General features: G+C 39.3%; 1 protein-coding gene across 1 annotated transcript; it reads right to left on the reverse strand.

Moving 5' to 3' along the window:
- Window positions 1-9,536: 9,536 nt before the first annotated feature.
- Window positions 9,537-53,007, reverse strand: LOC124171378 (DEP domain-containing protein 1A-like). The gene is made up of 9 exons (XM_046550551.1): window positions 52,825-53,007; window positions 35,103-35,371; window positions 34,669-34,911; window positions 33,783-33,961; window positions 31,185-32,600; window positions 28,557-28,726; window positions 28,289-28,462; window positions 16,821-16,991; window positions 9,537-10,683 (listed from the first exon to the last, which is right to left on the reverse strand). The coding sequence occupies exons 1-9, from the start codon at window positions 52,867-52,869 to the stop codon at window positions 10,552-10,554; spliced, it is 2,799 nt and encodes a 932-aa protein (XP_046406507.1). The 5' UTR covers window positions 52,870-53,007; the 3' UTR covers window positions 9,537-10,551.
- Between the last annotated feature and the right edge of the window lie 17,786 nt (window positions 53,008-70,793).

Raw genomic sequence — 70,793 nt, forward strand, 5'->3', positions numbered from 1 at the left:
AATGCTATCCTATCGGCCATCCAGAAATTTACGTGGGTGATGAATGTCCACCGTTGGAATCTCTTGATAGTAGTAGTAGTGTTTGGATTTAGGGTGCGTCGACGGCAAGGTCATTTTGCACCACTACTGTGCTATTTAATTACAATTGTTATGTATAAAGTAATCTAATGCATCTGATGTCTTCGTTGAAAGTGTACATAATTAGACTTTATTAAAAATGTTTATTTCTCTGAGAAACCGAAATGTACAGATTAAGTTGGTAGGGTGGTCTCCTAAAAGGGTTTTTAGGTCTCCCCCTAGATTATTTCGCCTTCGCGCTTCGCGGTACTTAACACAATCTAGCATGATGTGTCTAATACTTAATGGACATTTACAATCCCCACATTGGGGAGGTTCCTTCTCTTCAGTAAAGAGATACGCATGGGTCAGGGGGCTGTGCCCTATCCTCAATCGTGTAAGTACTACTTCCTCTCTCCGATTACTACGAGCTGAGGAGGGCCACGCTGCTACCGTGTCCTTGATGCCACGGAGCTTGTTATTATTTAGAATCCTCCATGACTCCCTCCATTTTCCAAATACCACGTTTCTTAGAGATGCTCGTAAGTCCTCGTGGGGAACCAGCGTTGAGACTAGAACTTCGTTATTCAGAGCTTCCTTGGCCATGGCGTCTGCTATCTCATTCCCGGCTATCCCCTCATGTCCCGGTACCCACAGAAAATGGATATTCAAACCCTTTCTCGAAAGGGTCAGCAGGAGAGAGTGTATTTCTTGCACGATCGGGTGCACGGGTGAGAAGCCAGAGATGGCTTGTAGCGAGCTCCTGGAGTCAGTGCATATCACAAAGGAGCCGCCGTGGTCATCTAGGGCTTCTAGAGCTGTCCTTATGGCATAAAGCTCCGCCGTGTACACACTGCACATCGGGTGAAGCTTTGCTCTGATGTTCCCGTGGATAGGGGAGACCACTGCACATGCACAAGCAGAGTTATCTTTCGAACCGTCAGTGTAAACGGGGGTAAGGTTGGGGTGATTCCATCGGAACATGGCAAACAAACGCTGGTACTCCGAGGGAGTTGTGGAAGACTTCGGTCGAGATCGTGAAAGAATATTCACCACCGGAGTGGGAGTAATCCAAGGGGGGTGTTCCGAGAATGAAACAGGATACACTTCAGGTAGCGTGAATTCGCATCCGCGAATAAAATCGTTAAAACGAACGCTTACTGGTCTGGTTGCTTTAGTCCTTCGGTTAAAAACATTAATAAAACGGGGTTTAAAAAGTAAACTATAACATGGGTGACTCGTCATTGCTAAAATTTTGGAAACGTAGCTACAAAGAAGCCAGGTCCTTCGGTAGCATAGAGGAGGCTCGCCTGCGTCGGTATATATACTGGGAATCGGGCTGGTCCTAAACGCCCCAGTGCAAAGTCGCAGACCTGCGTTGTGCACTGAATTAAGTGCTTTCAAATACGTCTCGCGTGCGGACGCATACACGAATGAGCCGTAGTCTAATTTCGACCGCACCAGTGTGCGGTAAAGTAAAATTAAGGTGGTGCGGTCTGCTCCCCAAGATGCGTGGCTTAAAAACTTTAAAATGTTTAAAGACTTCAAACAGTTTACCTTGACAGAATTAATGTGCTCCTTCCAGTTGAGTTTGTGGTCGAGGGTCATCCCCAGAAAACGGACTGATTCCACAAATGGGAGGTTTCTACCACCTAGGTGTAACGTGGGATTTACATGGACGCCCCGAGTGCGAGAAAAGTGAACGCACTTTGTTTTCTCCAAAGAGAAAAGGAAGCCGTTATTTTGGGTCCATTTGTGAAGTTTATTGATGGTGAGTTGCGCCATACGCGATGCATTCACGACCCTAGATGATCTGCAGAAAATCGCGAGATCATCCACAAACAGTGACCCTAACACTGGCTCCTTGATGCAGTGAGCTATGTCGTTGATCGCAATAGCGAACAACGTCACGCTCAGAACCGAGCCTTGGGGAACTCCGTTGTCAAGAGGGTAAAAATTTGACAACAACTGTCCCGTCCTTACTTTAAAAACACGGTTGGTTAAAAAATTTTGTATAAAAATGGGCAAACAGCCTCTAAAACCCCACTCGCGTAATACGCGTAGAATCTTACGTCGCCAGACCCGGTCGTAAGCCTTCTCTAAGTCGAAAAATACACCGACTACGTGTTGGCGGAGAAGGAAGGCTTCTTGGATGAAATTTTCAATTCTGACCAAGTGGTCCATTGTGGAACGGTTCCGTCTGAATCCGCATTGTATCCTAGAGAGGAGTTTTCGACGCTCCAGCCACCAAATGAGACGTCGATTTACCATTCGCTCCATTAACTTGCACAGGCAGCTGGTGAGAGAAATCGGCCGGTAAGAATTCGGGTCAGCTCGGTCTTTTCCATGTTTTGGGATGGGGACAATGACGGACTCCCGCCAGGACGGAGGAAAATCCCCATTGGCCCAGAGCTGATTAAAAGTTTCAAGGATTTCCAGCAACGCCGATTCCGATAGATTTCGGAGGAAGGCATTGTGGATCTCGTCGGGTCCTGGGGACGTGTCGTGGGAGTCATGGATGGCAGATTTCAGCTCCCAAATGGTAAATGGCATATTGTAGTCTGCCGTTGTTTTAGGCTCCATAAAGGATATAGGGACGTTCTCGAGCCTTTTCTTGAGGATCGCAAAAGAAGGGTCATAGCATTCGTCGCTGCTCACTTTGGCGAGTAATTGGGCGAATACGTTCCCTATCGCAGCTGGAGAAGTGATAACCTTTCCTTCGACTTCTAGGAAGGATATACCTAGATGCTGGCTGCTACCCGATATGCTCCTCACCTTACGCCATACCTGTGCAAGTGGAGTCCTGTGGTTGACACCGGAGACAAAATTCATCCAAGAAATCCTCTTTGCGTCCTTTATTACCTGACGCGCTTTCGCTCTTAGTCGCCGAAAAGCGGAGAGATTATTTGCTGTAGGATACTTGTTGAAAATTCGGAGAGCTTTCTTACGTTTTTTAATGGCTTCTGCGCAGGTTTCATTCCACCATGGCACCGCATTTCTTGGAAGGATGCTTCGAGATCGTGGTATGCTAATTTCGGCGGCTTGAATGATGCTGGATGTCAAAAGATTTACGTTTGTTACACAGTCGTTGTTTTTATCCCACACGTAGTTAAAATTTGAGTTAAAAAGATGCCAATCAGCTTTCCGGACAATCCAACAGCCTGGTCTAATAAAATCGGGGTTTATATTTTGCTCCCTTTTGATTAAAAGGGGAAAGTGATCGCTCCCAGTAAGATCCTTATGCACAGAGAGTTTGAGTTTATTGACCAAACTAGTCGATAAAATACTCAAGTCAATGGAGGAAGAATCGCCGCTATAAGAGTTAAAACGGGTTTTCTCGCCGTTATTGAGTAAAAAAAGGTTAAAATCACTAATAAAACTTGATAAAATACGTCCCCTGCGGTTGCACTGTTCCGGGGTGCTTCCCCATAGACGATCGTGAGCATTAAAATCTCCGAGTAAAATAAAAGGCTGAGGTAGCTGGTGAACAAGGGATTCTAGATTAAAACGGGTGACGGGTGCACCCTCCGGCAGGTAAACGTTGCACACCGTTATCGCCTCGGGAGCGTGCACCGTCACCGCTACCGCTTGGAACGGTGTGTTAAGATTTATTCGGGAGGTGTAAAGAGCCTCCCGGACAAAAACCGAAACTCCACCATGGGCTCGTTGGCCACTAGTATCGTCCAGTCTAAAAGTGTTAAAATGTTTTAAATATCCCTTGTCTGTATCTTTAAAACGCGTTTCCTGCAAACATATACAGAAAGGGTTAAAATCATTTATTAAAACAGCCAGCTCCTCCTTATGCCGATAAAATCCATTACAATTCCATTGTAATATAAAATTCATAAAAAGGGTTTAAAAAGGGTAAAAGATAAATAAAAACAGAAAAAAAAGGATGTCAATATTGAAACTTGGAGCAGCATTAGCCCGGAAGTCTGTGGAATCATCGCTTTAAGCGACTTTTCCTTCCCTTATTCCTGACTTTTTCGATCTCTGTGTCCGAAATACAGAGATCTTCGTCTATGTCCTCCTGCATCGGTTCCATACCTTTGCCGGAGGGACCAGGAGAGGGAGTTTTCTCTCGCTGGTCAGGTTTTCTGGTGGTTTTCTTTGTTGTATTTTTGGGAGACACTACGGAGGAGTTAGGGGTGTTTTTTTTAGTATTGCTATTGTTACTCGCATTTGTTTTTTTTAATAAATCTATCTGCTTTTCAGGTTCCGTCTGTGTAGAAATGGTGCACTTCTTAACTGGAGCAGAGGCGATTGCGGCAAAGGAACGCGAGAAAGAGGGGGCACTAAGGGCTTTGAACTTTTTCCTTGCCTCCAGGTAAGATATTTTTTCCATAGTTTTTATTTCCATAATCTTCCGTTCCTCTTTCATTTTCGGGCAATCGCGAGAGTAAGCCGCGTGGGTACCCTCGCAATTCACGCAGCAGGCCGCTTCCGCACATTTGTCCCCATCGTGCTTGTCCTTGCCGCAGCGCGGGCAGGTGGCCTTGCCCTCACATCGCGGTGCGATGTGGCCGAATTTTTGGCATTGGAAGCAGCGCATCGGTTGAGGGAAGAATGGTCGCACAGTTACAGATTCGTATCCTAAGAAGACTTTAACGGGCAGTTTGTCTAGAGCGAACGTGAGAATTACTGACGTGGTATTTATCACTTCACCGTTTCGCTTCGTAGTCAGTCTGCGGCAGTCGATGACGCCCTGGGGGGCCATCTCTCTCTTGATCTCTTCTGGTTCCACGTAAAGAAGGTCGTAGTGACTTATTACTCCCTTAGAGGTATTTAGAGTGCGGTGGATCTCGACTTTAACTGGGATGTCGTGTAATTTTTCAGTTTTAAGCAATTTTTCAGCTTGGATGTTGTTCGCAGTCTCTATTAGTAGGGTACCATCTCTTAGTTTTTTCACCGAATTTGGCTCTCCAGTAATTATCGATTGCATAGCTTTTTTTATGAAAAAGGGAGACACCTTTTTCATAGTGTCACCTTCTTTGGCGCATTTCATAGACAAAAAACGCTTCGAGCTTTCAAAAGACTTTTCTCCTCCGCCCGTGTCCGGGCGGGATCTTTTTGGTGGAGGAAGAGTAATCGTCTCCATGAAAGTAAGAACATAATTCATCCCCTGGGCTCCCCACCCACCACGGAGCCACACATTTGGGACGCCACCCGCAAGCCGGAATGGACATCAGGGCTACCCACGGGATATAGGAACCTTCGATAGGGGGTCTCTTTTGGGTTAGAACCTCCAGCGCGGGGGCCCTCCGATCCCACACGCCTTCGGCCGCCCTACGGAGACCCCCATATCTCCAGCACTAACCCGTCCTGGCGTACGCTCGGAAGGAGCCGCCAAGCTCCCCAGCCGCCAGGAGCCGATTGACCGAGCTGGGCTCTTCTCGGCCGCCCGTTTTTCGGGGAATACAGGGCCGAAGTGGGGTATTGAACTCCGGCCCATACCGGGTTTCCGACGCCCAGCTGGGTGCCGGAGAACTCACCCACCAGGATCCCCTTCTCCCCCTTGTACGGGTCTCCACGCACGGCAAACACGTGGGTGATTCTGGACGCCAGATGTTACGGCTACTCAGAACAGCAGAGTCACATGCTGTCTGGACACTATCCGAGCGAGCGACGGGGTTTTTTAACGAGCTTGTCTCCTCGGTGGGCTCGGGTCCGTGGGGGCGCGGCTCCCCAAAGGAAGAGATTACTCTCTTCCCCCCGGGGAATCTCTTGATGGCCTGGTTAAATGTGAAATTCTACCACCACAGAACCTTCACCATCCTGTTCAGCCGGTAAAGATGAATGGGAAGCTGATGTTCCCGTTTTGTATGAATTGTGTAACTGATGAAATTGAAGGCTCCGGCTGCCTGCACACTGATGCCGAAAGGATGTTGAAAGGGACATGGGTCACGGATGAAATAAAGAAAGCTGTTTCACTAGGATATGTAGTCACGAAAATAAACGAGGCCTGGCACTATCAAGTAACCAAATACGATCCACAGATGGGTGAAGGAGGACTATTTTCAGAATACATTAACGCCTTCCTGAAGGTCAAACAGGAGAGCAGCGGTAGGCCGAGTAGGTGTACCTCAAACGAGGAGAAAGAAAAGTATGTACGAGAATTCGAGGAACGGGAAGGAGTTACCCTTGATAAAGACTCTATCAAAAGTAATCCTGGAATGAGATCCCTAGCTAAGCTCATATTGAACAGTTTCTGGGTTAAATTTGGCCAGAGGGATAATTTAACCCGGACAAGTGTGCTCAACAGATACGACGAACTTAATGGCTTGTTGCTGAATCCTAATGTTGAGGTCACGCGTTTGGTGGAAGTGAACGAGGACACTCTCTATGCCAACTGGGTGGAGACGGAGGAAGCGGTGTCACCCTCAGCCGGTAGCAGCATAATCGTCGCGTGCTACACAAGTGCGCACGCTAGGCTAGAGCTGGATAAATACATCGAAAAACTGGACCGTCGTGTGCTTTATTTTGACACTGATAGCGTGATTTTTACACAGCTTCCGGGGGAGTGGGAACCGCGGGTTACTTCACTGGTGAAGGGCTATTTCCCTCATTATTTCAATCGTAAGGCAAATGGTGAATATGTCGGTGACCTACCTCACCCTGATTTTTATGGTGCAGATCAAATGACGTCTCCAGAGAAAATAAAATGTATGGACTGGTACGAGAAAATGAAAGAGCAGTGCTATGTCTTCGACATGAAGAAAGAGATCGAGGAATATTGCAGAAAGGATGTTGAAATTTTAAGACTACCTAGCTTGCCTCTAGTTTAGATCTCTGTTTCTCACCACAACGGGGATCGATCCATTTCGAGATTGTCTCACAATAGCAAGCTCCTGCATGGAAGTTTTCGTAGGAAGTACCTCAGACCAAACACGATTGCATGCATCCCGCCTGGAGGGTATAGATGGAAGGATATTCAGTCCTTCAAAGGAGTTCTATGGCTTTTGAGTGAGGAGAGAAAAAACAACATTAAAATCCATCATGCAGGGAACGGTCCTGAGAGGAGGATAATAGGAAGAAAGGTCGACGGATAGCTAATAGTCCTGGTGAAACACACCAATCACGTTATGAGAGCACGCAGAGAAAGAAGGCCTCGTTGATGGAAAACAGATACAGTGTAGTAGAAGTGGGAGTGCGGCTTTGCTAGAGAAGTGGCAAAAATCCAGAATTTTATCACAGACAGAGAGGATCCTGTGATGATGAAGACCCCTTTAAATCCAAGGGATGCGTTTTTCGGTGGCAGGACAAATGCTGTTAAGCTGCATCACAAAGTGGACAGGAGCAAGGGAGAAGAAATTAGGTATTATGACGTGTGTTCACTTTACCCCTTTGTCAACAAGTATTAAAAGTACCCTATTGGACCACCTAAAATTTTTATTGGAAACGATTGCACTCCCATTAATGATATAGAGGGTCATGTGAAGTGCACTGTTTTACCGCCATACGATCTTTACCATCCGGTTCTACCTGTTAGAGCTAATGGTAAACTGCTTTTCCCACAGTGTCGCTCCTGTGCTGTGGGACAAAATCAAGAAGATTGTAACCACAGTAAAGAGGAAAGAATGTTATCAGGGACATGGGTGTCAGATGAGGTGAAGCTGGCTTTAGAAATGGGTTACCAATTGGCAAATATGCTTGAGGCGTGGCATTACGAGTTAACCTGCTACAATCCAGTGACCGGGGAAGGTGGTCTCTTCGCTGAATACATAAATTGTTTTTTGAAACTGAAACAGGAGGCTAGTGGGTGGCCTGGGTGGTGTGTAACGCCTGAAGATAAGGCGTCATACGTAAGATCATTTTCGTCTAGAGGGTGTGGATTTGAATGAGGACTCTATTACCGTCAATCCCGGCCTAAGATCTCTCGCTAAACTTATGCTCAACAGTTTCTGGGGGAAGTCTGGGCAAAGAGGGAACCTCCCCCACTGTTCAATAGTAAAAAACCCTGAGGATCTATACGACCTGATCTCAAACCCTAACGTTGATGTGTCAAAAATAGTGGAGGTTAATGAAGAGACTGTGATTGTGAGCTGGTCCGATGTCGAAGTCTCTAAAGACTTCTGATTCAAGAAATGTGGTAATTGCATGTTACACAACTGCACATGCCCGGATTGAATTGTATGGGTACTTGAGGAATAATTGCTTTTCCAGAGAGCATCTGCATTAAAGTTCCTCTCCTTTGCAGCTAGTAGACGTGTGACCATATCTTTGGCAACGGAAGCATCGAATGGGCTTAGGAATATACGGTCGTACTTGAACAGCATTGTTACAAACATAGATGGACGAGGGGAGCTTCGGAAGGGCAAAGCTGTTCGTGTCCTTCAGAGTACCGTTTTGCCTCGTTTTCAGGCGGCGGACCGAAATCATCTTTTGGCCTTTCAGGCTCTTTTAATTTCCTCCTCTGTGCAGTCAGCAAGGTCCCAAGATGTTATAAAACCATCGCATGTGTTAAGTGACCTACGGGGTTCCACTTTTACTGTTACTTGAAAGAATTCCTTCAGTTCTAGAAGTCTCTTAGCCTGTCTTGATTGATTCACTTCGATTAGGAGAGAATCTAATCGAAGTCTCTTTGCTGTTTCCAAGCCCTGGATCACTTTAGCGATCACGAAGGGAGAAACATTTTTCCAAGCTCCATCTTCAATGCTGCTCATAACCAGGTATGACGGATCTTTTTCTGAGACGTTTTCAGTAGTCTTATACTAGGTTGCGCCTCCATAGAGGCAGCGATATTTGATTTGGGGTACCCAGAGAAAGAAATTCTCTTCATCTCCAGGCTTCCCACCCACCATGGGAAATGAATTTTCAATACTTCCACTAATTCCTGCCCTGAATTATGATTTTCCCCATTTTGTAGAAAATTGCACAACCCTGTGGCAAATGTAGATGCAAAAAGGTTTTTCCATGGCTGGAAATATTGTGACTGATGAAAGAGCCACTTAACTTCAAAAAAATGCACAATTAATGCTAAGTTTAACCTTCTGATATTTATTCCAGTATAAGGATTCTTCTATAAATTGCCGTTTTAAATTCCAGTGTTATTACTTTAACATGGCATATTCAAATACAATTTTATTGCTAGAAGCAACCTAATAGTACATAAATATTTCCAAGTGTAAATGTTATATTTTTTGTGTAAGACTTTCGTTATCAATGTTTTCTTTAAGTTAGAATCAAGTGTACTTATAGTTTTGTTCAGCTGATCTTCTTAAGGGAACAAGCATCCTAATGCAGTCCTTGAGACACCAACCCTTTCAGTCGCCTTTTACGACAAGCAGGGATACTGTGGGAGTATTCTAAATCCCCCTACCCACAGGGGCTACATTTATTCCCATGTATTTTTCTTATTTCGATAAAGGTTTCTCACTGTCATGTAAGAGTAATATGCCTCTTAAGCAAATGCGCACTTGAATAACATGTATCATTAAAAATACACTCCTTGTAGACAGTTAAATTACTTTGGAAAGCTCTTTAAAAATATAGTTAATTTATTTTCAAACATAAGACAATCATTCATGGAATTGCCAGAAGTTACAGATGGTAATGAGGTTTTCAAATCTGAGGTAAGATTCCTACAACAACTCACCTATCCACATCAGGTTAAAAAACATCTCATCTGGTACAAAGGACAAATAAAACATTCTTTGACATAAAATGATACTATTTTTGTCATATTTATACAAAAGTGAAGGTAACTAGTTCATTTGATTTTTTTCACAGTAGCATATAAAACCAAGGTTATACATAATATTTTTATATTTGGCACAACAATCAAGAAATAACAAGTAGCATAACAAATAAACATCTTATAATTTCCTTGATATTTTTCACATGCAACGTTAGCATCAATAATAAGTCCTACAGTCTGCTCCAGCAAATCAAAGAGTCAAAGATAAAGACAGATATCTTTACACAATACATAAAATTTAACTATTTGTGTTTCATTCATATAGTACCATTTATGAATAATTCTTTAGAAAAAGAGGAGCACACACACAGTCAGTGAATGCAAAAAAATCTGTACAGCACTACGGAAGTTCTCAGATTTTTTAAATGGTCAATTTATCATTTACTTCTACTTTTATGCTTACCTCCAAAAAAATGGAAGGCTAAAAATTTTTCACACAGAAAATATTCACAAGAACAGGATTATATTAAAATATATTATCTAAGAATAACTCATACCGATTATAAACCAAGCATGGGATAACAATACATATAGAAATGTACATGTAAAGCATATTCACAAATGATACAGCATTTCAATCTCATCTCTGAATGAAAGTAACATAAAAATTGAGTATATTCCATTTATTTACATCAGAAGGAAAGATTTCTGGCTGATGAAGACGAAATAATGTAGAATTTAAAATAGAAATTAGCTTGATTATGGTTTCCCACTTTTTCCAATGAAGTCCAGTTCTTTGTCTTCTGACGATAGACTGGAGAAAAAACAACACATAAGGCACAAAATAGAAGGAATTCTTATATCCTCATATTTTTCAGACGAGAGAGCGAAGCAAACCCCAATATCCTTTTAGGCTTTGACAACTTCTCATTGTCCTTCTTGCAACTGGGAAATCTCATATTATATATGTGAGGATAGGCCTCCCTGAACTGGAAAGGAAAGTAATCAAATTTTATTCACCAAACCCATCATCAGCACTAAAAAAATATTATTTACTTGACCTCAACAGCCAAGTGAAACCCAATTGAAAACAACTTTACGACAATGAACCCTCACTTCCTGCCCTGTTACCTTTTAAAAATTGCTTACAATATTATGATCCAGCATAAGCCCATAAGTGGGAAAAATAATTTCAACTGTACTTAAGATACAAAACAAAGACACAGGGGTGCAATTGATATAGCATATTTGCAAATGGTAACAACATTTAAAGCCCTCCTTTGAACAAGGGAATTTTTTTCAGAGCTGTAGACAGTACATGACCAATTCAGAAGCAAATGCAGTCACTTCAAAGTGAGATGCCTATGATCCCTTGTGATTGTACACGGTAACTCAGTTACCTGAACTTATTTTAATGCAGTACCGTATAAGCATGTGTAAGAGGCGCACCCCTATTTTGAGGATCGAAGCTATAAAGAAAAAATATTTGCAGCATTTTTTATCCTATCGTGCATTGTTGCAGATGTATGCGTGGAATTTCGTCAGTTATCGAAATTTCGTCTTTCAGTAGTAATTGAAAGAGGAAAGTTTGATAACTGCGGCGGTGATAGCGGCATAAGAGCGAGTAGAAAGAGTTCCGATCCTCTCTTCGCATACGCCGTTGCTCTACGATGCTTGTCCTACTCACGAACAATTTTGTCTAAAAGCTCTCGCAGGAGTATTGCAATAGAATTACAGCCGTGCAAAATTTTAAGGCAAAACACGACAGGCACATAGCATGAACCTTCCCAAGAGATTGGACAACAATCGGGGCAATCTCAACGCCGTAGGATAATAACCATATCGTAGATTTAACGGAGCCACACTCGGCCCTTCATCAGCCAATGCCTCTGCCATTTTTTTTCCTTCCCGAGACCCCACAAGAAAATAGGAAAATATCAAGTTACGGGGGAACAATGGAAACATGTTTCATCCCTACCCCATCTCATCAACTGGCCTTTTTCAGTCTACCAGGTGTATTCTCCTAGTTTCTGGAGGTAAAATGCTAGGTGAGTCACCTAATGAGCTCAAAGATATCTCTATATCTTTCAGCAATTGTATGACACGCACGAGGTTCTAAAAAGAATGAGACCTAATGCAACGTATATCTGACAGCATTTAAGTTTTTTCAGCTCTAATTGATTGACACAAAGATTTTAAGTTAAAACAAGGCTACTAATATTCAACATACTCCAAACAGCACAATTTCGGAAGAAACAAGCGTAGCATAAGCGCATTCAAACAAGACGAGACGGACTGGAAACTTCAGGCAACGCAAACTGCCTATATCACATTACTGCACCTTCACCCATTCGCTTTAAAGGCAATGATGTCACATGCAAGATCGGACGTGTTCTTCCCTTGTTTTTTCGCGCATAGCCTCGTTGCTTGAAATACGGAGGGGAGGGAGAGCGCTCCTTCCCCTCGCCCTCTCCTTCAGCGCTCTTCACTTATAAGCATTTCCGATTTCTTCTATCCACCATTTAGTCCAACAATGAACACACTCATTCGAATTTTTTAAACAGCAGATTTTGACACCAATATAATTTTCAGTTGCAATAATCCTCATATTTGTGACTGAAGATGATTTTTGAAAAATCAGGTCCGCAGCGTAATGGAAATTACTCAGCAAGACAGATGTTGACTATTAACCAGGCATTGCCCTTCAAAACTACACACTTCTGTACGTTTGATATGCTATTTATATTTGCAGTATAAATGCTGCGGGATGCCCACTCGTGGCAGTAAATTTAGCGCGCCCTCTGGAGCGAAATACCCCGCGCGATCTGTTCCATGTTCACCTCTGGGGTACCGACGTGACGGCGCGATGCTTACCAGTAAGAAAAGCAAACAGGAGCATTTTAAAAATACGTCACTAAGGGAGAAACTCCCCTGCCTGCCCTTTCTTTTTGACCTAAGGTTTCAGATGACTGACTCACGCTGAAAAGGCCACTCAGTTCCCCTTGGACTTGTGACCGGTGAAGGAGAGGGGGAAGGATAAGAAGTTTGTGTAAGAGGCGCACCCTCATTTTCGGCTACAATTTCTGGGAAAAAAGGTGTGCCTCTTACACGCTCTTATATGGTAATATTATTTATGCCGCTATTCCGCTAATTTAGAGTGCTTCTCGGACTCAATGAGAGCTTTCTTTGCCAGTTCACGATCTTTTTAGTGGCAATAACATGGTTGTACCCGTATTATTAATGCTCCATGTAAGGCCTGGTTTCGAAACCCACACATCCGTGGCTGTGTGATCACGGATACAGAAAAGTAGTTTGCTCGAATGTTTCAAAACACTGCTCGATGTCGGAAACGTCACTGCCAGGCACCACGCCACATAGTCGTGTCTCGCACTGCAACTGCTGCGGGGCGTGTATCCTTGATCATGTGTATCTGTGGTCGCACACTGCGAGGCATAGAAAACAGGAACACGGCTGTGAATGCAGCTAGCTCGCGATCACTTCCATTTTATGAAGGGGTTTCTAATGGAAATAATAAGCCCGGTTTATCCTAGCATTGATGCAGTAATTCCGATGATTTTGCATCCGATTTTATGTTTTTATAAAGATCGTGGCAAAAATTGAGCGAGAATGATAATCTAGCACGGATAATCCGCAACCCAGATAAACCGCAGCTGGATAATCGAGAGTCTGCTGTACTTCGAAAAATGGCTTCGTCGGTTGTGCATCGGCATAATGATTGACAAAGTAATGCTTTACATGATTTTTATTCAGCACGGTAGCTATAAATTGTTTGAATAGTTGTAATTAAAGTAAGGAAATTAAGTGATGCAAAACAACATCGCCTTTCGTCTGGATTTATGCTTACGTTTATCAGATAGAAATTTCTCTGTTACTGCACCACTCCTGTTCCTGTAGAAGTGCTCACAATAGGTATACTTTAATACATATACTGGTAGAGGTCCGTGAAAGTGGTTTAATTTTTTGCTAAAATTTGTTTTAAAACCATGTGATTTCGGTGTTATAGAAAATCTTGGCGGTGTTAATATAATGCTACATTTTTCCCAGGTTTATAGGCATTTTATTATTTTATGGTACACGTTTCATGAATACTTACACTTTTATTTAGCATTTTACATAACATTTGACACAATTTCGATTGTACAAAATTTCTGATAAAACTAAATGAAAGAAATGGTTTAACTTACATTGGTTCAAGGTATATGAATGGTTCAAGAGTGAATACGAATCTTGGTGAATACGATCGGCAAGCGGCAAATTCCCATTACCTCATATGTGTATACTTTAAGAGCCATTCCAGAATTTTTGGATTGTCAAGTTTCTCTACATTAAATAAAGCCTTTAAAAATGCTTTTGTAGTAGCGAGACTAAACGAGCCAATTGACCTTGGAATCCTAATGAAATAGAGCAAATGAACATAGGCAGTGTTAAACAATGAACACTTAGTCTTTAATAGATTATGACTCATTAGATGTGATTTTTTTAGCTAATCCACTCAAAAAATGCAAAATTTTCTTTTTACTTACAGATTTCGCATTATTTCGCGTCTCGCGAAATTCACGGACCATAAATATATTGGCTATTACTTGCTCCACCTTTAGTATAGCGACAATTCACTAAGGCGAGTGTTTATTTGACAACCGTGGGGTATCGTTTTATCGAGGTTGCAGTGTAATAAGCTTGATTCCTGTGGAATCATGATGACCCACTCATTACTGCTCGTAAAGAGTGCACACACTAGGTCCACTTATAATGAACATTTAATTTACGAACTTTCACAGATAAGAATACACAAAAAATTCAAGCGTGCCCAAAATTTCAAATTTGGCACCTTTAGAGTTGGCCGATGCGAGGAAGTGTGGCATAAAAGAACTCACGCTTAGAGCACAGTCTCAACAAAGTATCAATTAATCTCTTGTGAAGCCGGTAACCATTCAGCATTTTGCCCATTCTTCCTTACCCCACAACAGCACAATTTTTTCGGCTCAAACAGCGTTGCAAGCACAGTTAGATCAGTTGGTCAAAATTGTGAGTTAAAGCAAAATAAATATACGGTGTTGCACTCTGCAGGATAACCACACTTTCTGATGCCTTGCATTGGTTTATCAACTTACGAACAAGGTCTCTGAATCCATCTTGTTAACATGTCAAGGACTTCCTGCATTTGTGCATAATTTAATTGCGTTTATAATACACATGACTTTGAAGATATTATGCAGACCGAGTATAAGTACGGGAGATTGAAGAGGCTAGGAATTTTTGCCAGATATGTTTTTTTGAGATGATTCCTAAAAGAAACACTCTTACCAAGTTCGTTATTATGAGCCTCAGGTTTTTCAGTCCCGTGAACTACGTAATGACGAGAGTTTACTGTAGCTCAAAAGGTTGGGCATTTCAAATATTCATGGAAATTATAAATATGGCCACACTGAATTCTTTCATAATTTGAACAAAAATCATTCCAGACAAAAGCTAATGATAGAATTAGAAAAAGGTTTTTTCTTTGGGAATTTTCAATAGGAATCTCTCAAAATGGTATTGTAGAAAGGACTATTAGCTATCATTTGCCTTGAAAAAATGCAATACATATACAGTGGAACTTGGTCAGTACGTTCCTCCTTAGTACGGCGATTTCTCTCGGTCCCGGTACCATCTGAACAAAGTACAAGTAAAAGTATTTGATTAGTTCGTTAAAAAAAGTTTTGCTTTCCTGGTGAGTACGCTCCATTACTTGCTGTGATGCAACCCGCAATTTGTTCTCTAGTATCTACTTAAGGGCTGTTAACCTCCGAATTCATGATTTAATTTATTATTATCAGCCATTGACATTCTTACATTCATTCCAAATCTCTCTTTCTACGACCATGTTTTATCCAAACGCATTTCTCAATTCTTGTGACGCTATGAATAATAAAATGCGGCCATTTTTTGGGATGTCTAGCTATGCAAAACTGCAGCCAATGAGAAGCCCCAATTTTTCCCTACCCCGAGCTCCTCATCTTCTGTTGTCTTTGGAGTGCCACACTCTGCACAAATTTTGCAAGTGGGCAATTGTTGCTATTGCATAAGTTATCATAACAAGGGCAGTTAAATTACATTTGAAATGGAGAGAAAACGAAAAGTGAAGCAGATTACAACTTTAGAAAAGATTGAAAATCTCGAGGAATTGGACCGAAATCCTTGCTTGAGAGATGAATTTCAACAAGTATTGCAAATGTGATGATGATCTCACTGTTTGCCAAACCATGTCAATCGATGAAATTCACGAACAGGAGTAGAAAGAAAACGAAGATGGAAGCGATGAAGATGATGGTGAGAAAGGAAACGAGTCTTATCCAATTCCCACTTTATCTAAAACAGTCCAGGCTATGGAGTACGTGCGTCATTACTTGACTACTGTTGCGGGAGCAGACGATGCTCTGGATCTCCACTCGAAGCTTATCGTTAAAATACTTGATTTCAGCACAAGAAATAGAAAGCAGACGACATTAGACAATTTTTTTAAAGTAAATTTCAACTACTAACGAAGAATGTACGTAACATGTTCTACTGTATTTTTAAAGAAAAATATTCAATATAATGTGAGATACAAGATGACTTGTGAAACAGCATTCCTAAGTAGATCAATGTGTTGCTATTTTGATTCTGAGAAGAGAGGATAAAAGGACTAAGGTACCCCTAGATACTCTTCATAGTCGTTCGTGTAATTTTTTAAGGCACAGTCACACAAGGGTCATACATGGGAGTATGGAAATTCTCTTAGAATGCTTATAACAACTTGAGTGCATCTTTAGTAGACGTGTATTATTAACTGAAAATTATGGCATGCTTAAACTTTTGCTAACACCCACATTCACTGTCAATAGCCCATTGCCAGAAATGCACATCTGACATGAGAGATATTTTAAGAGAACTTGATTTTGATTACGTAAATCACAGCCGATACAATCGCTCGTTTCTCATTCATTCTTTGAACTGCAAAAGCACTTTGACACAAATTAACTAAGAGATGCCAGCACTGTGATCCATATGGGACCGTAATCACAAACTTTTGAATGGACTAATACTGAGCAAAACTTCATCAAATGCTTATACAAAGAAATCTCACCATTTTCAGACGCTTCTTCTTTTCTTTGGACCCCATCTTCTCATCCATAATAATTTGATCAAGAAGCTCAGCCAGAGCTAGCCTTGAGCCAGCTAACTTTTGTTCTTCAAACTGCTTGGAGGTGATTCTTTCACAATACGTAACTGGCAGTCCACTGGAACCAGGCTTGACCTAGAGGTGGAAGCATTGGAGACATACTGAATTATAAAGAACAAATTCACCACACTTATAAGTACATATGTAAAAATTAACCACCTTCACGATGACATGGGTGTCCAGATAAGTCAATGTATAAAATTCAGGCATAATCCTAGGATAATCCAGATCGAAGTTTGAAAAATTTACCGGTCATATTGCCACAGTATTGATGTGATGTTTTTAAAGTAAATTATGATTTTCCATGCTAGATTTTAAAATTATTTAACAAATATGTAAAAAGATCAAATAATTAGATCCCAGGGGGTCTATTCTCTAACTCGAAGCGCAGTAGCTTTCTGGTGTAAAGATGCTTAATTAAGCTACTTGCTCCCACTTGTATTCTCTAACGCTGAAGCTCCAGCGAAGGGAGCTTGCAGAAGCTACCGGTAGCTTATTAGGCTCCAACCCTTATTCTCTATGGGATTTGAAGCTACTTCCGTAGCTTCAAACTAGCTACCACGGTAGCTTCGCGAAGCGCGCCCTCGAACCCCGCGCTTCAGCTAGCTACCATCAAAATACATAGGGAATTCCCATAGGGCCATGTAGGGTTCTTGGGAATTCCTATGAACCGCCGTGAACCAAGTGGCGCGTGTCGCTAATCTTTTGTTCTATCCCATCAGTCTTTCTTGACACGGCTAGCGATTGAGTGGTAAACAAGAAAAGTTTTGACTATTTTTGTTGTTTTGCGTAATTATTTTCTTTAATGAGGTCGGGAATGCTGCGTAAATAATTTGAAGCCTTCAATTATTGTATTCTTAACAAAATAGTGGGCATGAGTGACAAATTTCGTGACTAAACATATATGTTTCGGAGTGAACTATCGATCGCGTTAACTAGTTGATTTCATTATTTGGAGAAGAAAAATGTTACTTTCAATCATTTTATATCACGTGAAATCATATTTTGCATGAAGTCATTACTAGTGAGAAGAAAAACCCCGAAAACAGTGATTATTATTGATGTTGCGAGAGACTGTTGTAGTGACGGTACAAATTGATGCGTTGAAATCATTACCAATGCCAATGTATCCACTGCACAGAGATGGATGTCTTATTTTTGCAAGTGTTTATACATTTATGATTAACTTTACCGTGCATAATTAGCAACGATCTTTGTTGTGAAGTGATTGTGTGAAGAGAGTTTAGTGTTACATAGATGCAGACCGGAGAGAGGTGGATATATTATTGTGTTATAATGCAATGTAAGGTGTTTCATGATAGTTATTAATAAATTTTTTGCTCTTCCAATGAATAAATGTGTTCATGATATCATTCTGCTTTCATTTGTGTGTCTTTGGCCGTATATACGCATTTAATTTCAGTGCCGGTAGTTAAGTTGGTGTATTTGTTTTGAATTTTGAGAAAGTGTAGCCATGGATATTCCAGAAGCCCACGGAGGAAGTCATCACAAAAACAATAATATAATATGACTTTAATATTGGGAGAAGGAACTACGTTTAATAGGTTGTTTTTTCATAATGATGGTCAAGTTCTAATGAATCGCCCTCGCTTGCAATAGTGCAAGCTTGGCGGTTGGCATATAATACTTATTCATAAAACCATTTAAATATCAATTTAGCCGTCGTGAGAACGGCACGACAGTAGAGTTTTGTGTAAATATCGTTTGAAGCATATTGTGAGCCTAAAATGTTTGCTTAGGCCAATCTGAGTGAAATGACGTAACTTTCAAACATAATTTTCTCCACCTTCCCATTAACTTTGTTGAAGATATTCCCGAAATAATATACACTTATCGTATGCACATGTTATTGCGATATTCTCTCGCAGTGCAAGAAGGAACAATCTCTGCACAGAAACAGTTGGTCATCAAAATTTTTGCATCAAACAGGCAAAAGCATAAGGAGCGCTGAGTGTAAAGTTCTCGGGAATTAGAACGACAATGTGATAGCATTGGTTTAATGTGTTGGTAGTTTACTAACATTTTCTCTTCATTATATTTACATGGCCTACATGATTATCAATCGTGACATAAACTGCTGCATCGATCGAAACTATTGAATTGATATAAAAGCCGCTTAGCCAAATATAATTATTTCTACGTATTTCTATTATTATTCGTATTTCTATTATTATGAAAGCTGAAGGCACTCAGCATTTCGTACCTAATTTACAAAGCACATTATAAATTTCAACTAGAAGAAAAAGTCAGCCGAGAACGACTACATTATGATTTTCCCGCAGGTTACGAAATGAAACGAGCGATTTCATTGGTTCTAAGAGTAAAATCTGAGTTCGCACGAAATATTTCTCATACCCCATATCCGGTCTGAGAAAGCTACCAGAAATTCTCGGTCTGAGAAAGCTACTCCCTGTTAGAGAATAAGGTTGGTAGCCAATTCTGGTAGCTAGTTCGAAGCTACCACGACGGGAGCTTCGAGTTAGAGAATAGACCCCCAGATAGCACAAAGTAAGAGAGATATCTGTTTCTTATGGTTTTATAACAGAAAAAATTGAGAAGCAGCTTATTGTGAGCTAAGGGGCTTACAAAAGGCAAGGGTAAGATTTTAGGGAAGAATAATAATAATAATAATAATAATTAATGTATTGTTTTAGGACCTTGTCCTATGGAACATATCAAATTTTACAGTTAAGTCTCAGCAGTGAACAACATAGAAAAGTGAAAATACAATTTAACAGTATTAATGACAAATATATTACAGTATTTTAATTACAATCATATTTTTCGAGTAAATAGACAAACATTTTCATTTATTTACTCGAAAAATATGATTGTAATTAAAATACTGTAATATGTTTGTCATTAATACTGTTAAATTGTATTTTCACTTTTCTATGTTGTTCACTGCTAAGACTTAACTGTAAAATTTGATATGCTCCATAGGACAAGGTCCTAAAACAATACATTAATTATTATTATTATTCTTCCCTAAAATCTTACCCTTGCCTTTTATAAGCCCCTTAGCTCACGATAAGCTGCTTCTCAATTTTTTCTGTAATAGAATAGGTAAGGAATGCCATCAAATATCCTCAGACAACAAAAGTAGCTTCTGTTGGAGCACCAAAGATGGCTGAACAGCATACTACACATGCTACGCAGCTCATCCCGACATGAATTTAAAGCCTATCGGCGAAATTCAGCGGGTCTTTATAAGACCTCAACAACTGATTTTCTGGTAAATAGAAAAAAATTAACTACAGCAAGCAACTGGCTAGTGAAGGTACAAAGCATAATTGGTCAATCCACTTCAAATCACCTAGGCAAGTTTGCTCGGCATTTTTAATTTTCCTGATTTTTTTTATCCTTTATTGTCTACGAGTAGAAAATCACAAAATGCTATCAAAAAAAATTTACAAGTCATACTTTTTTGAAGGCAGCCATTTTTAAAAGGGTGGCTGGGCAAATTTTGATTGAAAACATGGTTTGCGTAAAGTTTAATTTCGAAGCTATTTTAAAAGATATCTGAATAATTTGAAAACCAGTGTGCTCAGCAGGAACTGAACTTTAGGATACCATTTTTAGGAATTTTCTATCTTAAAAAACACTCAGTCAAAATCTTTCCATAAAAATTCAGGAAAAATTTGTCAATACTAACTTTTTAACACCACAAATTTTTATGAAGGAAATGAGACTCACCAATAAAATTTTATTTCTAAGTTGAATACTTAAGAGCTACTTGCAGTACAATTTTTAGTGCTGAGAATGTCCTTTTTTCTAGAGCTTGTCAAACTGCCGAAACCTTCTAACATCAATGTTTGCAGGTCAATAGCTCATATGGCAAAAGGGACTTATTGGCCTTGCTGTATCCAATTTTTTTTACATGTCAATCATAGACCTTTTTATTGCTCACGGCCCATCACTTATTACAATGCAATTCTAATTATATACCACACTCACTAAAGCAAGCTTCCACTGTGTAACTACTTTGGTACCAAAATATCATTTCATTCAATAGACTTCCAAACCAACATCTCTGCTTACGGGAATATTTGACCAAATTTACTCTAGTAACAAAAGGAATTTGGGTTACGAGCACAATTATGTAGGGATTAAAAGCTTAAATACCATAGATGTCATTGTGATGTATTTGTATGTCAGTAGGATTCCCTGTAAGTGCCCATCAGGTGTTATTCCCCTAGAATTTTAGCCATCGTTGGCACTGAATAATACAATTTCTACCATGCACGCATTTATTTGTGACTGGCCTTGAGTTGCAAACCATTTCAAACCCATTAAGCAATTCTTAGCAGTCAATGAGTGTTGAGGTCAGTTGAAGCTGCTGAATCCTAAGAGCTGTATTCAGCCAAGGTTTATTTAAACTTTGAGAATTTTTTTATTTATTTCAAGAGGATTAACCCTTTCACTGTAGTGAACGTACCTGGTACGTTCACACCAGGAACTAATGCCAAAGATAGGTTTATAAACGTGGATAGAAGGGAGCCCAACTACCCTCGCAGTCTGAGGTAATGCAGAGTCTCCGCTAGGAAGGGTCAAAAAAGGTGCAGAGTGTTTGATAATCCATGAGACCCTTCTAAACAAATGTCCCACCAAAATGCTCCACACAGAGGGGACAGAATAGTCTCTTAGGGCTCAGTCGAGCAGTCATGCTATCAAATCTGGTGAGTGGAGCAGTGAGTGGATGCGGGAGGGTACTCCGAAATTAAGAAAAAAAAGGAGTTCAGAACAGTCTGTGATTGAGTTGAGGATATTGCATATAAATTTAAGGTCACTTTTAAGGCATACAGAAGGAAGATTGTGAATGGAGGGAAAAGTTAGAATGGTGTTAGTGGGCATATTACGCATGTGAGGTACTCTATATTTAACTATACTTGAGAAAAAGTTAGTAACAGATTTAAAGGCAGAGAGATTTGACAGAGCTGACATCGCCCAAATAGGAGAGCAATGGGCTATCACAGGAAGGACAATTGTTGAAAAGTAGCAACGAAGAGCTTGTGGATCTTTAATTTCTGAGTATCTGTATAGTAGGCCTAAAAGGGACATGGCCTTAGATTTAACTGTTTCTATGTGATCGGAGAAATTTAGTTTAGTATCAATTAGTACCCCAAGATCCTTCACTGACGACTTGCAATTCACGGGTATTGAGTTTAAAGTTTACCGTATAAGCGCGTGTAAGAGGCGCACCTTTTTTCCCAAATATTGCAGCCGAAAATGGGGGTGCGCCTCTTACACAAACTTCTTATCTTCCCCCCCTCCCCTTCACGGTTGCAAGTTCAAGGGGAACTGAGTGGCCTTGGTTTTCAGCGTGAGTCAGTCATCTGAAACCCTGGGTCAAAATCAAGCGGCAGGCAGGGGAGTTTCTCCCTTAGTGACGTATTTTTAAAATGCTCCTGTTTGAATTTCTTGCAAGCATCGCGCCGTCACGTCGGTACCCCAGAGGTGAACATTGAAAAGATCGCGTGGGGTGATTCGCTCCGGAGCGCGCGCTAAATGTATTTACACGAGTGGGCATCCCGCGGCATTTATACTGCATATAGTAATATTGGTGTCAAAACCTGCGGTTTAAAAAATTCGAACGAGTGTGCTCATTGTTGGACTTAATGGTGGACAGAAGAAATCGGAAATGCTTATAAGTGAAGAGCGCTGAAGGAGAGGTCGAGGGGAAGAGGGCTCCCTCCCCTCCGTATTTAAAGCTACGAGCGAAGGAGCAAGGGAAGAACACGTCCGATCTTGCATGTGACGTCGTTGCCTTTAAAGCGAAGGGGCGAAGGCGCAGCAATGTGATATACGCAGTTTGCGTTGCCTGAGTTTCCAGTCCGTCTCGTCTTGTTTGAATGCGCTTATGCTACGCTTGTTTCTTCCGAAATTGTGCTGTTTGGACTATGTTGAATATTAGTAGCCTTATTTTAGCTATAAATCTTTGTGTCAATCAATTAGAGCTCAAAAAACTTAAATGCTGTAAGATATACGTCGCGTTAGGTCTAATTCTTTTTAGAACCTCGTGCGTGTCATACAATTGCTGAAAGATATCGAGATATCTTTGAGCTCAGAAGGTGACTCACGTAGCATTTGACCTCCAGAAACTCGGGGAATTGAACCTGGTAGACCGAAAAAGGTCAGTTGGTGGAATGGGGTAGGGATGAAACACGTTTCCATTGTTCCCCTGTAACTTGATATTTTGCTGTGGAGTCTCGGAAAGGAAAAAAACGGCAGAGGCATTAGCTGATGGAGAGCCGAGTGTAGTTCCGTTAGGCCCCTTGTACACACACCGATTTTGGACGGCCGGTAAAATATTGGCCGACATTTTACCGGCGAAGCGATGCTTGTACACACGCCGGTTTTTACCGGTCAAACGATACGTTGCTAAGTTTTTGAGCCGGCGCCGGCGATCCACAGTGACAATAGCCGGCAGCTAACCGGCATTTTGCCGGTGCCGGCGTGTGGTCGGTACGTGTGCAAGCTCCAATGCTCTCCCATTGTTCACTATTGGAATGTGGACGGCCGATATTTCACCGGCCGTCCAAAATCGGTGTGTGTGCAAGGGGCCTTAAATGTACGACGTGGTTATTATCCTACGGCGCTGAGATTGCCCCGATTGTTGTTCAATCTCTTGGGAAAGCTCATGCCATTTGCCTGTCGTGTTTTGCCTTAAAATTTTCCACAGCTGCAATTCTATTGCAATACTCCTGCGAGAGCTTTTAAACAAAATTGTTCGTGAGTAGGACAAGCAACGTAGAGCGATGGCGTATGCAAAGAGAGGATCGGAACTCTTTCTACTCCTTCCTATGCCGCCGCAGTTATCAAAATTTCCTTTTTCAAATAGTACTGAAAGAGCTTTTAAACAAAATTGTTCGTGAGTAGGACAAGCAACGTAGAGCGATGGCGTATGCAAAGAGAGGATCGGAACTCTTTCTACTCCTTCTTATGCCGCCGCAGTTATCAAAATTTCCTTTTTCAAATAGTACTGAAAGAGGATATTTCGATAACTGTCGAAATTCCAGGCATACGTCTGCTACACCGCACGATAGGATAAAAAAAGTCGAAAAATTTTTTTTTCTTTATAGCTTCGATCCTCAAAATGGGGGTGCGCCTCTTACACGTGTGCGCCTCTTACACAAGCTTATACGGTAATTGAAGTTAAGGGGGAATTTTTTTAGGTTGATGGACATGGTGTTGCACTTACACTCATTGAGCTTTAGTTCCCAGGTAAGAAACCAGCGTGAAATGGTATTTAAAGCGTTTTGCAGTTCGTGGCAGTCAGAGGGAGTGTGAATGGATTTTGAAAACTTTGCAGTCGTCAGCGTAAAACAGCATGTGGGCTTGCAAGGTGGGAATTAGGGAGGCTAAGTCGTCAATGTATAAATTGAATACATATGGTCCTAGAACACTGCCTTCGGGAACTTCTGATGTTACAGGAGACCAACTAGATGAGACGCCAGAAAGAATGACGCGCTGGTTTCTGTCACTAATAAAGCTAGACTAGAGGCTGAAAAAATCACCATGGATATTAGACCCATTACTGATTTTATGAAGGAGGAGATTATGATTGAGGGAATCAAAGGCCTTTTAGAAGTAAAGAAATACTGCATCAAGTTGGGCTTTCTTAGATATTGAGGCAACAGCATGGTGTTGGAAAACTGACAAATTAGTTAAGCATGATCGCCCAGGGAGAAAGCCGTGCTGGCAGGAGGATAGAAAAGCGGACGTGAAATAATAGTCTGTTTACAATAATTCTCTCGCAGACTGATGAGAGAATTGGCAGTAGAGAAATAGGACGGTAATTGGAGACATTACTTTTCGACCCTGACTTGTGAATTGGAGTGACATTAGCAAATTTAAATTGCAGTGGAAAAACACAGAGAGAAAAACAACGGTTAAATATTATGGATAAAGGTGGTGCTAGGGAAGAAGCACAGTTTTCTATGAGATTAGGGCTGAGACCATCGGGACCAGGGGAACGATGGGGGGAAATCTTGCAAAGATATGAGTAGACTTCCCAAGGGTCGGTTTGAATTTGGGATAGGCAGCGATTGGTGTTCAGAATAAGTGCATGATCATGGGTTAGAGGGTAATTAGATGGGGGTTTAAGGCATTCAGAAAAGAATCTAAGAAATAGATTAGATCTCTCTGTATCTACTCCGCTCAGTTCATTATATGAAATGGTATTCGGAATGCGAGGTCGGTTACGACGACAATTGACAGAGGACCAGAATTTCTTTGGATTGGATGTAACAGAAAAGCAGTGGATTTGGGCACATATTTAATAATCTCGATGGATCAGGGTTTTTGAATAATGGCATAGGTCAGAAAAGGAACGGCGAGTGTGGGCATTGGGAAATGACTTTAAAATCCAGGCACGGTTCTTGTTTTTTATAATGTGGATTGTTTCAATTTTAAACCAGAATGGGAATTTTTTCGTCTTGGGGCTGGCAATCAGGACAGTCTTTTGTGATGCTCTCAAGGACACGGGAGAGGAAGTCCACTGCTTCTTAAGGGGACAAAGAGGAAACTACACCCCAGGGTATTACGTTGATACAGTGGTTAATGTCCTTCCAGCAAGCCTTTGCCCAGACTGGGTGGGGATCGTGGGTTGAGCTCTGCGGAGCTTTCGAGAACATTTAAAAAGGAAAGTCGCATCCAGGGACTTGTGGTCCGAGTCAAAAATATTTCGCCCGTGGGTGATAGCCTCAGGGGTAATGATAGAAAGGAGTAGGTCCAACATTGCCAGGTCACGGGTGTTGTGGAGGCTATGTTGCAGTGGGCGAAGAGCATGGATAAAATGTTCCAAGAAAAAGTTATCGTCTGCGTTGAGAGAATGGCCGGACATTGAGGAATCCCAGCGAATAGACAAATTAAAATCTCCCATCAAGATAATTGGGCTGAGATCAACAGCCCTTAATACCGAGTCGAGACAGTTTTCAAGCACACTAATATCACTCACGGGGGGACGATAAAAACAACCAACAAAAACTTTCTCTAATTTTCCACATTCGCTAGTGGGTAGATGAACTTCACACCACACCGTTTCGCACTCCGTCTCGAGGTCTGAGCGGCGTTTTGAGGTGAACTGTGAATTGATGGCAAGGAGCACACCACCACCTCTGGATAGTCAATCCCGTCGGTACACTGAATGGGAGTTGGAAAAAGATAACTCACAGTCACGGCAGGATTAAGCCAGGTCTAAGAGTGTGCAATAATGTCTAACTGAGAGAACTCTTGTGAACAGGAATCGGCAGTAGAAAGTTTGTTTTTTACACTTCTCACATTTTGATGGTACAAATGCACTTGGGAAGCACTGGGAGGGCCAGGGTTAAGGATTGAGAGAATCACTAGCAGCAGCACCACAACTGCACACCGAGGGTATGGTGTCGAGGCTGCAGGAGAGTGGCCGAGGGATCGCCGAGGCTTGGGCGGATGGGCACCCGAGTGACAGAGGTCAGAGGGAGAGAAACCACTCGCAGCGAAAGTTGTGAAAAACTTCTGTACTCAAACAACACTATTGGTAATGAATACGAGAAAGGCTGTGATTGGTTAGTGCACACAACTGTAGATACACGCACCACAATATTTACAGAGAGTGCAAAACTCAAGGCAAAAATACAAAAAAACATAGGAGCTGAAGCTTTGCGTGCTCTCTTACTGGTGGCCATCTTGGAATTTACAATTTTTCTCTTATTACCCTAAAAAAATGTGAAGTGGAATTTTACTGTTTATTAGCACACTAGTTCAGCGAAAGCCCTATGAAAATTTTCAGCTAATTCGGAGTTGTAGATATCAAGTCAAGTATGGGTATCATATGTTCCCTCAACCAGAAAGGAGGCTGCTTTATTCACGAAAGCATTACCAGATGAAAAACTACCATAATTAGAAAGAGCATTGGATAAAAGATTTCTTTTGGTTGTTCATTGATTAATTAATTGCAGAACATTGAATTGAAAGACAAGGAGAGATGTTGGAATGAGCAAATATTGTGATTTTTTATTGTCATAAAATATCTGTTATGTCTTGGGCTTGGATTTATGATTTGAGGGGTGACAGGCTGTATCTTTGCTTATCACTAGTTTTATTTTTTGACAGTTTTGTCTAATACCTGCTGCATTGAGTTGAGTTTGGAGAAATAAAAGTTTTTTTACAAATGGAGTTCCATATTTGATACAAAGAGCTTCGGAACTTCATAATAAAGTTCATTTCATAACTGTGGGGACCGAGACTGAGATTTGTAATTACCTAATGTTGAAAATTTCATAATACTGATTCTTTTTCAGATTGGATTAGCCGTTTGGCCGGGACGAATGATTTACTTCATAAAAACGAGAAATTTGCAATAACATTGTTCGTATTAATGAGAGTCTACATTATATATTTTCAATTTCCTTGATTTTCCTAGATTTCAAGTCAATTTTTTAGATTTACCCTCCTTTGATGCCAATGACAAAGCAGTCCTATTTCAGGATTTGATTGAAAAACGTAGCATGATATATTATGAATGATAGTCAACAAGATGTAGTAGTGGTATAAAAAAGTTGAGTAGTGGCAAGTACATTAGGGTTAGTGCACTATTCAATCTTCAAACTGACTGATTTTTTTCTAATTTCTTACTGAACATTTCAGTAATTTTAATGACTTTAATGGGTATATTTTGATAAATTCAAAACCAACTGCCAAGCCACTAACCAATGTTAGCTGGTTCACATTCTTCATCACTCACTCGACAGTAGACAAAAATGTTACTACATAGCAGACAATATGAGCAGTGAAGTCATCAAGACATAGCTCTCTGGAGCATCCTAATTCCTCAGACAAGGAAGCTCCACCACAAGCAATAAGGCACACAAGCTAATGCCAATGTTTTGAGAGAGATGCCAGCAAGGAAATTTAAAAAATCACCCACTCCTTCCCTTACACATTAACTGAAATTTTTAAGTTTCCCACATTTTTAAGACATGTATGTACATAGCAACTAGCTTGTGCCACACAGCCAGGATGGCATCAAAATGCCTACCTTGAGGTTTCTCTGACTATTACATATTCACTGTATTTACCCCGATATTTACATGATTTCCTGAGTGGCAAGAACCCTTATCATGCCTGTATGACAATTAATAGCAGGGATATAAGAAATAGTATGATTCAGGATAGGTTTTTGGCACATAGGTATATGAAAAACTGTAAATGTGCATGCATTGCACAGTTTTTACACAAACTATTCATTAAATTTACGGTCATGAACATCAGAACTCAAATATTGATCAAAATCTGAGACTCTAAGGGACATCTCACTTGAGGTAGAATGAACCAGGCACCAAGTTTTCACGGAAGTATTCTATACACACCTGGTGAGGAAGCTGTACAAGATGAGCATTAACTTCAGATTGGAGTCCAGAAGATACCTGAAATAATGCCTGGTGATTGTCTAGAAAAAAGCTGAGAAGTCGACGAGCAAGACCCTCATCTCCCTTGGTATTAATAATAGGACGGAGAACACTATGAGTAAATGTGTCCAACAGCTGAAATGAGAGTATTTTATAGTTACACACAGCTAAAATTAATGCAGCTAATGAGAAGTTGCATTCCATTAGAAATTATGAAGCATGCACTTACCAGGGTCTTGGTGCAAATTCCATCTTGCAACACCAGTCCTCCATTATTAATTATGTTACTCATGAAGTAAAGCAACAAGTGCAATTTATACCTATTTACAGGAGGCAATAGAAGCAGCAATAGCTGAAAAATATCAAGCCCCAGCTGTACACCCTGGACAGTACGAATTCCTAAAATAGAGCATTCATATTTCATTGAATAAGTGCATGAACATTTCACAAAAAATACAAAGGTATATAAAATCATGGTTCCCAACTCTAAGGGCGCCTAATGTAACCATGGCAATAAAGTCAAGTTTCACTTAAGCATTAGCTACAAAAATTCTTCCATAGTAATACTACACTTCCATACATATCTCTACTGTTTTCCAACAAAATTTTTATCCACATAATCCATTCACAAATGCTATCGAAAATGAGAGGGAAGTGGATGCCGATGACATGGGAGCCCCAATTTTAAGATCGGAATTTGATGCGGCTGTAAGAGACCTCAGGATATATAAAGCGCCTGGCATTGATGACATCCCTGCAGAACTAATTAAAAATTCAGGAGAGAAGACGTTGAACCAGCTATACAAAATCATTAGTGAAATGTATACGACAGGTGAGATACCAAAGGATTTCGAGAGGAACATTATAATCCCTATTCCTAAGAAGAAAAGAGCGGAGAAGTGCGAAGATTTTAGGACCATAAGCCTTACTACACATGCGTCAAAGATACTGACAAGGATCATCTATAGAAGAATAGAACGAAAAGCAGAAGAGTACTTGGATGAGGACCAATTTGGATTCAGAAAAAACAAAGGCACAAGGGAAGCAATATTGGCCCTAAGACTGCTCATAGAGAAGAGAAGGAAAAGAAAAAGCCAACATTCATTGCGTTTGTGGACTTAGAGAAAGCATTTAACAATGTGGATTGGAGCACAATGCTTGGAATCCTAAAGGAAATTGGGGTTCTTTATAATGACAGAAGAATCATCCACAGTTTATACAAAAACCAAGTAGCCGTGATAAAATCAGGGCCCAGCTGTGAAGAAGCAAGAATTAAGAAAGGAGTGCGACAAGGCTGTACATTGTCACCCGTAATTTTCAACGTTTACATTGAAAAAGCCATTAATGAAATCCAAGAAAAGGAATTGGGAGTGAATATCCATGGAGAAAAATTAGCATGCTAAGATTTGCCGATGACATAGCCGTTATAGCAGAAACAGAGAAGGATTTGAAAAATATTCTGGTTAATATGGGTAGGGTAATGAGTAGATATCAACTGAAAATAAGCACGAAGAAAACCAAGATCTTAGTATGCAGCAGAAGAGAAGAAGTCAAGATCAACATTAAAATAGGGAGGCAAAAACTGATAGAGGTGGATGAATTCTGTTATTTGTGAAGCAAGATAACTAGTGATGAGAGAAGCAAGAAAGAAATTATCAGCAGAATAGCCCAGGCGAAGAGAGCATTCCACAAAAAGAGAGACCTGCTTACAGCGGGAAACTTAAATATGGAAGTAAAGAAACAATTTATAAGATCCTACATCTGGAGTATGCTCCTATACGGAAGTGAGGCATGGACAATGACCGCAGCGGAGAAAGCAAGGATAGAGGCCTTTGAAATGTGGTGCTACAGAAGAATGATGAAAATCAAATGGATCGACCGAGTTAGTAACGAGGAAGTCCTAAGAAGGGTAGGACTGAAGAGAAGCCTCATGAAAACCTTAATAAGAAGACGGAACAACCTTATAGGCCACATCTTGAGACATGATGGCCTGATGAAGACAATCGTCGAAGGACAAGTGGAAGGCAAGAATGGAAAAGGAAGACCCCGAACAAAATATATGGAACAAGTAAAGAGAGATGTGAAAGAGAAGAAATACGTAGGTGTGAAAAGATTAGCTGATAGGAGAACTGAGTGGAGAGCTGCGTCAAACCAATCCTAGGATTGTTGACCAGTGATGATGATGATAATCCATTCACAACCACACAATCAATTTTTTTGTAAAAATTACTCAAATATTATCTTCCACACCACCATAATTTATCTTATCTGCTATTTATATATTTGCTTTAAGTACTCCTGGTCATTACTCTATAATTGCACTGGTGATGTATTTCTTTAATTTATCAATACAAAACAATACGGTCTAGTAAGATGAGGAGGAGAACAGAAATCATTTTCCAACAGCACACTACAAAAGGAATATGGTGACTGGTTGACATTTTTGAACAAATGGGGAAATTTGAATTTAATTTCACTAAATATAGCATGATATCCGTTTTTAATTAGAAGTAGTGCACATGTGAATAATGAAAAATCACAATTGATCACAAAAAATTGAAATAGTAACAAGTTTTAACACATACTTAGCATGACTTTATTGAGGGTAATAGGATGTCTGAATAGCAAACGCTAACTTTTACTGTGGAAGAAGAGGACAAAAGGTCGATAACCTTTAATGAATAGGTATTTTCCTTTTTCCCAAAAATTGCATGAAATTTAAAATAAAACACATTTGAAAATTTTAAAGAAAAAAATTTTTAACTATTATTTCAATGCTGAGACCAATGTACCTTTCAATTCTTACAAGCAAGACTTTAACTGCGGACAAGAAATTAAAAATGAATTCTTCACTTACCGCTGTTCATTAACTCCTCAGCAGTTGGACTCTTTTTACTATGGTCCAACACTAAATTAGGAGAAGTAGCTGCTGCACTTGAGCTACATGATTGCTCACCAGAAGCGGCAGTATGGTATGACCAAAGGCTAGATGTGCTCGAACAGCTCTGATTTCCATATGCATCACTTCCTTTGCCCTCCAAAAAACTCACTGAATCTGCATCTCTATAACTGCACTTGATCAACTTATGAAGGGTTTCTAATGCTTTGTCGTAATCTAGATCTTCCCTTAGTAAATGATCAAAGCTATAGGATTCATCAAGTTCATCTACTGAGTTTGACAGTGCAATGTTTACATACCCACCAGATTTATTACGAACGTGATGAAGTTTCTCATTAAGTCCACAATCACTGGGATACTTCCTCCTATTGATTGACCTCTGCTGAGCACCATCATGTGCAAATGATTTGGTTCGTTTAATTTTATTCACTGATGGAGATTGGCTTTTGGTTTCAAGATTATAATTTGAAAAGCTATGATGAGATGCATCACTGCACTGCACTTGAGGAAAACCAACGGAGTCACTAAACTGGGCATCTCTGATTTTTCCATCTCTCCCAGTCCTTGTAGTACATCCATGCATATTTTCTACACTAGTTGAATTAATAGCATCCAGAAGATTAGGAGCACTTGAGTTGCGCCTTATATTGCACAGAATAACAGATGAATTACATGGATGACTACTGGTAGATTTTTTGATGGAATCAGGGTCAGGGTCACAGTATTGCAATTTCTGGCTTAAGCCATCCTTTTCTCGGTTTGTATGGGAAACGTGGATACTTTCAACAACTTTCCTTGGAATTATACGTGTTACAGGGCTATCAGAAGTGAAGGCAGTTTCAAAGCAAGCATTAGGAGGCAGAGTCGAAGATAAAATCTTTTTTGCACTGTAAAACTGAGATTCACTCCAACACTGAGAAGCTTCATTTCCATTTACAACTACAGAAAAACTTGATTTTTTTGACACAGGAGTTCTACTTCTCGACCTTCTTAAAGTGGAACCACAGTTATCACTATAAGAGTCATTGTAACAGCTCACACTTTCCCTATGTTTACCAGGATAATAAATAGGCTGATGGTGGCAGTCAAAATTTGGCCCTGATGCTGTCATGTTCAAAACAAGATTTTCTTGAGATTTACTTGGAAGACAACTCTTATCCTGGAAATCTTCATAGTTAGATTCACATTCATCAAATTCAGGCAATGATTCCACATATTCCACATAAGCATAAGAGTTAATGAACGCACTATATAAGAAGGTAGATATCAATGGGGATTCTAAGTTGACAAAGTAATCCTTTATAACTTTGAACACATCCACTTGAAACCCTGGGTACCAAATAGAACAGCTGGCACCTCTGCTCAGATGAGGCCCTGAAATGGTAAACACACCAGTCGATGCCTTAATTGTAAAAGAAGTGCAAAACACCACATCAAGTACATAATAACTTGGGCATCACAGAGAGTCCCAGAAAAGTCTTTTTTTATTTAAAAAACTACTTTCGGCACAATGAAAATGCCTCGATCAAAAGTTATTAAAATTTTTCATGTGATGGAATTTGGGAAACTATATATGTATTTAAAAGTACAAATGTCCCAATTTAACGAAAGTTCAAAAGACTTTTCCCATTCTCTATTTGTAACAATACAATTAAGGCATTACATCAATTCCAATAACTTGCAGCAATTTATCATGAATTCCGTAAAATTTCTATGAAAGAAGTTGTCCATAATTGCATTAAAGATGCTGAGAACCAATATAGCCAGGAGTTAAAAAAAGGGAGTTCCAAATTCTACCGCAAAACAAATACCTATTTTCAACTTAAGGCTTTTCTGTCTGCGCAAGAATCTTTAACATTCAGTTGCTTCACAAAGTCACCTGCTCCCAACAGACTACTTTTACTGTTGCGCCCAAAAACATTTAGCAACATAGTTTGATGCCATCTAAAACTTAACAGAGTACAGTCGGTTTTGGCAAATAGATTCTAATTCCTTCTTCCCTGTAAGTGCTAAAAAGAGAAAGCTATGGTTGTTTCAGAGCCATTAATATAATAAAAACTAATATAACAATCACATGAAAGACATTTAGGCCTCCTGAAAGGATAGAAATGGAATAAGAAAGTAGCATTCATTTCAGGACACAATTTGCATGTCTCAGGTTTCCTTCTACTCCTGAGGCCAAATGGTGAAGTCACGATCAAGGTGAGCATATTTTTTACCACCCCACATCAAATAGAAAGTTAGCCTATTACCATCCATTCCCCAATGGGGCTTGATTGAATAGCCAACTTAAATACATTGCCCATGTAGAATGCATGAAAAATGAATTAATGAAAAGGAAACCATAACTTCTACATACAAATAAAAGCCTTTGGATTCACATAAATAAGAAGTTTCTCTAACATCAATAGAGCTCACTGGCTACCTAATTATTAGAAATTAGCAAAAAATAATTTCCACTTATTACTATCCCATGTCCATTACACCTGGAATTTCCAGGATAAAAATTTGTTTCACCACACCAACAAACTAACATTAGCATAAGGAAAAACTTACAGTCAATTAAAGACTTCATTGCTGCCAATATCCATCGAGGAAAAAGCTGTGACCTGTTAAAAGACTGATATGGTGCTAGTCCATTGGTCAAGCATGCATTCTTCATGATCCTTGCACCACTTGTTTGATTTGATGGCAGTAAGTCATCCACATTCAAAGAACCCAATAAGGCTTGTAACCTAAAGGATAAAATCATTACACTCTTCAGCACAATAACTGACCAATGCAAATTTTCAATTAATTTCTACAAGATTAATTTAAAATACATAACATACTTAAAATTGAGCAAATCAAATTTTGCTGCAAGAAATAAGATCTTTACATAATCAATGTCTTTTGCTTAATACGACCTAAACAGGTCAACTTAGTCATTTTCAAGCTAGTTACGTAAATTCTAGGATCAGCCATATTAATATCTTTTGTGGATTCCACAAGGATGATCTCATTTTATGGAGCTACAAATTTGTTCATAATTTAAAGCTGCTAACATTTCTCACAATAACATGCTGCTGGCTTCAAATACTCTTTAGCTGGGAGTACCTCCAAATCATCATCTAATAACATCACCTCCGCATACAGGGAGAAATGTAAGCAAGAAATATAATTTACTTTTCTAGCGCACATATTCGCATCATCATTTGAGAAAATGTCCAGAGAAGGGAGATCCCTATATAAGTCCTATCAATAAACAATTAATGGGACAGGAAATATTATTTCCGATGCCAGTCTAAATGCACATGGTAATTCAATTATAAATACAAAAGGAAGTCATAGACAGTTCTCACAAAAAATATACCAAACCAATGCTACTGAGGGTGCCACTAGGATAAAATAAAATACAAGATTGAGATTCAAAATGACACTGATGTAGAATGGTTAACCTCACCTTCCCAAAACAACAGTTTTCCACACCTCTTCAATTTCCATTTGCTTCAGTTGGTTAGACTCTGCTCTGGACTTGATTTCTTCCAAGTAGTGAGACTGGAAAGAGGGTGACCGCTTCGGAAACTTTTGGCTAATGGCACATTTTGATCTAGACCCAGTTATTCCTTTATTAGAAGGATTCTGGCTACTTAATGACGCAAGAGAAGAGAGTTGAATATTTCTCAAAGGGGACCGGCAGCAAAACCTGAAACAAAATTTATTATTTGGTATGGTTTAGGCATTTAGCAAAATTGTAGGCGTTTTGGTTTTAAAATAGTAACGCTAGTGAAGAGAATACTCTACAGCAATGATTTTTGTTCACAAGGAAAAACTGATACCAAAGCCACCACTGATCAGCATAAGATCTAAAGGGAAGAGCAAGAGAGAAGACCTTACCTGTATAATTCATTTTCTTTGAATGCTTCCAAGTTATCAGAACTTCCATTGCTTACAGATTGAAAAACACCAACTTTGTAAAACTTGCTCAACAGTTGTTGAGTTTTGTCTTTTGTAACTTCTTGCCCAAAATTTGGATTATCTTTCAGAGTAGAGTGTAGCCATGACACTGCCTCCCCTCCAGTAAAGCAGCTGTCATAGAGTTTTATGTGCTTTCTATGTCTCTTCAAAGGCATTCCATTCCTGAACAGACATATTGCTTCATTCCACTAAAATAGAAAAAGAAAAAAATGATAGGAAAAAGCAGTCCTGGAATTTAAACATTCATTCTCAAGGTAGGAAGCACTTCGCAATACTGGGGTAAAGATGTTCCATGTATCATCAAAATAAATACTATTTAATTTTACGATGCTATAATTTTTCCTTGGTATTTTTACCATGACAATGTGAAAATTTTCAGCTGAAATATTAAGTGGCATATGGTAAAAAAATTAAAACATTCCAATTCTCTCTCCACTCTCCTAAACATAGCCTGTCAATAGCTCTCTGGGTCACTATCCTCATGAGGGAACACAACACTTGTTGCAAATGCAGTGTAGTCATTGCCGCATGGACATTGTGGTGCTGCTCGCCTCACCCTCATCGACCACTATAACGAAGGTCGCTCCTCTGCCCATCTCGTGCAGGTACTTCCTGGTGGTCTCCCCCAGGGACAAAAGACCCCTTATTGGTTTCATCACTCATGGATGTGATCTCACCATCACCGTCTAGAAACCTCACAATCTCCTCATCTCTAACAATTGACTCATTGTTTTCAGGCTTATTTTATTCCACAACTTTGTTGGATAAGTCATCTAAAAACTGAAACTCCGACTTTCTTCCCACCGGCTCAATCTCAGCATGATCATTGTTTTAAAAGGAAACATCCTTTCATTGAACACTACATCTCTACTAATAATTACTCGCTTCTGGCATAAACTCCAAATACTATAACCTTTGATTTCTTCTGGATGTCCAACAAATACGCCTTCATTTATTTTTCCATTTGCAACTGCTATCCATGCCTGGCAACCGAATACTTTCATCTTCTCTAACTCATCCTTAGTCATAGTTTCTTTCCTTCAAATTCCCCAAGGAATTTTATTAATCTTATCAATATCACGTGAGGGGCGTCTGTTCCTAATTTATTCTGCAGTATAGTCCACAAATAATGCAGGATTCCAGATTCAACCAGCAAGCAACGAACCGTAATTAAGAACGTAAGATTCATTCCCTCTCCCTTACCATTCTGAGCAGGTGTATATGGCACTGTTAACCTCCTTCCTATACCATTAGCATCTACATACTCTTGGAATTGCATGGATATATACACTACCCCCAACCGTCACTCTGCAAAAACTTAATTTTTCTCCCCTGAAAAGTTTCTGCCTGCTTCTGAAATTATACAAACTCCAAAAAGACATCACTTTTATTCTTTAACATCCTCACCACCACATAACGGCAAAATCTTTCCAACGACATCAGAATGAATAACTTCCAATAAGTACACATTTCGCTCTATGTATCCCTACCTTCGGAATACTTGTTTTTTTTCATTTTTCCTTGGACATAAACATCACAAGTACCATCACCTACCTTAATAATACCAACTCAGGAATTTTACAAAGCGCATCCTTATGCACATGGCCCAGTCTGTTGCGTCACAATGAATCTGAACAAACCGGCACGAGCTTGATATCTCGCTACCTATTTAACGACAAACACATTCTTAAACACATTCAAAATACCTTTAATGTTTACACTGGAAACCTTTTAATCAACTTAACGTACTGACATCTGATTAAAAAGCTTAAGCTGGCATAAATAATACAACATCTAAATTCACTTTAACTCCATAATTTTCAGATTTCAGTTGCACTGTACCATAGGTAACCCTTTAATAGTAATTTTTTTTTAAAAGTTTATTAAAGTCCTTTATGGTTCGGGGGAAAAACGAATTCCCATATCTATCCGTTCGACAAAATATCTCTCGTAATTTATCGTTACTCTTCTAATATTAACCTAGGTTTCATTTCACTTGTTGTCAAGGTTTCGTCATTTTTCTCTACACTGTGAATAAAACCATCTTATTTGTTCATTGGTAGGCCGGCCATCAGCAACACCGCCAAACTACGGTAAGGTGGTTCCAACAACCCTGATTTAGCAACTCTACGTTGTAGGTTGATTTTCCTTGCAATTTAATCTGTCATAATCATACAGTCTTCCTTTCTCAAATTCAAAAATTCGTCAAGCAACAGTATCGCGTGTAGTGTACCTGTTCGATCGCAAACCTTTTCTAGAGTATCCCACACACGTTTAGCTAGATCAAGAAAGCCAACGTAATCTAAAAATGAATCTGATATGATGTTAATTAAGAATGCTCAGGCTCTACCATTTGTCCTTTTTTGCACCGGAGACAGTTCACTGATGTTCGAGACATTAAAACCAAGGCAGACAGACGACCAGCTATCTCGAGTCTCAAGAATGGCTCTTGTTCGGACGGACCAGTAGGAATATTTCTGTTTACTCCGACAAATGCACGCGCATTCTTCTTCAACATCCATCTCAATCTTCAACGACGAGTTGTCGGCACTCGCTCACTTATTTCACAAATGTTTTCGCGCTATCCGCAACTCTTCCTTCGTTTCACCTTCTTAGAAGCCACCGGGACGCATAACCTGATAATTCGAAAAACTGCGCATTTGAGTGCCAAAACCACTACGGGGTTCACCGTCCTGAACCCAAGGTTTAGGTTGTCCAACTAAAGAGTGTTCAACACTACAATTTTTGCCAACATTATCAACTTTGAATGAAGCATAAAAACTAGCGCTCTCCAGTTAAAATCGTCCGCAGCTGTTAGATATCAAACCTTCTATAGAATAAAAACAATTTTTATGGTGCTTATCCTTATTGTTAGAGGAAAAAGGATATTAGCAGATGACGAGCTATTAACTACCTCTACATTACCCTAGACCTCTATACTACAAAATAATGGATGGTCTTCAGTATCTCAAAGTGTTTCCTCGCATCAGGATTTGCGCGCAATATGGAAGCTTTTGTTACAAGCACCACTTGAGACTGATCCCTGAATGCGTTTGGTTGTTTTACCACAACAATCACAGTGGCATTTTACTCAGCTGGATCCAGTGGAGGATACAGAGGGGGCGCACTCTTGCGGGGCCGCCCGCATTGCCGAAAATTGTATCAGCACAATTGTAACTTTTTGTACTGTGAGATATTGTCTTATATACGTGTATAATGAGTTTAAATAAAACTTTCTTCAACTTCGCACGTGGCTTGATTAATTTTTATCACGATAAAAGTAAAGGTAGCTCAAGATCTCTTTGTAAATCCATGACCTTAAAAAACAGGAAGCTATATAATCTAACAAGAGCCCTAAAGCGAGATAGAAAGTTGTAGTATTTTTGGGTAAGAGGGGGGTGCATCTACAGTTGGGTGGTGGAGTAGGGAATCTTTCCATCAGAAATGGAAGTGATATACAATTTTGAAGTGGGTGAAGAGAAGGGTTTCAGTTCAACGTATGACCAGTGGCGCCGACTCCGTGGGGCTTAAGGGGGCCCGAGCCCCCTAAAATGTTGCTATTGGGGGGGGGGGGGGGCGGGGGAGAAAATATGTCAGGCTTCTCGATTTTACCGGAGTGTCAAGCTATCGAGAGTCGAGTTTTCAGGGTTCTAATGTTGATCAAATGACTCTTCTAAAATGCTTTTAAAAAACTTTGAAACTCACTATTTATCGAATATCCCAGGGCAACACCCCCAGTATGGGCCCCCCAAATATTTTTAATAAGTCGGCAGCCCTGCGTATGACATCATACAAAATGAATCAACAGGCAAAACAAGCGAAATCATTATTAAGATGTGAGAGGAAAACAGAGTAAATTAAATGTTTAATCTATCTTTTAATTTGATTGTGACAGTTTCTCTTAGTAAAACATGGTTATTAGACAGTGTCACTGATTCAGAAGTACGAGGGTTGTACCAAAGGTAAGGTTCCCAATGAGCTACATTGTTGAGCGAAGGTGCTAGGCTAAATCCCACAACATTGCCATGAGCAGTGGTTCCCCTACTCTCGAGTCTGCCAGTCCACAATTCACTGTGTTGCTCATTATTGCTTAGCAACCGTCAACAATGAAAGTGATGATCCCCGTTCCCGCCAAGTGTAAGGATCGAGCATTAATCCGATTTCTCCTTGCAAGGAAGTTACCGCCATTGGAGATTCATCAGCAACTGACTGAACTTTATGGTCAAGAGTGCATGTCCGTCCAGCACGCCCACAAATGTTGCAGGGCTTTTGCTGAGGGCCGCACGGAAGTTCACGATGAAGAACGGAGTGGAAGACCACCGGTTTTGGATTGTCCAGAAGATCAACAGTGAGCTGCTCAAAGATCGGAGGGTCACTTTCCGTGAATTTGTTGGACGCATTTCTGAAGCTTCTCACGGCACAATTGAAATAACTTCAACACAAACGTTGGGTTATCGCAAGAAGTGTACTTGCTGGGTCCCCCAGATGCTGACTGATGGACTCATGGAGCAACGCCTTGACACTGCTCGCAAATTTCTTCAACATTTTAAGGTGGGGGGCAACAAGGAGAAGTTGTTGGTCTCTATCGTCACCGGAGATGAAGCTTGGGTATTTCATTATATCCCCGAAACAAAACTCTTAGGTGGCAAACGCTTCAAGAGCGACGATGAAGTCCGAGCAGAGGTCACACACTTCCTCAACGGGTTGGTGGGAGACTTCTTCAACTTAGGGATAAAAAAAGCTGGAGCACTGTCTTTAAAAGTGCGTCGAAAAAAACAGAGACTACGTTGAAAAATAGGCAAAAGTGTAAGCTTTTCAACGACATGAAAATTAATATCAATAAAATGTTTTGTATTTGTAAAAAATATGGGAACCTTACTTTTGGTACAACCCTCGTACCAATGCTCAACACCAGATTTTCACGAAAGACAGATGTAGCTCTGACTGGGAACAACCTGGTGGTGGAGTAATGGTAATGATTAAAAAATATGTACTCTTTCGTTAGACTTCAAGTAATGGAAACAAATTATCAAAATATGTGGATGAAAATCCTTGTTAATAGAAATTGGTGGTTGTATTTCTCAATAATTTACTTTCCACCAGATTCATGTATTGAAAATTATTCTAAATTTTATGACAAAGTGATTGAAAGTGCTATTATATAATGCATTAGGAGATAATTTTCCTGATTGACTTCCATGGTTTTAAATTTATGTCATCAGAAAAAACAAGTAATATTATTTGTGCGGAGTTTTAGATATTTGTACATTAAATAAGTCATAAGCAAAAAAATTGAATTGAGATTTTGCATGGCATAATAATTGATCTCGTTCTTAATAATACTGATGGAATCAGCATGAAGTGTACCCCATATGGTTTGCCATTAATCAGAGAAGATCCTTATCACTCTCCGATCATATTGAACTATAAGTATGTAATTGCAAAATAAAAAAAACACTGAATTTCCAGTGACTTTTCAAATTTTAAAGGAGAAGATTACCTGATCCCATATAATGAACTGAACAGTAAAATTGGAATGCCATTGAGTCTATAAATTATGTGAATTGGGGTTAGAAATTTTTTATCCTTATTCTTTCGAAGCAATGGATGCATATGTCCCCAGATTTAAGGAGGATTTAAATATGAATCCTGTTATACCTGTGACTTATCACACCTTGTGAATTTCATACCTTCGTCATACCCTGTGACTGTTGTCCAGCCAATCACTAAACAATGTACATCAGTCACATAACTAGTACTATGCTTTTGGATGGATGGGATGACCACAAGGCATATGGGGGTCCAGAAAATTTTTGAAAAATGACATGCCTGGAAATACATTTTACATCATTTTGGCACTCAATATTTAACTTTAAGCAGATGCAGTTCTTTCATGCCAAAAATAGACAATAGATTTAAGATTTTTTTATTTCTGAGGCTTCGGGCGGGGATCTATCCCCTCATCCCCCCATAGCTGCACCACTGATGTATGAAGTATGTGATGAGTTAATTAAGAAAAGAATTATTGATAGTTTTAATTTATATTTATAGAAAGTAAAGAAGAAAGTAAAGACCTGGAAATAGTGAAAGTTTTGGAAATTTGCTAGAAATGAAAAATTTGTTAAATGTACTGCAAAGGCCATGGTATTAAATGGGCATAAGACCGATTTAACAAGAGAAATACTTGATGCATTTAGGTAATATTTTGTGTCAGTACAAAAAAATGAAAATCGAGCATCTGTAATAGCATTAGTCGCAGATGAAGTTTCTTATTCCACATGTAATAAATGCATGAACAGCATTGATAAGCATGGTGCAGTAAATCCAATCAAAAAGATAAAAACATAAAAGCCTGTCATCCCAGACTCTAATCCAGCATATTTGATGAAAGGTTTTGCAAATATTCTTGCCTCAAAATTATGCCTTATCATTTATGTATCCTTTCAAAATGGTATTTTTCCAAATAATTGGAGGATTGCCAAGGTCTGTCAAATTTAAAAGAGAGGAGGATCATAGATACGTAAAAAATTATTGCCCCATACTTTCCATAGTCCGTTTTTTTCCAAAATTTCTGAATGCACAATATGATATTATTATTATAGTATTCCACCGATTAAGGTAGGTTTCCATGGATTACTAACGGAGTGATCTGGGAGCCTCCCTTTGCTTCCAGCCTGTCTTCTTCAATTCACCGTAAGGTCTACTACCTTTCAATCTATCTAAAAATCCTATTTTTTTCCTTCCCCTCCCTCGTTTCCCTAACATTCTACTCTCTAACACCATTTTCAATATGCCCTCCCCGCTAAGTACTCCACCCATTCATACCTTCTATCTCCTCCGTATCTCATCTAAAAGCTGCCTCTCTTCCCCAACCATACCCAGCACTTCGTCATTCCTTTTCCTCTCCATCCATCTCACCTTCTCCATACCCACATCTCGAATGCTTCCAATCTTCTCTCGTCTTCTTTCCTCAGTGTCCATGTTTCCGCACCATAGAGAGCTACACTCCAGATCAAACTCTTCACTAACCTTTTTTTTAAACTCTTACCAAACGATCCTCTCAGAAGCTTCTTCCTGTTCATGAACGCCTCCTTTGCTAAGGCAATTCGATTCCTGATGTCCTTGCCAATGTGTCCGTTTTCCTCTAATGTGCTGCCCAAATAGTTGAATTGTTCTACCTGCTCAAGTTCCCCCCCCCCTACTTTTACCTTGACTCTCACATTCCTTGCTCACGATGCATTACAAAACCGCATTACCTTAGTCTTCTTGTGACTAATCCTCATCCCATACTCCTCGCACAGCTCCACTAATACATCCACTAGAGCCTGCAGTCCCCTCTCTGACTGGCTAATCAGCGCCTGATCATCCCCGAACCTTACCAATTTTAACATCATTCCTCCCACTTTCACTACAGCTGGGACTACAACCTTGTCGCTGTGGAAAGGTTTGTGTGTTCCTATGACCCCTAGAGCTGCACTGGTAGGATTGATTCTAAATCATTCCCGGTAGGGCCACCCATTCCAGATAGGTCGAAGGGTAGGAGCCAGACGAAAGGTAGTCCATGTGATGGTGTCACTTAAAAAACACTGCTGGAATGGAAGTGGAAAACCCTACCTATCTCTTCCCTGAAAACATGGCGTACAACCAAATGAGCACAACATGTAAGCACGTTATATTCCAAATACATAAAAAGTCACACTTGGGTGAATTTCAACAAGGGTCTATGGCAAGCAGATGTGTTGTCACAAATTTCTCAAATTATGTTATCACAGTTAGGAATAGTGGCTCTCGAGTACATGCCTTTTATCTCGACTTCCAAAAAGCATTTGATACAGATCAAGTGAATACGTTGCCTTATCAGGAGTTCATTAAGGCTCAATTTTAGGTCCTTCTCACTCTGCTTGTAGGTATAAGCAATCTGCCACAGTATATTCATTATACAAAGTGTGTAATGTTTGCACATGAGATTAAGATACATAGAAGAGTGTATACATTGCTCGATTGTTCAGAAGTACAGAATGATTTAAATAATTAAATTGGTTGTTCACAGAGAAATCATTTGTATTTTAATAGTGAATACCGCTCATTAATTACATATACAAGGAAAAAAAGAATGTGTCAGAATTCAAGTACTCAATGAATGACCAGGATATCAGGATACCAGGACACAGAAATTACAGGTTTATCATAAATTTTGATTGCAATATGACTTTAACGAATCACGTATCATGTATGTATACCATATCTGCGCGTAAATTACTTGGTTTCTTATGTTGCATTTCTCAGCACATACTTCAAGAATGAAAGTGTGCCATTTCCATAATTTCGAACCCATTAACAAAAAAATAAATTGATATGAATGAGAGAGTGCAAAAAAGATTTTTGAGGTAATATGTATTACATTATCTTTAATAATGACCCTTTAATTAATATTTATGTAGAGTGTGATGGCTCAATACGAATGCTTGATTTTCAAAAACTATACATGATGAGAATACTAAAAGATTTATTGATTTTACAAGACATTTTATGAAAAGGTGAAAGTGGTAGCCTCATTAGTAGTGTGTGTATAAATGTTCTAAAGAACAAAGTAAGTTGCAAGAGGACTTTTTAAATTATGAACATTTACTGTGACTATTGTAAAAATACTCCTATAAATAGAAGTTGCAAATCCTTTAAGCAATACAATATGTAATTACCAGAATTTGTTTGAGCACCGAAGGAAATTTTGCTTGAAGGTGATGAAGATTTAGCATAACATGAATTTACATCAAAGTAATGTATGCATGTATATGACCAGTCACACTATATTATATAGAATTTGTTTTATGTTTGTCATCACTGTTCATCGTGTAAATTAATTTATACATTGGCTGTATGTTAAGCAAAATAAATAAATTTGGAATAACTTTTTTATTTTGATACTAAACAAGGAGATGTTTGGCTATTTACCAGGCACATCTGAATGCGATATGTAGTAGGAAAATAAGAACAGCCAGAATGTTTTGAGTGATAAATGAACGAACCAGTGAATGTTTCAAATATGTAATGATCAAGAATCATACATATTCAAATAATCAAATAATAATAAACGATAATGATCAAATATGTACAACCAGCAGCATGAGAATGCTGCTCCTAGTACTAGCATTTCTGTAGGCACTGGATACAGCACAATAATGCATTGATTCTGTATTTACCATAATGCCATTCTCAGAAAAAACAGACATAACTAAAATGTTGGAGCCTACGCTGAAAGTGGGTAAACAGTCAAAAGGTCATACTATAAAGAGCAGAGGCATTCACCACAATTAAAGGCCCAGATTAGGAACATATGTACCTCCTAGCACAACAAAAGAGCAGGCAAACTGCCACAGACAAGAAAATGTAGAAGTTTAAACATTTGAATGACATTCATGAATCACCATGAATTTTTAATTTTGAAATAATTGGAATGCATGGCAAGCAAAAGCTGATTCTTTGATAAAGCAATACACACAGATAATTCAACATGTTTTTAACATAAAAATTAATCAAAAATGGAAAATCAAAAAATGCAATGAAACCAAAATCTATGTCTTAGAAAAGAGTAACCTTTAAAAGAAAAAAAATATTAGGTATTCTGCAGCATTGAATAGCAGATGTATTGGAAATAACACAACCCAACAAACCCATTTTTGGCAAACATCTGGAGGAACTATAAAAAAACTTTTTCTCACATAACTGCTCCTGGCCCTTCAAATAATTATGACCAAAATTCAATATCCTAGGGGACCATGGTTTGTTGAGGTGGAATAAACTTGGAAACCTTGAAAATTCTCTATGCACAGTACCACCAAGACAGCTTTTTGTTCTAATTTGCTGTAACACGAATGACTGGAATATATATTATGTATACCCTTCTATAAGCAATGCAGGGTAAACCATACAATGAAATCTAGGTATTTCAAAGAATAACTCTCCTTCAATCAGTTGGCATAATAGAAATAAAAAATGTAGTCATCCCCTTACCAAAAATATCTAATTATTGATCAAATAAACTTAGAATTAAAAAAACAAACAGAACCTACAGTTGTCATGTTTGCTTCACTGGATGTTTTTTGATGTTCATTTGTGTATAGCAGCCTGTCCAACAGGAGTAAGTGGCAGTTCAGGACAGTTGTTAACAAAATTCTGGGCAAGCAGGATGCAGCCCTGGCTCATGGCCGTTACTTCTTGTGTATTGTGAAGTACATAGATAAAAAATCCTGTGAAATCCGATGCAGAAAGTGTTATTCCAACCCTAATGCATAACAGGAGTGAGTGCATTAATTGCAGTAAGCCAATGTCCTTTGGACATAGACAGATAAGGGTTGAAGCAATCTAAATGTGGTGCTCTTGAAGGATAATGAAGAAACATGAATGGACCAAATGATCAATGATAAAGGCCTAAGAAGACTTAAAGAAAATTCTTCTGAAAGCCTTAAGATGGCAAGACAACTCAATCTACAAGGTACAATGATCTGTAAGAAGGAATTTTCTCCCAGAGCCATACAAAATGAATATGTACTGTTTAAGATGGACAAATAATTGTTCACGGGAGAAATTTTCTCTTTACATAACTGTAGGTCTGACCTAGCTCAATTCTCCAAATATTTACATACAACCATCCAATGAGGATGATGTAAGGACATGTGGATGTGCGGAAGTGAAAGAAGAAGTCCTCTAACCAGGAAAGAAGAAGAGTAATCAAGGAAAAAAAGAGACGCCATACATAAATATGAGGATGTTACCTGAAAGGAGGGTTGATTGGAGAATCGCAATAAATCAAACCCAGGATTGACTACTGATGATCAAGAAGACGTTACAAATTGTTACGTAAATTATGTAAAATTGGATTCAGCATAATAAGGGTGGCTACTTAAACATCGAGCTGGAATTCCCTGACTTTTTATAATGATTTTTACAACTATTCCAACGGCCTGAAGCATGACTTTCAATGAACATTTATATCTGCAGGAGGTAAGTACAAATGAGCATTACCCTAAAATTAAATAGATAATCATTGTGCAAACATTAATTATTGCACTAACTGAGAACCACCTGAATGACAAGATGGCAATGATATTTTTAAATGTTAAATGCAATCCTATGTGCAACAGGATGAGAAAAATCACCATTGGAATTCTAGAATAATGTGGTTTTCTAGATAGTATTATAATTTTCTCTGACATCCCATAAACTGATAAGACAATGAAATTTCTAACTCTGCAGGTTTTACACAAGAGTGGCTACCCTCATAAAGCATAACTATAGGGTCATTTCATGTCAGTTCATCCAGGCATGACACCCACTGACTCGGATTTTGATGAAACTTGGCAAATTTCATCCTTCCATGTAGGAAAGAAACAGTGTAAAATATTTCTTGGCTATTTCTACTAGTTTTTTTTCACGACCGCTAGCAGTTTGGGTGAAACTGCAGTTTTTCAATGAATCCAGTCTTCAAAGGCACTTGTACCCCCAGAGGGAAATACAGTAAAACCTCTATACATTGTAATGGAGGGGACCGAAATTTGGGCAATTTGATGTATGGAGGTTCACTATAGAGAGGATTTAGTGATAGGCACCATTTTATCATATCCTTCGGAAATGAAAGGTACTATGTACTGTCTTTTAAACTATTATAATTATGCGTTTAAACAAACATGCATGCATTAGTGAACATATATTTATTATTTAATAATAACAGAAAGTGAGTGCTATTGTGTGATTTTACCGTGATTTGAGAGAAAACAATGTGAGCTCTCCTAATTCAAGAGTCACGTAAAATTATTAGGATAGTTGGATACCGTTTTTCTTATTTACTGTTAGGTATGCACTCATATGGAACAAAATGGCCTTAACTAATGGTTAACATGAAAATTACAGGATATTAAAGGTATATAAGAAAAAAATATGCATGAAACATTTATCATTGAAAATGCCATTCCATGTACATAAATGCAGCTGCATTAATGGTCTCTAGTTGTCTCGGTACGATTTGCGGAGGTAGTTAGGCCATCTCGGTGGTGTCTCTTTGGTATGTTAAGTGGAGGTTTTACGAGATAAAGAGGTTCACTACATGGAGGTTTGCCTTTAAATTTACATGTAAATCAGATGGGACTGTAGGGGTGGTATGAAGTATGGAGGTTTATGATGTACAGAGGTTCACTACATAGAGGTTTTGCTGTAATTTGCAGCAGCCCTACTTTTCATCCAATTCTCATGAAAATTTGCAGATTTACTATAGAAGTCATGAGGATTCCAAATACTAATAGGGTGGTTTCCTATTATTTTTTTATTGCCTAAATCGAAAGATTATTACTCCTGGAGTACGTATTTCACGCTTTTAGATTTTTAAATGACGATATCTATTTTTCGCGATTAAATGAAAAGTGAAAATTTTCAAGCGCGCGAAAACGCGACGCTTAAGTATGAATGTCGGGAAGTCTCTCCGCGTGACATATTTCTGGTTCCCTCTCCCGCCCTGCGAGGTGACCTTGAGGCGAGGCTTAGCGCTGATACGACGCAGGCTGCTAGCGGCTAGCCTAGTACCCTGCTGGCTGGTAGCGCTTGGCTTAAATAAGGATTATTAATAACTTATCAAACGAGGAAAACTTTCCGACCTTAGCCAGTTTTAATAAGTGATTGTTAAGACATGTTTCCCTGAGCTCTGCGCCTCATGCATGCAATGGTAACCTCAGACGACGTATAACTCCTATCTTCTCGTATAGAAACTAGGTCCCTGTGACGTCACGTGGAGTGGCATCGCATGGGCACCAATCTGGCCCTTTTCAAATGAGGATAAAAATGGACCATTGCCATTCGTCTAACCCGGTATTTCTAAAACAAAATAATTTGTATATTATGAATACACTAATGGTGGGTAACGAATCGCAATCAATGCCTTTCATTTTCTTTGATGAAGGAAACCACCCTATTGAAAAATGTCCTAAGGAATATTGAAAATTCTCTTAATTCAGATGATTCATAAGATTTTAGAAAATTTTGTGTCAAATTGTGTAAACACGATTCTATAAAACATAAAATTTTGACAAGAGGCAATACGTAAGTGAATCGAGCTAAATAATTTTTCTAATATTTCTTAAGGTATTATCCACCACCTGTAAAAATAAAATTCATGGCTGTTTGCTTGCTTTGTTGGAAAAAAAATTGCATAAAAAAATCCCTTGCCACGACTCTGGTAGTCAGTGTTGGGTCTTCCTTCAAGTGTGATGAAATGCTTGTGTTAACTGTTTTCTTTGTCTGAGCAAATATTTATGACATAAGTCTAGTACATAATCAGAGCAAATATTTAAAAAATTTAAGTGCAGGTTGCTTTTCTACCGAGAAGAAAAATATACACATTTTTAACTGGAACATTTTAAGGAATTCATAGAACCTTCCCGTCATTACTCAGTATAACTTGATTGTTGCTTCATAGAACACATAAAAATACAGGATATGTGTCAATTCAAGTTAACTTTCTCCAATTTCTATTTACAAAAACTTCACCAATGTGTTTTACTTCATTAATGTTGCAACTTATAAAAATAATGTCAGGATAAGATACATTGTCTAACCTTGACCAGCCTATACTCTAATGAGGACTAGATTTTAACTCGTAGCAGTATCTTCTTCTTTGAAGAAATGATTCTTTTAACTTCATAGTGGAGCTGAGAAAAATATCAGATTAGATTGAAATAACGTAACAATGTTACCACATATTTTAGACCTGAACAGGGTTCATTGAACAGAAAGTGAAAATGAACTGAATAAGCCCTGCCACTTTTACTATTTATACAAAGTAGTTTTTCTCTCTGGAGGTAGGTATTGTTTGCCCTTTTTCTACCCCAGTTGCCCTTCAACCTCTAGTTGCAGCGTCAACATTGATTTTTTTCCAATACGTTTTGTTGCTAATTTTTGTTTCCATCTCAACAAACCAGGTATGTAAACCTTAAGGAAAATATTTTGACACAATTTGTTCTTTTTGTCTCACTTAACAACCATTTGTCATGTTCATTTCTTGATTTATCATTTAGGCAGATGCCTTTATAATGGCCCAGTATCAAGAGCTTAGTAACTGCAGTCTAGAAGAACATAGTGTAGAGAGTGCCATGAAACTAGCTACAGCTAGTGAATCTCCAACAATTTAAGGAATTAAGTGCATCAGAAAGACAAATGATTGAACTCATGAGTGGCTTTAGTTCTGGTCTTCTTTTGAGCATTGGTGAGAACCATAAAACCAACTTCTTAAAAAAATATAAAACATATCAAATTACTTGCTATGATCTATGTTGATGCTATAGGAAAAAATAGTAAATCACTACAAACAGTAACACCAGCATTTTCATTCAAGAGAAATAGCATACAAGGAATTTTTGAAGCAATCCTGGGACAAAAGTTATGTGATTCATGTAGAGAAAAAGTGGATAAATACACACACACATCGAAGTAAACTATGGCATTGGATTAGCGGCGGATATGTATGGGAGGTGCAGGGGGCCCTTGCAGAGCCATCTGCATTGCCTTACATTGAAGAACCACAATTGTAACTTTTTTTATATCATAAGATAGTGTTATCTTGTATGTGTATAATAAGTTTTAAATGAAACTTTCTTAAACTTTGAAGGCGACTTATTTTTCATTCAGATAAAATTAGAGGTAGCTCAAGAAATATTTTGCGCCCCTTCAGTATTTTCTGTATCCGCTACTGTATTGGAGAGCATATCCCAATTGCTGGCACTGATGATAATATTGTAGATTTGGACAAAGACGCATTGAAAGAAAAAGCATTGGAAGAAAGAAATTCATCATTCAAGGAAATGGGCACATCTCCGTTAGAACTCCATGAAGTATCATCTTAGAGCAAATCCATGTATGATAAAAGTAAACTGAAAGTTACAACTTCTACTTTGAACAATAAGGTTTGTTAAGTATTTGATAAAGATTCCCTTCTCGAGCATGACACAGAAGTTCTTCATAAAGCGAGAGACAACCCAACCACACTAGCACATCTTCATGTGCTAGTGTGGTTGCTAAAAGAAAAACTGGTGACAGCAGACAGTCTGCGAGAGATAATTCAGCTACTAACACTAGCTCCAACGTTGTGGAGTAGGATAAGGTAGTCATAGAATTTAATGTCAGTGATTATGCAATGCGGCAAGCTAGGGAACTTCTTAGAGTGAAAGGCATCATAGACATACCAGATCCAAGGAAGGGCAAAAACATAAAACAAACTACAGTGGACTTAGTTCATTCATTTTACCACAATGAGGAGTATTCCCACCTTATGCCAGGAACGGAAGGTAAGGTGAGTGTGTCCAAAAATGTCTACACGCAAAAAAGGTTACTATCAAGTAACCTAAATGAGCTGTATGCAGCTTTCAAATGTGAATACCCACTGTAAAAATAGGGTTTTCAAAATTCTGACTATTGCGACCAAAATGGTGTGTGCTGGCAGGTTCCTCTGGAACCCATTCTGTACGTGTGTAAGCTATCCATCAGAATGTATCACTTATTCTCAATGCATGCTCCAAGGAAGAAACTTACAACAACCTATTTGATTCCTTAGTATGTTCCAAAGATAACAGGGGTTGCATATTTTTCTTATCGGTAGAAAAACAACCTGCACTTAAAATATGTTTTAATTTTTGCACTGATTATTTACTAGATTTATGTCATGAACCTTATCTCATACGTAGAAAACAGTTAACACAAGCATTTCATCACACTAGAAGGAAGACCGAACATTGACTGCCAAAGTCGTGACAAGGGATATTTTTTACCAAAAATTATTTTTTACAAGAAAGCAAGCAAACAGCCATGAATTTTATTTTTACAGGTGGTGGGTCATACCTTAAGACATATTAGAAAAAATAATTTAGCTTGATTCACATACGTAATGCCTCTTGTCAAAATTTTATGTTTTATAGAATCATGTTTACACAATTTGACACCAAAATTTCTAAAATCTTATGCATCACCTGAGTTTAGAGAATTTTCAATATTCCCTAGGATATTTATCAATTAGTATTTAGAATCCTCATGACTTCTATAGTAAACCTCCAAATTTTCATAAGAATTTTATAAAAGTATGACTGTGGCAAATTATTTCCCTCTGGAGGTACAAGTGCCTTTGGAGACTGGATTCATTGAAAAACTGCATTTTCACCCAAACTGCAAGTGGTCGTGAAAAAAACAAGTAGAAATAGCCAAGAAATATTTTACACTGTTTCTTTCCTACATGGAAGGATGAAATTTGCCAAGCTTTATCAAAATCCGAGTCAGTGGGTGTCATGCCTGAATGAACTGACTTACGTATGACCCTATATGAATTCTCTGAATGACCCTATACTACGGAGAATTCCCCATTAAAATCTTTGTCAGCAATTGCTCAAGAGTATTGGCCTTTCGATTCCAGTGCTTAGTATAGAAGAAAATATGATTAAGTAGACCATCTTATCAGAGTAATTCCTGCATTCAACAGGTCGCTCTAGTTAAAAATTGCTTTGTTACGGTATCACTACAGAATGACAACAATTCTCTTTCCCCAACGGTCGGAAAATTCACCAAGAAAATCCTCCAGGCAATGAAAAATGATGAATATGGAAACCTGATGAATCACTAGCCACATGAGGACTCTTAATGTAAGAATTGCTTGAATATAGATTCACGGGGCTTCGTTTCTTCACTTTCTAATAACAACATTATCCTCAGATGAGAATACTGGGATTTATTGAATAAAACTGCGCCATCATTGACAACAGAATATAGCCAAATTTCTCTACAACGATATCTAATCACTTTCAAGAAGTTTGAAAGCAAAATAGATTCAAACATTTAACCATTTGCAAGGTTCATGACGACAAATAAAAATAAAGGGCCACAAGTTAAAAAAACTTGAATATCAGTCTACCCGGATGAATGCGATAGCTGAAGTAAATCGACGCAATATTAAAAGTTATAAATGACAGAGGAGCAGCCCATATGCCACGGAAAATACTGTTATTTCGAATAAATATTGTGTCTTCTAGATTATAATCCACTGTATAAGTTATAATACGACACGCCATGAACACATCACGGTTTAATTACCATAACGTATCGTTAATGGATAATATTTAAAAGGACGAAAAACACCTGCAAAAGTTTCTCCTGGGTGAACAAATGTTTTCACAGTCGCTTGCAAAGAATTCTTATTTTAAAAAACATTCCCGAATCTCAATCTTGTGACAATTACTAAATTATGACGAACGAGACAACTTGGCGAGAAACGAACACTAGGAGGCAAGCAGTAAATACCAAGCTGGCGAAACCATAAAATACCAAAAATCACACACGCCATCCATCAATTGCCACAAGGAAACTTCCACATAAATCTGGGCAGATCGTGGACAAAAAGAATCACCTTATAATATAAACAATAATATAAATTTGGCCTTGTTAGTTTGGGACTAATGCCATAAAGAGGCAGTACCGCAGGATTTAAAACTTTGATACCTACGTTGAGAGGCAAAACTACACTGAAGGGTTGCCTGGAGGCCTTTGCAACACAAACAAAGGAATTGTAAACAAATATCATCACGATCCCCAAAAATCAAATACGATCAACAACCCTTACCAGTTTTGTGGCACGATACGGCCCCGGATGATTATCCAGATCCATTTAATTGCACTTCACTAAGAATTGCTGAAAACCATACACAAGGCGTATTTAATTTCCTCATTCAGCTTAATTCACTTGTAACGGTTACCACAATCCAGAAAACTTTCCTCAGTTCACAAGAACAAGATTTGAAATGGTGATAACAGCTGTGATTGGATGCCAGGCCGGCCAGTTCTCCAATCAGGCGTTGGTTCTCTAAAAATCTCGGCCACTCGTCGTAGAAGTAGTTGACGATCGTGTTCATTGGCGTACATTACCTCGGGTGTTCAAATGAAGAAAGTCTCCTCATGGAAGTTGTTATTACAAAATTACTTGTTTTCACGAAGTTTTTCAACGTAATAGCTCTCGTAAAGTTTTAAATATAAATTTTATACTAATTCATGGTACAATTTTGTTATTTGTGGTTGACGTAAGTCTATATCGTCTATATGCGTTGGAAATGTCTCAGTGTACATCGTTGGAGAGCCAACAAAAAAGGTATTTCTCCTCCATAGTTACGCGTTTGGCTGACGGATATGTATTACACCTCTTGAATTCACCCTTGGAAGAGCGCGATTTCGTCGTGAAAGCTGTCTACGAGACTAAAAATGTTTCACTAAGCGGTTGATATTCTTATATCTTATTGCAGTCATTCAACATTATTCAGCCTCATTTCTTGGATGATTATTGATTTGGGCTATAGAACACTCTGATGACTTTAGTCCACCCATTGAGTGACGGTATGCCTCATCCCAATAAGATCTAACGTGACAATATCCTTTTTCATCACATTTCTTCTTAGCCAAAGATCAAAACCGGGCAATTTCTCCACCATTAACTCTAAAAAATTGTTTTGATGATAAAATATACTGACTCTTTAATGCTGTTTTAATTATTTCATGAAATTTAAGTTAGCTGCTTGTTTTATGAGAGAGGAAAGAATAGTTGAGTTGCCAGTTTGAAGAAGTAGAATTTCTTGTCACTGCTTCTCGGCTACTCCTCTGCCTTATGTATGGGCATTGACTTGTTTTTTGTTGTTTACTCTTGTGAGAAATTCCTTCCCTCAATGAGAGGTTCTCCATGAACCTTTGAGTGATCCAAAACACTGTAATCCATGAAAAGTGGGCAGCATCTTCCATGTCTTCCTACTTTAAACTTATAAGAGAGTGGCTGAATGCAAAAGGTTTTTTCGTGGTAACTTGTTTTTCCCTTCAATCTACAAAATCCATCCATTAATTGCAATTTTGGGTCTAGAGTGAATGAACTTATACCATAAAAAGTAAAATAATGAAATGAAAATTTCACTAATAACAGCTAGATAAAAGCATGTGCCTACGTAAATCATTGGATGAAGGGGTGGAGTTTGAAAGGGTTGGGAGGAGGTTGGTAAAGTCCTTGAGTGGGCACTATCCACTTCAGATCTGTTGTGGCGATGTCTCGTATCATTACAATTCCACTAAGCTAAAAATTGAAAAGAGAAAAGAAGGGGAGGCATTTCCTTTCAGGATGGCTGTCTGCTATGTATACTTCTGGTAAAATGACTGTGGGAACTTCCCCTGTGCACACACCTATGAGGGTGAGAGTGGTGGGGTGAGGGCTAGATCAAGTTCATGGTTAGATGGGGTGAATTCTTGTCATACTAGAATTTGTTTAGGAGAGAAATTGCTCGGATATCATATTTGTTCCTTTCTATGCTATATGGAGAATTTTGGATTGAAATTTGAGTATTCTTCAACAGGTGAAACCCAAGTTGCAATATTTTTTTGGATTGGGTAAAAGTTATTGGTTTATTAGTGATGGTTTCGACCTACCCCTTACATTTCGCATACTTGAATCAAAAAATAAATGTGTAATGATATTGATTACCCTAGGAGTACCTGTAGAATATTAATATTTGGTTCATAGTGATGAACTGTGGAGCAAGGAGGAGGTTCAAACAGCAATGGGCTCATTCACCTATGTTTTGAAATCATCTATGAGAGTCACGTCCCCTTGGAGCCTTTTGTTAAGAGTGGGCTAATGCCAAGTTTCTCTCCTCCCTTCCTTTCCTATCCTTCCATCATGGTGCAAATGACATACGTTGTCAGTTGCTTCCCATAAATACCATACCAAACCCAGCTGAGTCGGATGCATTTTTATAAAGTTGGATAAAACTTGAGAAGGGCCCAAAAAACTCCCAGACAGTTCCTTTTTGCTGGCAGAACGCAAGAAACTGTCTCCAATGTCACCTAATGAGAATGGATATGTGCTTACCACTGATTGTGAGTGCTTGGGTATATCAGGTTGGTGGGGTTGCTGGAGTGTTGGTTTCCCATCCCAAAACTGAATTTGTCAGACTGTCCAATACCTGATTCAATGCTTTGTAAAAGGCCCTTGAAGTACTGGCCTCCGTCCATCGGATGGGACATTAGGCCATGGTCCCCTTGCCATTTGCCATCAAGAGCAAGCTATGGACTGGTCCACAATAGGACATAAGAAATATGTAAGATTCCTGCCATAAGAAATGGCTTTTCTCAAATGGCATACATAAGCTGTAAGAAAGAAATTCAAAATCAAAGAGCAGGCAGAAAGAGTTAAGTTCCGATATCATGTCTAGTGACGGAGACTTGTGTTTTCACCATGTTTTTTATGCATGATACCAAAGTCAAAGAGCTACTTTATGAAAAATATATTCTTTTCACTCTCTCAACGCACATATTTTATTCTCTATATAACTGTCCCTAATTTTTCAATGTTTTTAACCTCAGGAAATGATTTGATACAAATGTTGTCAGTGTTACCTACTTGGAATGTTGATATATTTTCTTTATTCTCAAGTGCTAGTTATCATCAAACTGCTGAGTTCATCAATATAATAGGTGGTGAAACATAAAAAATATTCATGCGGACATTTGTTTACTTACAGACCCTCGCTTGAATGAGAAGAGCGGCCACCATTCACTGCAGTTGATGTCATTGCTATCTATTCCTATACACAGGGCCATCTCTACGCTGAAAAGGATAACCTCCACTAAGAAATATGGCACTTGAAGAAAACTTTTACCCAGAAATGGAGTTGATATTCATACGCTAAAATATTGGCTAATTTAATATAATGGGAATCCATGCCTGAAAGGCCCCAGGGGATCAGGTTGGTGTGGTGACTAGAGTGTTGGCTTCCCACCCCATGGGCTTGGGTTCAAATCCTGGCAGTGGCAGAGAATTTTCAGAGACTGCCCAATCCCTGCTTAACCCTCTCCCTATTGAAGTTTAAATGCCTCATTCTCCGCTCCGTCCTAACCCGGCCGAAACCGGCCGCAGCCATTTATGTCGCTCCTTCATAAGCCGGCCGAATCCGCCCGGCCTGCCCTGCTATGTTTGGGGCAGCCTTTTGAGCTTCATAGGCATCTGTTTTATCTTGAGAGTGTTTATCTTTGCTAGCACAAGCATCCTTCCTATCTCTCGTTTCATTAAGAAGAAGCAGAACGTCGTCACCATAAGCTAAAATCCTGAGACAATAAGGTGCTTTGTTCCAGCATGGTATATATTAACTGAGAAGTAATGAGAGAAGATTTTTAAGCCATTACGAAGGGATTTTTAGGTGGGCCAGTTTTGAAATGGTGTGATACGAAAACCCTAGGCCAGCCCTGTGTTATTTAGAGTGACTGTCACATCTAATGGTGATATTTCTTTGTGTGTGGTCACATACAAGCTCACGCTTTTCCTGTCTCACATGGCAAGGAGGCGAAGCTCAGCTCAAATGAAAGGAAACCTAATGCCCCTCAGTCCTGACCATGGTTTCTTTAAGTGAGGATGCTATTGCAGAAGAAGTGAACAGAAGTGAATTTTCGAGTGAGTCAGATAGTTCTAGTTGTTTGAATGGAGAAGAAGGATACAATGATAGTGACAAATCAAGTGAAGTAGAACTAGAGGATGACGTTTCCCCAAATTCAAGTGATTTAAAAGGTGATATTCAGGTGCATGACTCTTGGAGGGACACCCTGAAGGGCCTATTCATAATTTGGCGATAGGTGGCAATGAATTTTCCTTCCTGAAATATATGCTAGGGGGTGAAGATTTTTTTTACAACATTGTCAAGAACACAAACAAATATGCAGAACATCTTCAGCATTCCTCAGGAAAGGCTGACAAAGACTGGGTAGATTTTACACGCAATGAAATGGTGGCATACATTGGAGTGCTTGTATACATGAGAATATTCGATTCGCCTGAAAGCAGGGATTAATGGCATAGCCAAGATATTGACTGCTCAATTGTTCGTGACTGTATGACATTGGAAGGTACACAAAAATTTCAAAATATTTCCATATTAGTGATATAACTCAGGGAAAAAAAACAGGGAGAGGAGGGTTTTGATGTATTGCATAAAATTAGGCTGGTTCTTGGTGTAATGGAAAATTTTCATCAAAAGTATAAACCAAGTAGGGAATTAAGTGTTGACGAGGCGATGGTTGCTCTTAAAGGAGGTCATTACAGAAAACAATACATCCAAGGGGAGCCAACGAAGTGGGGATTTAAAGTTTGGGTTTTAGCAAGCTCCCATGGCTACTTTCTGCAGGGAAATGTGTACCTAGGAAAAAAAAGATATAAGAAATCGTGAAATGTTTCTTGGGACACAAGTTGTAATGAATTTAATGAAAAAATATTTTGGGAAAAATCATCATGTGTACTTTGATAGCTTTTTTTCAAGTGTGACGCTCATGAAATTACTACTTACGAATAACACAAACGCATGTGATAGTACAAGATCATCTCGTGAAGAATGGCCTGAGGAATTAAAATATCAAAAAAAAACTTAGACTCCAAAGAGGAGGGAGTAGAAATTTACAGAGCGGAAAAGTTACTGCAACGGTTTGGCATGATAATCGGGATATTTGTATCCTTCAAACCAATTGCGATCCCAATAACAAAGTCTATGTACAAAGAAAAATAGGAATAGGGAACAAACAAACTATGGTATCCTGTCCACATTCAGTTGCATTTTATACCAAATACATGGGTGGTGTTGAGAGAGCTGATCGAAGAAGGTGCTACTATGGCTTAGGTAGGAAGACAAAAAAGTCGTGGAAATATTTATTTGCCTTCATCGTAAACACAGCTATTGGGAACAGTTTTATTCTGTATAAAGAAACCAATTCACCCTTAAATGCTAGGCATGGAGTAACACAGAAGAATTTTTGTTTAGCACTTTACAGGCAGATGATAGGGAAATTCTCCTCCCATAAAGTAGTAGGACGTAAAAGAATCCTTCTGAGGGGCACATTTTCACAAAGACAGCAACACTCTCTTGTAAAGATCGTGGGGAGAAAAAAAGTGTGTACCTATTGCAGCTCGAAGAAAAGAAAAAGTCCTACTGGTCGGAGCATAGAAACATCATGGAAATGCATCGGATGCGATTTACCTCTTTGCAAATTAGGATGTTATCATCAATTTCACCAAGAAAATGGAGTTGAAGGAGGGAATTAAATTCAATATAAGGTAAGGCAAACTTCTTTCAATAAATCAATACATATATCCTTAAAACGTACACAAATTTTAAAATAAAACACTTAAATGTCTTTCAAGTTATTGCAAGTTAATTGAAGTAGCCTGGGTCAGTTCCTCATCGCAGAGAAAAATAGGTCTACCAGTGGGGCAAATGGGTATTTAAACTTCGTGCATGACGGGGAAATGTTTACGGGCAGTTTAGGAAGGAGAGGGTTAAATGTTGTGTGGAGAACCCTTCAAGTGCACTCTCCATCTGTCGGAACTTTAACCCTTGGGCTGCGTGAGTTCACGATTTTAGCTGCCACCAGTGTAGAAGGGACCCACTGTGCAGAAGGCACCTCCTGCCATGAGGGCTGGTCTGGTAGAGTTAAGCCGGTTAGCAATCCTTATGGTGAGGGAAAGTGCCCGAATGCAAGATATCAAGGTGGCAATAATAATTTTGGATAAATGCCACAGTAAGCGTGCATACAAACATACAAACCGCTTAAAAATGATCCCACCCTCTAAAAGGTTTAGCCGTGTGGTCCCCTTGGTGCCTTTCATTAAGAGCAGGCTAATGCCGATGCCGGGTGTCTCTCCTCCCTTCCTTCCAAACCCTTCCCTCATGGTGCAAATGACCAATGCTGTTGGTTGTCTCCTCCAAATACCATACCACACTGAAGGGCCCCAAGCACCAAATACCCAAAATTGGATTTTTGGGGTTGAAAAACTACATTTCATTGACAAATGTGGAAGTGAGGTTCATTTGAGCCCAAATTTAGCTTGTTTTGACATTCCTTGAAGCATTTATGACATATGGTCCCCTGCAGTCTGATTCATCTCAGAGTGCTACCCTGCACCAGGGAGCCACCACTGAGATATAGCCTGCTCTACTTACTTACACTGCTAGATGCTTCCACTTCCATTCCCCAGCAGAGTCCACATACTTTTAATTGGTTTAAATTGATGTGACTACATTTCAAATTAAGTATGTACCATCAATTTATTTTACTGGGTCCATGAAAGTACGCATGAAGCAGACTTTCAGTGAATCGCTAATCTACCACTGAAACTCTGTATTTGGTAGTTAAAAAACCTTAAACATTCTAGGGATTGTGCTACAATGAAAATGGACACTCAGTAATAAATTGCAGATTTTTCCCTACCTTTTTTGTAATTGACTTGAAATCTTGACAGTTCATACCTCTCTCTGTATTATCATTTATCACTTGAAGACTCTTAGCAAACCCACAAACTGTTCTTTTTATCCCATTCTTTCATGAACTCATCAAAGAATGCAGTGCATATTACCAATATTACATTGAACTGCTTTTTCAAATTAATGGTGGAAAAATCTGTTGTTGATAACTTAAGTATCAATTGAAGATAAATAAGAAGACCTGTCAAGAAGTTTTATTATGCGGATCACATCTGTCATCACATGCAATCATACTCCAGATAGCACAAAGTAAGAGAGTTATCCGTTTCTTATGGTTTTCTTACGGAAAAAATTGATAAGCAGCTTATCGTAAGTTAAGGGGCTTATATAAGGCATGGGTAAGATTTAGGGAAGAATAGGTAAGGAATGCCGTCAAATATCCTCAGACAACGTAAGTCACTTCTGTTGGAGTGCCAAAGGCGGCTGATCAGCGTACTACACATGCTACACTGCTCATCCCAACATGAATTTAAAGCCTACCAGTGAAATTCAGCAAGTATTTTTAGGAGCTTAACAACTGATTACAGATTTTCCCGTAAATAGAAAAAAATTAACAACTGCAAGCGACCGGCTGGTGAAGATAAAAAGCATAATACAAGTACTTTATCCTTGCGGCGGAAAGAAAAAAAATTAACTACGGGTAGAACCAATTGTATGACCTACGCATCCGCAGCTCTATATGCTATCTATTACACCACGGCAGCTGTTGACAGTGAGAGGCGTAGTTACGAATCTAATATCCAGTTATAAAGAAAAACTTGGCTGGCAGGTACATGAAAAACTGAAATTATTCAAGGTCCACAAAATATAACATTTATGAATTTTAATTTATGGTCTGATAACCCGATGAATACAATATATTTTTTAGATATTCTGGTATTTTTATATTATTCTGTGACGCTATTCTTGTGAAATTATGTGTTTTTCCTACGACCATCGTTTCGCCATCAGTTCATAAATGTGAATGATTTTCAAATTATGGCCGAATGATGTTTTTTCTACTCATATTATAGAAATGCCAAGAATGGAAATATTATTCTTATACATAAATCCCTTAATGAATTCTCTAAAACGATGGAATAAAAACAACATCTACAGAAGTGCTGAAAGTTTAGCATCCATTTTGTCATTGCTCTGGATGTTTGTCGGTCTGGCCATAAGAAACCCATAACAAGCTTACTTGATAAGCGTCTTCCTTATTTCTTCCTTTTAGCTTATCTCAATGACTTAAAATGTGCTGGCTGGGTACTGTGCATCGCGTTTTATTTTCACACCTAGGAAGGGATTCATGAAACACTGAAAGCTCTAAAAATTCATTGCTCACGTATCACAAAAAACCTCTTGGTTTGAAAACCTTTCTTGAGCCACATTTTCAACGTACAGGCAGTACTGAGGTAGTTTAGAGGTTGTTTTAGGCAGTGGCGTAGCGAGGGGGGGTTTTGGGGGTTAAAACCCCCCCAGAGCTCAGAGAAATATTGAAATTTAATCCATTTTACTTAATTGGATTGATATTACTAATAGAATAGTGTCAGGATTAATAAAATATCCCTCAGAAAGCCGTAAAACTCACCATTTTGAACCGTTTATCTTGAAATTCCGCAATTTAGTAATCTCGCACCTACCGCTTATCCTAGTGGGTATTCCACACCACCATACACCCAGGTATTAGTTGCACCTAAACCCCCCCAGCTTTAATTCCTGGCTGCGCCCCTGGTTTTAGGGACTGCAGGTCATTGGTGGGAGCAGATGCAGCACAAAAAGTGGAGACTCTCATCTGAATGTATAAAATCAAGGCATATAGTGAAACATTTAGTGGAGAGGTTTATGGGATTTACTCAGCAAGTGTCCATGACAGTTTTGCTGGCATTGTAGCTGGTGGCTTCAGGTCACTGAAGTGCAGATTGGAGGTATCAACTGACTTTTATGCGCATCATTGGAGGCAGGAGTCTTCTCATTGGCCAGACGAGGAGGCCGGAGCCTTTTCATTGATCAGTCTTCTTTGGTGATTTTCTTTTCTTTCTCCTAACCTGACCGATTAGAAAATGCCTGCCTCCAACGATGAGTACAAAAGACTGTTGATACCACCATTCTGCACTTCAGTGACCTAAAGAAGCCAGCTACATTGCCAGCAATACTATCATCTACACAGAAGGACATATACAATATAAATCCCATAAACCTCTCTGCTGAATCTTTGCCACTACACAAAAGCCTACGCAAGAAAATAATGAAACATATTCAACACCATTATTTTGAGCCTAGCTCAAGGGAAACTGCAAGCGAGAAAGCCTCACCAAAATATAATATGATTACTCATGGCCAGAACTTTCATCTTGAAGTCCTTCATGTGGGAAGCATGAACCTCCCTCAAAAGTGCACCACTCGGTGACTTACTACCCAGGGTTGGAACTAGTAGTTTTGTTAGAAGGAGGGGGACAAAGGTCAATGTGCCGCCTTCCCTCTCCTGAAGCCCCTCGCTATCTCCCCCACCATTGAAATATAATAGGTACATCTGTAAGCTATTTTTTGAGATGTGGTAGTTGAAATTACTCAATATTTTTGTTAATTAGAATTTTTATTGATATTATTGTTTAATAATTAATATATGACAATATTGTTAAATAATTTTAAAAATAAACTTTTCAAACATCGTCGGCCAGGGTATGTACCCCCTCCCCCCTGACTCGCCCCAGTTCCGGCCCTGGTTCTACCTCTCCTCTCTGTGGCCCGGCATTATCATTTATACTTTTATTATTACATACTTTTACTGCCAGCAGCCCAATGTATTGGCCCTATGCAAACACTGCCAATAGCTTATTTATTGGCCCATACTAATTGAATTTTTATTTCTTCCTTTATAAACCTTATTCAACCTCTCTTACTATTGGTTAAATGAATGCTATCATCAGCATCTAATTCCACCCTACTATTCTGAAATGGCATAAAGTTTTCTTCATCATGTTCAGGACAGCCCTGTACCACATACTTGAGCACCTTGCTGAGAAGTTAGTTCTTAAGGGCCTTGGCCTAAATATCTTTCCAACTAATTGGAATAGACTCCTCAGAGACATGAAGACTGCTCACCTCATCATATTCTTCACTCTCCTCAGAATAAGTCAGAGGTAATAGAGACAGTCCATCCACAACTCCATTGCCTTTCACTTAAACATCCAATCCATATATATCATGGGCGTCGCTTGGAAATTTGGCAGGAGGGCCATGGGACCCTCTGACAGTCACCCACTCTCTGTACCTTTACTTCAAGATGGGTTATTTCTTTGTTGGGAATATTTTTAATTAAATATCCTTGGGCCTTAAATTTAGCCTAATTTCTAATAAAATTTTTGGAATACACAAAAATGTTTGATTTTTCTGGGGGGCACCCCTCCCCCTCTGGACTCCTTTAGCTACGCCCATTTTTGCATTCTAACTGCTGCAATCACAGTTTGGCCACAATGAGGTGTCCGATGACAGACAGAAGGGTCTAGTTAAGGGTAGAGGGCTAGGTTGCCTGGTGAGAAAGGGAAACGCCCATGCCACATGTAAACAAAAGGGTTCCGTGAAGAAAGGAGCCAGAAGGGACGATTAGCATGAAGGACCCAAAGGAAGATTCCCTTGTTTCGGTGAATCGAAGGAAGGGGCTTGTTTTGGTATTTCAGGCTTGATTTAGTGCTTTATATACATGTAACAATTTTGTATGACTAGGCGAGGTTGTGAGGTGCGTTTGGGGGACAGAGATTGGCTACAAACCAGGTGGTGCAGGGTTCTCTGCCTCTCCTCTTGTGCTGTCATCGGACAATTATCGCCGGCCGGACTGTAAAGGTATTCCCTTATTTTCCACAAAAATGCTATCTTGTCTTAATGCCTGGTAATGAGCTCAAATATCCCTCCTATTAATTACTGATACAACCTCTTTACAAATCGGTATTCTCTCACTATTTGGTTCATTTCGATTGGGATTACCACAACCTTTCCTCAGAAGAATGACGTACATCATCCTGAAAGGTCATTTGGGGTTATGCTTAGCCAAGATGGCCTTAGCCTTTTTCTTCCCTTCTCCAAATTTACTTCGCCATGACCATTTAAGTTAATATTAAGGCCACCCATGCCAGATAGGTCGAAGGGTAGGAGCCAGACGAAAGGTAGTCCATGTGATGGTGTCACATAAAAAACACTGTTGGAATGGAATTGGGAAACCCTACCAACTATTTCTTCCTTGTAAACATGGAGTTAGATCGAACGAGCCTCTGATGGAATCGCGGGACTCAGCCCTTAAGGGCGGGTGTCGTTGGTGGCAGTGAAGTCGGCAAGGTCCTCGGATGGAGAAGAAGAAGGCATTGATGAATGTAGGGACGTGGAATGTGAGGACAATGATGAGGGCGGGTAAAATAGAAAATATAAAAAGGGAAATGCAGAAAGGGAGGATAGATATCTTGGGTCCATCCGAAGTTAGGTGGAAGGACAGTGGGGACTACTGGAGTGATGGGTGCAGGGTTATATATAGTGGTGGGGAGAAAAGTCAACGAGGGATAGCTTTAGTATGAAACTGGAAGATGGGTAAGCGTGTGGTAGGTATGGATCAAGTAAGCGATAGAATTCTTGTGGTAGAAATTGAGGCACAACCCACCAACCTTGTGGTGGTTCAAGTTTACATGCCCACTACCAATCACAGGAAAGAAGAAGTAGATGCGGTGCATGAACAGCTCGAGGAAATAATTAGTGAAACTCTGGGTAAGAAAAATCTGGTAGTGATGGTGGACTGGAACGCTTCAGTCGGGGAAGGGAGAGATGGAAACGAAGTAGGAGAATTTGGATTAGGAATTCGGAATGACAGTGGTGAGAAAGCTGCAGAATTTTGCAGGAGAAACAAGTTATTATTTACAAACACTTGGTTTAATCATCACAAAGGGCAAAGATACACATGGAAAAGTCCAGGGGATATCGGGAGATATCAGTTAGATTACATCATGGTAAGGCAGAAGTTTAGGAATAGAGTGAAAAACACGCACAGCTTCCCTGCAGCAAATGCGGATTCAGACTACAACCTAGAATTTTTATGAAATGCAACGTAAGATTCAAAAGACTTGTGGAAGTGAGGAAGGCGAAGAAATGGAATGCAGAAGCTCTGAAGAGGAGTATGAGGAGAGAATATCAGGAACTTGTTGAAAATAGAACCCGGGAGATTGAAAGTACAAAGTATGTTGTGGGAAGATGGGATAATATTACAACTGGAATAGTCAAAGCGGCTGCGAAGTCAATTGGTTACATTAACAGTAGGAGGATAAAGAAGCCGTGGATAACGGAGAATATGATATGGGAAATGGAAGAGAGAAGGAAGTGGAAGAACGTGGACACAGAACAGGGCAAAAGAATGTATAGACAAATTAATAATCGATTACGGAGTGAAACAAAGAGAGCAAGGGAGGCTTGGTGGAAAAGACAGTGTGAGGAAATGGAAAATTTTCAGAAGGAGAGGTGGGCGCGTTATATTCCAAAGTTAAGTCTCTATAAGGCGGCAAAAGAGGGCAAGCCATGCCTTAAATTAAGGCTAAAGATGGAAAGATGCTAACCGAGCGAGAAGGGGTACAGACTAGATGGAAGGAATACGTGGAGGATTTTGGATCTGTATGAAGGAAGAAACAGGCCGGAGAGATTGACTTTAGAGGAGGAAAGTGAAGTGGAGGAAGATAACCTTGGGCCGGGGATCTTAGATTCCGAAATCGAGAGAGCCCTTCGTGATATGAAGGCTAGTAAAGCAGTGGGCGTGGATAATATCCCATGTGAGCTGCTGAAGAATCTAGGGAGGGATAGTAAGAAAAGGTTTTTCGAGCTAGTTCGCAGGATCTATGAAGAGGGGTGTTGGCCGGAAGATTTCGTGAAGACGGTTCTAATTCCGCTACCGAAAAAGAAGAAAGCTGTTGAATGCGGAGATTAAAGGACTACTAGCCTAACATCGCACTCAGCGAAAGTGGTACTGAGCACTGGCGCAGCGAAGGGGGGTTTTGGGGGATAAACCCCCTCCCCCCCAGAGCTCAGGGAAATTTTTAAGTTTAATCCATTTTACTTAATTGGATTGATATTACTTATAGAATAGTGTAAGGATTAATGAAATATCCCTCAGAAAGTCGTAAAACTTACCATTGTGAACCATTTATCTTAAAATGCCGCAATTTATTAATCTCGCACCTACCGCTTATCCTGGTGGGTATTCCATACCCCCACACACCCCGGTATTAGTTGCACCTAAACCCCCCCCAGCCTTAATTCCTAGCTGCGCCCCTGGTACTGAGGATATTGAACAGACGAATGGAGGCAAGGACAAACGAGTATTTGGGCGATGATCAGTTTGGTAATAGAAAAGGGAAGTCAACTCGAGTTGATCGTCAACGATCGTCACGCAATAGCGATAATGAGGTCCCTGGTGGAGAAGAACCTAGGATATGACCAGAAAGCAGGCGCGCCGACTTACAAAAAATATTGGGGGGGCCCTAACCGGGGATCTTGCCCTGGGAAATTTTATAAGTAGTGAGTTTTAAGTTTTTTAAGCATTTTTGAAGAGTCATATGATCAACATTAGAACACGATAACTCGAATCTCGATATCTGAACACTCCGGGGAAAATCTACAAGCCTGACACATTATTTCCTCACACCCATAACGAATTTTTGAGGGGGCTCGGGCCCCTTCAGGCTCCAAGGAGTCGGCGCCACTGCATGATAATATCACTTAATTAATTTCTTGAATTATTGGGGGGGCTCCGCCCCCCAAAAGAATTATTGAGGGGGCTCGAGCCCCCTCAGGCCCCATGGAGTCGGCGCCTATGCCAGAAAGTGTATGCCTTCTTTTTGGATTTTGAAAAAGCATTTGTTAGAGTGAAATGGGTAAATTTAATGGATATTCTCAAGAAAATAGGTGTAGATTGGAGGGATAGGCGACTGATTCTTAATCTTTATGTGGCCCAGACTACGAAAGTGAGGGTAGCGGACGGAGAATCTGGGTGGGCAAGCATGGGCCGAGGAGTGAAGCAAGACTGACCTCTATCGCCGCTGCTCTTTAAAGAGTACGCTGAAGAGATGGTAAGGGAAGCGTGGAATGAGTTAGAAGTGAGAGGGAGGTATTCGAGATGTGGGTGTGGCGAAGAATGGAGAAGGTGAAGTGGACGGAGAGGAGGAGGAATGAAGAAGTGCTGGACATGGTGGGTGAAGAGAGGCAGCTTTTAGATGAGATACGGAGGAGAGAGAATGTATGGATGGTGCGAGTACTTGCCGGGGAGGGGATGTTGAAAACAGTGTTACAGGGAAGAATGTTAGGTAAACGAGGGAGAGGAAGGAAAAGAATAGGATTTTTAGATAGAATGAAAGGAAGTAGGTCTTATTGTGAATTGAAGAGGGAAGTGCACGATGGAAGGAGAGGCTCACGGAATTCTTCTTAAGCACTCCATGGAAACCTACCGTAATCGGTAGAATTATTTTAATAATAAGGAAGTTTTACTCCAAGCTGTTTTTTTTATTGGATTGTCTATGTTTTTTCCGAACTTTACCTCATAGGAGTGGCTATGCCCTATCATAAAAATAGGGGAGGGGGGCTCAATGAAGAGGTGCCTTTAGCGTAACTTAGGGTAAATCCGGCCCTGCATTTAGGTAAATTTAAAGTAAATACTGCTCCCACAAGCCTTTCAAATTTCGGAGGAATTCCTTTTTGGAATTTCCCCTGACATGCCTTGCTTAACTTTTTCCATTTTTTGGAATAATGCTCTGGTTGGCTGAGTACCATATGGTAAACTATCGACTTAAAATACTCATCGATGCTCAGACATGCCCGGAACTAGGACGGGGCAGAGGAGGCACGTGCACCGGGCGGCAAAATTTGAAAAGTTTATTTAAAAAGTTATTTGATGTTTCTCATTAAATTATTTAAAATAATTAATTTATAAACTATTAAAAAATAATATTAATAAAACTTCTTACCAGCAATCATACGGTGAGTTACTTAAACTACTGCATCTCAAAAACGTAGCTTACGGATGCATTATTATTTATATGATATGGGAGGGAGGGAGCGAAGGGGGATCAGTAGAGGTGGGGACGGCAAACTGATCTTTGCCCCCCCAAAACAAACTCCTAATTCCAGCCCAGTGCTCAGATATCAGAGCTGTCTGAACCCACCAACTGATTGAACAGTAGTTTTGCCATTAAGTATACTAGAAAAAAGTATATATTACTAGTTGTTTTATTATTAAGGCCAGTTAATTTTTAACATTAACAAACAAAGATAACAGCAGTAAGCTTTCCCTAGTGCGCTTCTCGGAACGTAGATTTCAGTTGTCGCGGTTTGCTCACCGATAATTTGCTTCGCCTGACACGATACGATGCTTCTTTTTTACGTGGTATCCGTGGAAGTATGAATCAAAATTAGGGTGCAAAAAGATTTTTTTTAATCGTATTACTTAAAGATTCCTTCAATGTCGATACGCGCAACATGATGATGATAGCATAAAAGTAGGTCCATGGGATGGCTTCTAATGGCCGCAATTGGGGAAGCATAATCGTAATTTTATAAAAACTTCAGTTTGTTATGTATTGAAAATGACTATGACCTACAATGTTAAAATGAGCCCCTAAGCGAAAAATGTGAGAAAAATCGTAGGCACAGAATGAGTGTTGCAAATGATCATCGAAAGGGAATTAAGCTATTAGTGAAAGATGCAACGTTGAAAGCAGGTCGGAAAGAAAACAAGTTTACTCAATGGTATGATGACAGGTCGTAATACGATATTAGGAGAGAAGTGATTTGTGGCCCACGGGTATGAAGGACAAGAATGACCAGGGGCGGTTTGGCCAGGTTGGCTGGTCGGTGATCGCCGAGGGCCCCGAGCTTAGGGGATCCCCGCAACGCTCGCGTCTATAGTGAAACATACATGGAAGGCGCAATAAAAAGGCTGATAAATCGAACCAAAGTTTTTTTGCAACTAGAAAATAATGCGTTTTCATTAGGTGCATTATTTGCAACTTAATAAGCGTAAAAACATTGTATAAAAACTAAAATAAAAGAAAACTTGATTTTTGAAAGGGCTATTGAGTCATATTTAGTAAAAAAAAATCCCCGGGTTTCGAGGGAATGCTTGTGGAGTTGGTGCCATATATCGTACCGTACCCTAGAGAACATAAAGAATCGTTGTTTGCAGGAAAGATACCTGTGAACTGGAAAATTGCTACCATTTTACCGATATTCGGGAAAGGAAACAGACATAACCCAGGAAATAATCGGCCAATGTCAAGTCCCTCGAGCTTATCGTTGGTAGCAATATTATGGCTTAACTGGACGGTCATACAAAACCTAGATGGTAGTATGTGCGGCTTTCGAAAGGGGAGACTCCTTTATCACGAAGACTCTCCCTCTTTCTTCGTGACATTCTGTCCCAAAGCAGGTGAATCGAAAAATAAAACAGGTTGATGTCATGTTTTTCCATTTTAAGAAAGCATTCGACACGAAACCACACAAAAATGCTTTTATACAATTACTGTCAAGCGGATTAAAGTAGATTGGATACGCGACTTTCTGAGTGATCGTTAGCAAAAACTAGTTTTTGACGTTATTAGTTCTGATCAAGTTTCAGTGAGATCCGATGCCCCACGAGGAGGCGCAACCCTTATTTTCATAATAAATATGAAGGACTTCTGCTCTTTGGATTAACAATCACACACTGAAAACTCTGTCACCTTACGCGAAATAGGTGAACAATTTGAAATCCTCTCTCCGTTGACTTTGAAATCCTCCCATAGGACCTGAACAACGTTATGCTTAGAAAGGCAACTAAAACTAAATCGGAGAAAATGCACGGCAGTAATTTTTTTACGTAGTACACTCAACTATCCCCATAACAACTTTAACCATGACATATTATGCTATGGATGCTGTAAACACAAAGGCGTCAGGTGAAGCAAAATACAATTACTTCAAACCTATCGTCTAGGAAATAAGAAATATTTGTTGCAGAGGCCTGAAGAAGCTAGGATTCGTCAAGCGTGTTGCGGGAAGGTTTTCGAATGAACAAGTGAAATGAAGGTGCTACTTCGCATTCGTCTGGTCGCACCTTGAATTAGTGGCGAGCATATGGAATCAGGAGCAGAAAAACTTAATCCGTAATCATCTGAAAACCTACCTACGGTTCTAGGTCCGAAAAATAATGAAATAACAGATATATTTTGCCGAGGGAATAGGGTTAGTAATTCTTTTTTACCCCGAACAATAAAAAACTTGACTAATTGTAAATGGAACTCATTAGTCTAAAACTGCAACGCTTATCTTCTCTCTTTTTGTTAACGGCTGGTGTCCTAACACGCCAATTAAGGCGGCTTGCTGGGTAGTGTATACATGTTGATTATATGCCGCCCATTTTCCACAATGCTACTGATAGTCGAAGTCGCCTAATGAACGTTTCTTACTATTGATATTTTCCTGTTACCCTTGACGGCATATTTTATTTTGTTTCAAGTAAATATATAAATCGCCTTTTATTTTAGTCTTTCTTTTACTTCCATTTATTGCTTTCTTTATGGTGTTATATCAAGTTCATTTATCGCAATCTGAGGTGCCACTCTCGTACCATGCACGCTCTTTATCTTAGTGCTTTCTTCTTTTTCAGAGCATATAGGTTTGGACTTAGTATAGCCCCAAAAATCAATCGATAAAAAATCATTCCTCGAAAAACCTTCGGTCCATATTTTCGTTTTATTACTTAAAATAATATCCAAGGTGTTTTGTTTTAGTCACAGCTCTAATTTTTTCATAAAAGAAAGATTTTTTTATTCACTTGCATGCAATGTTTTCCGTTTTTATCCTTACTTAGTTGCTCATAACAACCACTTCCAAACTTAGAATTTCACTGCGCAATCAAATGCATCTTGAAGTATGTGAGAAATAATTAATAAAGATTTCCTCATTCAATTTAAAGAGCTTTAATTGTAGCTCACCCTTCATCGTAAGTATTTTAAAGTACTGTGTATGTATTTACTCTAAGACTGCTCTTTCTCAGTTGTCCAATTTTATGCGCAAGTTAAAGGCAGAGAGCGCATTTTTCTATAATAAGACTACCTGTAAAATGTCAGGTTTTTACTATACAGAAGTCGAACCTTTTTATTACCCCATACTCTCTCTTGTGTCATGTTTTCTTTCATTTTATCCATGTAAATTCTTTGTGCATCACCTTCATACATACGGGCTCGTGATCACGCACGCATTTGTCTACTTGGGAAGCATA

The sequence above is a fragment of the Ischnura elegans genome, chromosome X (assembly GCF_921293095.1).
Source record: "Ischnura elegans chromosome X, ioIscEleg1.1, whole genome shotgun sequence".
Classification (NCBI taxonomy): Eukaryota; Metazoa; Arthropoda; class Insecta; order Odonata; family Coenagrionidae; genus Ischnura; species Ischnura elegans.

Bases quoted from the DNA above. Each gene is read 5' to 3' on its own strand.
- LOC124171378 (XM_046550551.1), bottom strand. From the start codon at position 52,869: ATGGATCTGGATAATCATCCGGGGCCGTATCGTGCCACAAAACTG. The intron at 33,962-34,668 runs GTGAGGTTAACC...TTTATCCTTTAG, and splicing joins AAAACTGTTGTTTTGGGAAG to GTTACAAGCCTTATTGGGTT. The intron at 28,727-31,184 runs GTAAGTGAAGAA...GCTCTATTTTAG, and splicing joins TGAGGAGTTAATGAACAGCG to GAATTCGTACTGTCCAGGGT.